Raw genomic sequence first — 60,948 nt, 5'->3', positions numbered from 1 at the left:
AAGGGTTCCCCCTTTATGAAGCTATGATTGAAGAAAAGTCCCATCTGAGTTATGTAACGTCTCACAAATCCCAGCCTTCGGTTCAGCTAGCTTCTCTTGATGGAGGAGAACCCAAAGAAGAGAAGTGTGACCAGAGGAAGACTGCTCTCAAAATTGGATCAAACACTACAGGGTGCATTTTACGATGCTCTGAAAATATGTTACCTAAAAAACTGCTACTTTTAAAGAAGTAATTTCACTGAAAAGTATTATTTTGCCTATAATTAAATTAAGTTCTTCAGTCCCTCTGTCATCCAAATTTTCTTCCTTCCTCAGCAAAGCAGGTGATCTCATTAAAGTCTCAAATGATCTTCCTTTGCCTCATCACTGTTCCCACCCTGTGAGATGCTGATCTTGCTCATAAGATGTATGGCTCACTCTTCACTGCCCTGGCTTTATGAAAGTCCATTCTTTTTCTCTTTCTCCCTCCGCTCCCTGCCCCTTACCCCATCCCCGTTCATATTCCCTTTGGGACTGTTAACTGATCTAACTGTTCCCTCCTTCATCCGTCCTTCTTCTAGTGTCCCCAAGAGGACAGAGGCCACCTTTCTCAAATCCTCAGCGTCAACACCTGAGACTCACATAATTATGGCAATATCTCCATAATATTTCCTCCAATGCCTTCTTTTTTTTTTTTGGCTGCTCCACGCAGCCATGTGGGATCTTAGCTCCCCGACCAGGGATGATTGAACCCGTGCCCCGTGCAGGGGAAGCTCAGAGTCTTAACCACTGGACCTCCAGGGACGTCCCTCTGTTGCCTTCCTTGATGTTTATAATTTAGCTGTGGAAATTATTTCCAGCCCAGGACTTCAAATAAAAATTAAATTTTAGGGCTTCCCTGGTGGCGCAGAGGTTGAGCGTCCGCCTGCCGATGCAGGGGACGCGGGTTCGTGCCCCGGTCCGGGAGGATCCCACATGCCGCGGAGTGGCTGGGCCCATGAGCCTGCGCGTCCGGAGCCTGTGCTCCGCAACAGGAGAGGCCACAGCAGTGAGAGGCCCGCATACCACAAAAAAAAAAAAAAAAAAATTAAATTTTAAATAGCCATACTTTATAATGTTGGAAGCATAAATAAGTCGTCACGTTATCTATTCTCACCCTGCAAAATAAAAGTTACGCATTTGGAAGTTACTTTTTAATCTATTAGCAAGACAATGCATTTACCGACCAATCAAAACTTCCCAACCACTGCACATACACTATTCTAAAACTTACCTTTCAGTATATAATCAGTTAACAAACTCGGAACTTTTTCACTATCCTCTTTCATGGCACGAAGAACTGCAAAATAAAGGAGAAAGAAAACACAATTTCAAATTCAGATAACCTCAGTCATGGTAGCCTTAGTCTTAATTACATGATATAACCAATTCATGCAAATTGACTATTTTCTGGATGAGAGAATACAACTGCAAATGTTCAAGAATTTGTTATAGTTGAATAAGTCCTCGTTCAGGTGAGAATACTGCAGCTACCTGAGAGCTATTTCCCTGATTTAAAATTTCTAAACAGTGGAGGCAGAAAACAGGAGCTGGGTTATTACACAGAGCCCCAGTTTTGTCACCATAAATACTGGCAAGTGAGTTACAATAATGTGCACTTCTATGAGCTCTGGAGAGGAGAACCTTGGTGCTGCAGGTCTCATGAGCTGGAGGAACTCTTAGGGAAATGAAGAGTTAGCCGTACTCTCCAAGGAGCACATCAGTCAGCCTTCTTGGAAACTTTTAAAGAAAAAAACAAAATGAAGAACAGACTTCCATGAAGCAAGCACCCAGCCAGGCTGCTTACTTCTTGATACTCCAAAGGCATCTGGGTGATTTCGCCTCATCCTAAAGAGAATCTTTGACAATTTGATCTCTAAGCAAAGACAAAATAGAAAACACAGCTACTATTACAGTGGTTAAAAAACATCTAGACCACCCATACTGCCCTTTCACAGTGACTGCCAACTCAAACTCTCCAGAGCATCCTGGGGAAAGGCCTCACTATTCTCCCCCAGACGTATGACAAGACAACCTAGTGTAACTGTCAAGTCAGTCTTCCTGGGTTTAAACCCCGGCTCTGCCACTTCCTAGCAGTGGGACTGTGAGCAAGTTACTTAACCACCCAGATCCTCATCTGTAAAATGGGAATAATCATTAGACTTGTCTCAAAGGATTGTTGTGAGTATTAAGTTACTAATTCAGGTGTAAAGGACTTAAAGTAGTACCTGGCACATAATATACGCTATGTAAGCATTACCATCATTATTAGCACAACTAATATTATTCTAATTCTTATCACTACTATTATTGCACCTCCAATAGCTTTTATGAAGAAGGATACATATCTAAACACCGCCTGTCTCTACGGGGCTTCCCCTGCAGTAACATCTATAGGTGGGGACGGCAGAGGCTCAGATTCTCCCCAAAATTTTCAGGAGATAACCACTTTTCTTAAACTTTCAGAGTAAAGGTCATCCTTCCATCTACTGTCTTCATGTAGTATATTAACTTGGACACTCATTCACACACCCTACATACATTCACTCACCCCAAATTCCAAGTTGTGTCAGTCTATAAAGACCTCATCTAAGGATCAGCCTAGGATATTCTGGTGTGGGAATTATGACAACTTTGGTTTGGCCAAGTATGTGTTTGTCCTTGATCTGAGAAGCTGAGATCCCTCAGTAATTCCTGGCTTCTAGGCAATATCTGTGCTCTCTTCTTAGAGAAATACTTAATGTTCAGTATTTCTGCTTCCAATCACATTTTAGATTTGTTTTCAGTTCTACATAAAATCACGTACCAAAACCCAGCACTATTAAAATCCAGCATTATTAGAAAGTGTGGTCTGGGCTTCCCTGGTGGCGCAGTGGTTGGGAGTCCGCCTGCCGATGCGGGGGACACGGGTTCGTGCCCCGGTCTGGGAAGATCCCGCATGCCGCGGAGAGGCTGGGCCCGTGGGCCATGGCCGCTGAGACTGCGCATCCGGAGCCTGTGCTCCGCAACGGGAGAGGCCACAGCAGTGAGAGGCCCGCATACAGCAAAAAAAAAAAAAAAAAAAAAAAAAAAGTGTGGTGGACTGGAAATCACGAGACGCAGCCCTGTAATGAACCATCCTCCTGTGTGATCCTGGATACTCATGCTTCCTGAAAAGTAGAGGGCTAGCCACCCAGTTAATCTCTTAATTCTTTATTTTATACAGGCTGGCATCACGTAAGTATGAAGTGTTCTGAAAAGTATTGTTCACAGGAAAGAATCAAAGCTGCAGGTTAGCAGGCAGGCTGCTTTCCTCGTGCTCCCCCCACCCATGCCTCGATCACCTCAATTTCCAAAATCAATATCATCATTAATATCCACCCATGGGATGCTCTCTCGTTCAGCCCCTCTTTAATTCACAGTTATCACAAATATTTATAAATAGAAAGAACCTGATAGATCAGCATATTCAATCCCTTCAAGAAAAACAAGGCCAAGTGATTGACTTATCCCAAATCACACATACATTAATTTATTTACTATGAGGTAAAGAGAGCAAATATTTTAATCCTCATTTTTCACTGTGACTGAGAGAGTGTAAATGACTTCCAAGGATATCCCTATAAGTCACGGATAGAACCAGAATTCAGGGCTCATTTATGGCTATCATAAATATACATTATATTGAATGTCTCTTAAGTCTAACAAATTAATTTAAAATGCAAGGCCATTGAAGGTGGAGTATTTTTGTCTGCTTTGTTAACTGAAGTACCCCAAGTGCTCAGAACATGGCCTGGCACAGAGTAGGCCTTCATTAAATATTTGCTGAGTGAATAAATTTCCTTAAAATATTACTATCAATTTATTTTCTACCTGTAACTACCTACCTAGCTTGGTTTCTACATTCCTAAGAAAGGAGAGTGTTTTAGGCTGCATTTCTAAATCTTTCCTACTGAGTTTGACAGTCATACTAATATAAGATCCATGAAGCACCTTATTAACTGACAAAAGGATATATTCTTAAATATACAAGAGGTGATGGGAAATTGTTACATTTTTCCTCCAAAAGTTCAGCTTGTAAATGTTTCAAAAGATAAGAAAAACAGGAAAAATACAAATCAACTCTAGATTGGCTGCTGTGTTTATCACAACCATTTACAGTTTCATTCTCAAAAGAACAAATGATGACATCCATCATTTACTACCCGAAATTGACAAAATAAACAATAACAGAAACAAAACCAGTCAACTAAAATCAGTGTTTAGAATCAGGAAAAGTAAACAAGGTAACAGTATAATTTTGTCTTTGCTTACTTTTTGTTAATATTTGAAGATCTTCAATAGATGGTGGTCCATTTTTTTTCTCATAAGGAATGACCGTTGTCAAGTACTGCCAAGTTAAAAAAAAAAAAAAAAGTGTCAAATCTGAATTACCTTCTCTGCAAAAATTTGATATAGTTACTAGAAGGTTCATTTTATAACATGAGAAACATGAGCCACTTTAGTGATGAACACAGCTATCTTACTATCTCAGCTGGAACTCATTTTTTTTGCCCACCTGTTTACGTAAATATCTACTTTTTCGCCTTTCAATTATTGAAAATTTCACAGGAGTAAGTCTGAGGGTGATGTGTCCAATTTGTTCATTTTTTAAGTCTTATCTAACATTCTCCTTGAATACTTCAACACATTTTTGAAATGGTAATTTTAAACTAAAAACAAAACCATTCTGCATAACAAAATAGTTCCCAACAGTCAAATGATTCGGTTTTAGACCATTTTTTTCTGGTTGAACAAAACAGTCACATGGATAACTTGACAACTTTAAAAATGAATACCAGCTTTCTCCAGGAACTAAAACAGAAACACTTACCCAAATAATTTTAAAGATGTATTACTATTATTTTAAATTATTGTGTAAGTAGTTATAAATACTTAAAGGTATTAAAGGAAAAGAGAAAAATGAAAGGAGATAATGGTCTAATGAATAATGAAAATTCATGTCTGATATTGAGACAAGCTGCCTAGTTCACTACTGTAAAGGCTCACAAGTATCAGTTATGTCCTATAACTATGTCCCTCGAAAGCATAATCTAAAAATTATTGTCCAGATTCTCCTATTCTGACCACGCCACCAAAAAATGTATAGTTCAATGTAGTCTGCATGTGCTTATCTAGAGATCTACTACTTTTTTGTTTGTTTGTTTGTTTGCTGCACACGGGCCTCTCACTGTTGTGGCCTCTCCCGTTGCGGAGCACAGGCTCCGGACACACAGGCTCAGTGGCCATGGCTCACGGGCCCAGCCGCTCCGCGGCATGTGGGATCTTCCCAGACCGGGGCACGAACCCGTGTCCCGTGCATCGTCAGGCGGACTCTCAACCACTGTGCCACCAGGGAAGCCCTACTAGTTTTTTTTACTTGGAATCTCTCCAGACCCACCCATTATTTAGCCCCAGTCCTGCATCTCAGCTCTGTTCCTAATCCTCTTTGAGCAATTTTATCCCACTCATAATCAAAAAACAAGATAGAATTGCTTAACAATAACTGATTACAATGAATTGTTTCAATCTTCAAGAAACTTAGTTTCCACCATCTTTATGGTGTAGGCATCTCCAAGATGATGCCCAGTTGTATAACCAAACATGTTTCTTTGTAAAGAATACACAAGAAGCCAAAACATGCCCTCCTGGGGCCTCGCTAATAGCATGCATGTCAGGCAACTTGTAGAAGCACCAGGAAGCCGCACCTTGGCATGCATGCTGTCTAGCCACACACTTTCAGGCCTTCCTGCCCCACTCCCACATGTTGGGTCAGTTTGGAAGTTATTCTGCCATCTTGTGGGTTTGAGAGAGGTGAGAGGCAGCAGAATTAAAAAAAAAAAAAATTCAACCATCCCTTAATGGAGCCCACTTATGAGCTGCAAATGTCAGTGTGAAGGATTATTTAATGTCGATTATTTCCCTTCTTGAGTAATACAGAGCTATCTGCAGTAAAAACCTAGGCTCAAATGCCTTATTCTGATAAACTGCCTACTAGCTACACTCTGCATACTTCCTCACTCTTCACTTAAGAACTAAATTGAAGAGTTTTCTTTTTTAAAGTGAAGGTTTCAATTGTGAAAATTCTAAGCACATTCAATGTAGATGTGTTTCCCATGCTCTTGACATTCCTTAAATCATTATATCAAAAAATGCTAATAAAAAATGCGAATAAAAAGCAAACTGCTACACATTTGACTGTATATTTATATCCATGCATAATTTGGTATAAATAATGTCTCATGCCTCATTCAGCAGACAACTGAGTTGACTGACCACATGATACACCTTAAAAGCACATGAATTTCATTTAAAAGTAGGTAAGGTATACTCTATAAACATTTTGACCTAGAACTGTAGCCTAAAAGATACCAACATCTGGCTTTCTTTCCCCCAAAATGAGATCTTGTTTCTTAAACTTTTAGAATTACAGTAGCATATTCTAGTTTAGTTATTTTCACAGCTATATATTCTACACATGTAATTCATTAAATCAATATGTTAACAGCTATTTGTTTAAAGGTAAAAGTGAAAAATAGAGTTCTAAAACATGTATTAAGAATACACTGAATCTACTGTCTAATTTGAAAAATGCTTTTTCCTAAAGGGAAATTCTATGCATTATCAAGGCTATAAATATAATGAACTTTCATTTCTTTAAGCAATAGTCTTAGTAGATTAGTAAGACTGCCAGCTTTCAGGACCTTCACTTACACAGAGAATGAAAAAACAGAGAATGAGGAAAATAAGAATAACCAAGCACCTGTTTCTCTCCACCTGAATTTCCAAAGGTGTGGCGGAGGCCATTCTGAATGACATTTGAGATCCCTTCCATGCTGAAGCGCTAAAGGCAGTGATATACGGCCCAGAAGAAAAGGACAGAGAAAGAAGTTCAAAGACTATTAGTAAGAATGTACCATGATGACTTATGTACCCAAGAGGCAAGCAGTTAGAAAATGCCACTAACTCATTCAGATAAAGCAGACAAAATCATGCTGTTTTAAAATGCTTTTGCTTCCATTTCTTTGCAAGTCAAATGCAAAAGCAACTACTTTCATGCAACTATATATGAAGATTTTTCCTGACATAGCTGATAAATGTACTCCAATATAAACACTGTAAGTTGTACACATATTTGTTTTATGCAAAATTTACCACATAACTTTAAAGATACCTTTTGATATTGTTTACCTACATTTTTCCAAAAGTCTGAAAACTTAACACTGACAGTATGCATATTTTCAGTCTAAGTTTGCATATTTCTACCATAAGTTCGGAGAACATTAACATAACATTTGGCAAATGAAAATGCTGTTACTCTGAGAGCTGATCATTGCTTCCCACTCACTCTTCAGGACACCTGCCACCGCCTTGGGGCAGAAAATTCGAACTGGAAGAGCACATATGCTTCCTGGAGAGCAGAGTGGATCCCACGTGCCAGCAAGGCCCCCTAAGACTTCTGCAGACTTTTCCATTCTGTTCCTAGGAAACAATTCTAGCTTTTTTCTCCCAGCAACCTCCAAGACTTACTAGAATTCGTTGTACTGAAAAGGGAATATTGTTTTCCTACACTACTCATCTTGATTTGTAACCAGTCTACAATGTCATCAGACAGTCAAAAAGAGTCCAGTGGCACCTCTGTGGCTGCTGAGTCAAAGGACTTCGATGGATCCTCTTACAGCATGACTAATTAAGGGGAAAGGCATTCTGAAAAGGAAGTTCAGTCCTGATTCACCGGATGCTTCCTCCCCCTGTAATTTTATAGGGGTGAGTTGAATCAGTAAATACATTTGAGGAGTCAACATAAAGAGTATTTTACCAGGTCCTAATGAACAGATAAAAGGAAACTAAGGCAATGGTTTCTGCCCTCAAGAAAGGCATAGTGTAGCCCAGTGATTCTCAAAGTGTGGTCCAGGTCAAGACAACTCCACTAAACATGCTGTACTTTGCTAGCAGCGTAACTCTTCTTTTGATGAAGTAGGCTAGTTTTAAAAGAAAACCTACAGATAACCATGTCTGTAGATTTTTCACATGCTATCATATAACTTGTTCACATTTTTTAAAGAGATTATCAAAAGAAAGGACCTCTTAGCCTCCAGCGTCTGCAATAAAACTTACAGGAAACTCTTTTCAAATAAACAAGTCAGCTCTTTTTAAAAAAAAATTATGTCTATCAAACGTAGTTCCTTTAAAAAGCAACAAAGAGAAAAATACTGAATTTTCTATATTTCTTCACCCCATTATCTACAAGCATGTTAAAGCCAGATACAAATTCAGAAAATCTCAAGCAAGATGAAGCATTTTAGAATCCATGTATCAGAAAACTAAGGTATACTTCATATTTGAACAGTGTATTCTAAAAACACCATCTTTACCTTTCCCAATTGGCAATCTAATTCCCATCTCTTGCAGGTGAGGGTGGGAGTAGTTTATGCAAATTTTTAAATTCTTAAGCTGTAATTTAAATTTCTTTATTAAATGTCCAGTTGTGGACATTACTGAGCCATTTCAACTGCCAATAGCCTGAGTATTTGTGAAAGATGGCTTTCATGCAACCAGGCTTAGTGGAAATAAATGAAAATGCAATCATGTGAAGCCACAGTAACTTAGGAACATACAAAACGAAAAGAAGTTAAGTAAAGGAACTCCCAGTAGAACCTTTGTCCTTGTGGCTGATGACAGCTGAGTCAGTAGCCAGTCAGGCCCCACTGTATCCTGACCAGGCAAACAACATGGCAGCCAACAAGGTTCAACTGGGAAAATGACAGAACAAGAAAAATCAGAACATTCAGGGGAAGCACAAAGAAACCAACTATGAGGTACCGCTGAGAACGTTCCACCCCCAATGCTCCAGCTGCCATCAACTCCCACCTCCCCAGAAATCACGAACAATTTTCTCCCTTTACTCCATGTTCAAACTCTTCCCCTCTGCTAGCTCCTTCCCACATTGCCAACTTTAAATTCTGAAACCCTCAACCTCTCTTTCGCCAGGGTTTCCAGAAACAGCTCTGCCCAGCGTCATTTCTTTGACGCCAAGGTCTGCGAACGCCTTTCAGATCCCTCGCAGACATCCAGTAAGCTCTCCTCCCTGCCTGCCTGGGTTCCTAGACATCACACTCTCCCAGAGTCCCCCCTGCCTCTGGGCTGCTTCTTCTGAGGAGTGCCTCTTTCTTTGTTCACCTCTTATATACTGGTGTTTCCCAGGGATTGTGTCCCTTTTTTTTTTTTCTCATGCATACTCTGACTTTTCCCACTTCGACTTCTGCCTCTGTAGATCTACAGTTCCACTTTACTAAGAGCAATAAAGTGCTTGGAACAGAGCCTGGCACAAAGGAAGGGCTCAAGAAACACTAGCTACCTTTATTTTAATTTCCCTCCTGAGCTTCGGACTTGTACGTTTAGTTGTCTGTTGGACACTTGTACTTCAACATTCCAAAAACGCATCATATCCAAGACTGAATTCATCTTCCTCTCCCCCAGCAATTTTTTTAATTAAAATCCTGTTTCTCCTTCAGCATTCTATATACCTCTCTCCTTCATTTATTCATTCTTTCAAAAAATATACTGAGCCACATATTATTCCAGGTATTAAGGATTCAAAGTGAACACATCAGCCAAGGCCCCTCCCATCCTCATGACCTGACATTCCAGCCTAAGAGGAGCAGAAAAAATAAAACAAGTAAAGGAACTAGATAACTGCAGATAATGCACGCCCTGCCAATAGCTACAACAATTAAAAACTGGATGCCTACTTTATACTGGGAGGTCAGAGAAAAGTTCTCCTAGGAGGTGACATCTGAGCTGAACCATGAATTATACACACTCCCAGATAAGCTACAAAGGACAATGGACAAGAGAACCTCTCAGAACAAAACCAAAAGCAGCCAAACTGGCCAACCAAGGAGTTCACCCTGCGGCCAGTGAGCAGGGGTCCTGTTATTCTTCTGCAGCAGGATGTGAAACAGTAGCTACTGAGTATTTCCATTCTCCCCTCCTTCCAATAAGAAGGTTTTATTACAGCAGCCCTGTTCTCTCTCTGTCTTCATGTGCTGGATGTGTTGGAATGGGAGGCTTGCTCTTTGTATAAGGAGCTACATCATCCAGAGCTGATGGGAAGGACAGACATCCCCCAAAGACACTGTGCTAGATGCAGTTGCTGTCGAAGAGATTTGCATATCTCACTTTGGGGAAGGGGTACACATGTTCTATCTATGCCACTCCAAGGCAGAAATCAATGACCCAACCCTGGCCCCTCCCTTCTCCAGAGCCCCAACCGATAGATTCAACTGCCTTAACATCTCTGAAAATTCAACGATTTTCCCATTGCTGTCACTTCCTTGGCTCAATTCTTTCCTGATGACAGCAAGAGCCTCCAAATCAATTCGTATCTCTAGTTGTCTCCTTCCAATTACTTTTTCCTTGAAACTCTGAAGTTACCCTTCCAAGAGACAAATCTGAATATGTAACAAGCCACTCAAAACCTCTCCTTGGTTTCCTACAGCCCTTAAATAAGGATCAAATGCCATAGCGAGGCATACAGTACAAAGCCCTCCATTTTCTGGCTTCTACTTTGTTACTCCGCACTCTCTTCTTCTTGACTTACTTCCTCCCTCAACTTCTAGCCATAATGAACAACCTGCGATTCCCCAGGTGCCCTGTCACCTCCAGGTGGTGGCCCACACCACCCCCTCTGCTCAGTATGCCTGGCCCCTCCTTCCTCTGCTTGTCCTCAGGATTCAATTCAGACCCCTCAACCAAACGAGGGGCGACAGTAATGTACACACACCGCTACCACAGGACAGTACCAGGCACAGAAAGCACTAAAAATGTGGTAGCTGTTTTGAATATAGCAATAATTACCCTATCCCTAGGTTTCTCAACCTTGACACTACTGACATTGAATTACAGATATGTAATTCTTTGACGTGGGAGCAGTCCTGTGAATTGCAGGATGCTGGATGGCATCTCTGGCCTCTACTCAGCTGGATGCTAGTGACACCACCACCCCCCCCCCTGCCAAGTAGTGACAGTGATAAACGTTTCCGGACATTCCCTAATGTCTGCTGGGGGACAGAACTGTCCTGGTTGAGAATCACTGCATGTGCATTGGATGGTCTGTCATCAGATCCCCAGCCCACAGGCTGCATGTCCCTGGAGGCTGGGATTTACTCTGCATCCTTCACACCCATGCCCGGCACATAACTAGATATCAATATATGCTTGTCTAATAGTACTAAATGAAAAGATAAAAGTTTAATTTGCCACATAGATGGACCTTGAAGGCATTATGCTAAGTGAGTCAGAGAAAGACGTATGATCTCACTTATATGTGGAATCTTAAAAAAATAAAATAAAAACCTAAACTCATAGAAAAAGAGATCACACTTGTGGTTACCACAGGTGGAGGGTGTGGGGAGAGGGAACTGGAGGAAGGTGGTCAACCAGTATAAACTTCCAGTTATGAGATAAATAAGCACTACTGATGTAATGTACAACATGATGACTTTACTTAACACTGACATATGATGTATAAGAGTAAATCCTAGGAGTTCTCATCACAAGGAAAACCTTTTTTCTCCTTTCTTCTTTCTTTTAATTGTATCTATATGAGAAGATGGATGTTAGCTGATCCTACTGTGGTAATCATTTCACCATATTTATAAATCAAACCTTCATGCTATATACCTTAAACTTACACAGCAATGTATGGCATTTATTTCTCAATAAGACTGGAAAAAAGAAAGAGTTTTTTGTTTGTTTTTTTTTTTAACGTGGGCCTGAGGCACAAGATCTAAAAAACAGAACAGAAAGAAAAAAGAAAGTTTTGGTTAGGTTAATTTTTCATAAGCTCAACCCCATCTCAAAATCTTTAAGGAGAGAAATGATGTCAGATACCCTTTTTGTATGCCCACAAAGCACAAGCCCATCCTCAGCACGCAGGAGGCACTGGATTGATCATCATTGGCTTCAACTGCAAAATTCTTCAGCAATCACTTCCCCTAACAGTGACATACTTCCAGATTTTTTTTTTTAATGAAACCAGGAATCACACCTTAGTCAAAAGTATTTGGAATCAGAAAATTTTTCAAGTCTTCTTGGATCGAAAAATGTTGGACTAGAAATCAGAAATCTGGGCTCTCTCCCAGCTTTGCCACTAACTGTGTGACATGACAGCAGTCCCTAAGCCTGCAGAGGCCCATTTCCTCACCTGTGAAATGGATGATTAAATGACGTCATTTTTAAAGGTCTTCTCATTTGTAACTTCTGTGAATCTACAAGTTAACTCCACCTAGAAGATTCATGATTTTTTTTTTTTTTTTTTTTTTTTTTTTTTTTGTGGTATGCGGGCCTCTCACTGTTGTGGCCTCTCCCGTTGCGGAGCACAGGCTCCGGATGCGCAGGCTCAGCAGCCATGGCTCACGGGCCCAGCCGCTCCGCGGCATATGGGATCCTCCCAGACCGGGGCACGAACCCGTATCCCCTGCATCGGCAGGCGGACTCTCAACCACTGCGCCACCAGGGAGGCCCCATGATTTTTTAGGAAGGCAAATCCAAACCATACATGTGCACGCACACACACGCATGCACACAGAACATTACAAGACTAAAAGGTCACATAAGCTGATATTAGTGCTCTAGAATGACAGAATTGCCCAGCGAGATGATACATTCAGAGTTGTCTACTCCCGTGGCTTCCTTTTTCTTCTGTGACATGAGTACACTTTGAAGACAAGAGACTAGGTCTTAGTCTCTCCATCCCAGTGACCTGCACAGTGCCTGTGCCACAGCAGGCATTTATAAACGTCTGCTAAGCTGAAGTTGTAACACACCTAAGACCAGTCTTAGAGCCTGTGATAACCATATCGGGAGGCCTCTTGACTTCTTGCAGGAGAGAAACTTTTTTAAAAGAGTTAAAAGGCAAAAATAATCTGAGGGTGAACAGAAGAAGGATGACACGATGAGATATAAAGTTTTTTGTCAAAGGTGTGAACAGCAGAGTTCTGGAAAAGCCCACTGAAGAACCTAGTCTGAGAAGTCAACATGAGATTACTAAAGATAAAATCATCCTGTTGACATGGTTTGTAAAACAGTGTAGTGACTAAGAAATATAAAACCCCTGGGATAATAAAAGCGTAGCAAGTAGAAGAAGGTCAGTGAACTAGAAGGATCACAGAATGAAAAGACTACCAGCGAGACAAGGAAGGAACAGGAAAAGAGCTCCACAAAACACACAAGAGTCTGCTTTACAACTGCCCTATAAGTTCCAAAAATACCCTCTCTTGGAAGGCAAAATGAATTTAAAAAAGATAAAATCTCAGAGGCAGACTAAAGTTACTTTTAGTAAACATCACGTCATTTAGGAACACTGCATTTACATCCTTGAGGGCAGATACAGTGTTATTAGGTGCTTATGGTACTTAACTGGGCAAGAGGGAAGACTTTCTCTATGCTTAAATTTTGTAAGTGGGGGGGGTGGGATGGGGGGAAGAAGGGAGGCATTTCTTTGTTGAACATTTCTGAAGGTGACAGTGCCAGAGCCATGTCAAAGCACTGACAGAAGTTAAGTCTCAAGGTTATGAATGCTCGATGAAACAAAGGACATTCAATAAAGGGTTGTTACAGTTTAATTAAAATAACAGCAGTGTTAAGTATGTCAGAAAGCCCAATCATGCCTCCAGGTAATCCACCACTTCTAGATTTGAAGAAAAGGATCCAAATGTTCAAATTCAAAGTGAAGCGCTTGTGAAGATTCTGTGAGTCTAAAATTACTTTGTGATCCATCCACCGCATCTTCATGAAGGAGTTAACAGCTCTGTAAAATGCCCTTCTCAGAATGCAGTTTTTGATGGGAGCCCTTTTATAAGCAGGAAAATGATTAAGCATTACAGTATGCACTTTATTGTTCCCTTCACCGCTGACAAAGTGCCAAAGTAACGTGGCAAGGACAGGGGAAGGGGTTTACTGAGTTCAGGGCTTCAGTCACATGGTTCATACTGAGAATACTCACGACTGCCTCACGACCATTTGCTTCCCTGGTGTGAGTATGTATTAAAGTCTCAAAATCAGTCATTCTCTGGAAACTTTCCTCAGATGAAACCAGGAACAACCAAGTGTAAACAAGATACAGAAGATATAGAAGAAAAAAAAATCTATAAAAATCTGAAAGATGGGGCTTCCCTGGTGGCGCAGTGGTTGGGAGTCCGCCTGCCGATGCAGAGGACGTGGGTTCATGCCCCAGTCCGGGAGGATCCCACATGCCGCCGAGCGGCTGGGCCCATGAGCCATGGCCGTTGAGCCTGTGCATCCGGAGCCTGTGCACCGCAACAGGAGAGGCCACAGCAGTGAGAGGCCTGCGTACCGCAAAAAAAAAAAAAAAAAATCTGAAAGACAAAGAAATGAGCCAAGACCTCCACGCCCATCCACAATACGCCGGCACAGAACTCCCAGAGCCATGGGTTCCCTGCACCCACCTCTGTACAACTCTGTACATCCTCGCTCCAATGTACACTGGTTCGGTGAGCTAAGGCCTGTTGAGCTTTTGTTTACCCATTTATGAAATGGAAGCAACAATAATATCTGCTTTATAAGGTTGTTGTGAGGATTAAATGAAATAATCCATGGGAAGCACTTAGCAGGGTGTTCAACAAATATAAATGTTCAGAAAACGTCTGGGCAATGTATTTTCTTCAAAAAGCTAGACCAACATTTGGGACATAACTCCCAAACAGAAATAACCATACCTTTCTGCTTTTCTCCCAAACAGTAAACAACAGTATTTCAAGTTCTCCTCATATAAATAAAATGGCAACTGAGAAACAACCACCCTGATTATAGTCTCTAGGTTAAAATGACTGAAGACAACACAAGGAAAAGATACTACTGTCTGAGACTGAATCAGCCAGAAAGCTTGAACAGAAAACAAGTAACACTTTTAGGTAATTCAAGGTCTTTCTGAATAATAAAAAGAGCTAGAAAATACCACCTAAACTGAAAAGCAACATGGAATCAGATACAGAGTTGTGGTTTGTTCATTCTTCTCCAGAGTCTTAACCATACCAACTCATTCTCTGCACAGTATATTCACCAGCTCAACTAATAACACAGAAAGCAGGATCCAAGACAGGGAAAAGCCAAACTAACCCAGAGGTCAGGAAATTCAGACTATTCCTGCTATCAAACTTTTCTTAGCTTTTCTCTTAAGCTGAGGCCTCACCTGATCCCCGTGGCACAGATCTCTAACTAGCCAGGAAAGCTTTTAAAAATCTCAATATCAAAGCTCAATATCAGAAAAAAAGGTTGGGAAAAGCAATTAGGAAATGCTTTTTCATCTATTTCTGACTCTAATCTATGCTCTCACTCCATTAATATTCCTTATACTCGAGGTTCAAAAGAAAGTAAAATTCAAACATAATTATTGTTCTTTATACATCACATCATTTTTAGTAGTTTGAGTGACATGATTTCAAATATTAATTTATGGAATAGTAGTTAATGTTTTAGTTAAAACTCTTAAAATAATCAAAATACAAAACATGAGAACAGCATAGAATTGAAAGCAATAGTTAAATGTAAAAAAAAAAGTAAAAACATTCAAATAATTAGTAAGCTATTACCTAAGATGTAAAAATTGATCTTGCTTGTTTTGACACTTCTTCAAATCAAATAATTTTAATGTGAATGATAAATCAGTTATAAATGCAAATTCCACCAAAAAAATATTTTTTTGAAAAAGATCCAAGTAAGTTAGAAAAAATGAGTTACACCAAAGCAGATAAATATTGGAACATGTCTTAAATATTGAACTACTAATTTATAAGTTCAATCTCAAAGCAGAAAGACGTGAATGAAGATTTTCAAAGTTAGGAGTTAAATGCACTAGCATCAATTTAATTTTTTGTATCTGAAGATCTTTTAAAATTTTTATGTAATTTAATCTTAATATGGTAATTAAGTATTGGCAAACATTTTCAAAGCTACTAAAACTAGAGTAAAATAATTAACTGTGGCAGTTTTATAAACTCTTTTCTGATACTTACAGATATTCTAAATATATAATAAGATCACAATTTCCTGAAATATTATAGCTTTTACACGAATTTGTATTATACTAATAAATAATTAACAAACCTCTCCAAGATATAAAGGAGTCAAGAATAGACTCCAGGGCTTCCTTGGTGGCACAGCGGTTAAGAATCCGCCTGCTGGGGCTTCCGTGGTGGCGCAGTGGTTGAGAGTCCACCTGCCGATGCAGGGGACACGGGTTTGTGCCCTGGTCCGGGAAGATACCACATGCCGTGGAGCGGCTGGGCCCATGAGCCATGGCTGCTGAGCCTGCGCGTCCGGAGCCTGTGCTCCACAACGGGAGAGGCCACAACAGTGAGAGGCCTGCGTACCGCAAAAAAAAAAAAAAAAAAAAAAAAATCCGCCTGCCAATGCAGGGGACAGGGGTTCGAGCCCTGGTCCAGGAAGATCCCACATGCTGCAGAGCAACTAAGACCGTGTGCCACAGCTACTGAGCCTGTGCTCTAGAGCCCACGAGCCACAACTACTGAGCCCACGTGCCACAACTACTGAAGCCCGGGCACCTAGAGCCTGTGCTCCAGAACAAGAGAAGCCACCGCAGCGAGAAGCCCGCGCACCACTACGAAAAGTAGCCCCCGCTCGCCGCAACTAGAGAAAGCCCACGCGCAGCAACAAAGACCCATCACAGCCAAAAATAAATGAATAAATAAAATAAATTTATAAATAAATAATAAATTTTAAAAGATAGATTCCTGATTTTTATTACAGTAACTGAGTCATAAAAGCTCACTATTAGCAGTCTAACACCAAAAAACCATTGCAGAAAATGAACAGTGAATAATGGTAAGATATTAAAAACTGGTGATAACATATTTCTCTACGCAATACTACCTTTCAAAAAACAAATTTGTTCCACATCTAAAATAATTCGTAATTCATAGATATGAATTATTAAAACAATAAACAGAGGGGAGGGGGAAGATGGCGGAAGAGTAAGACGCAGAGATCACCTTCCTCCCCACAGATACATCAGAAATACATCTACACGTGGAACAACTCCTACAGAACACCTACTGAACGCTGGTAGAAGACCTCAGACCTCCCAAAAGGCAAGAAACTCCCCACGTACCTGGGAAGGGCAAAAGAAAAAAGAATAAACAGAGAAAAAAGAATAGGGACGGGACCTGCACCAGTGGGAGGGAGCTGTGAAGGAGGAAAAGTTTCCACACACTAGAAGCCCCTTCGCAGGTGGAGACTGGGAGCGGGGGAGCTTCGGGGCCGCAGAGGAGAGTGCAGCAACAGGGGTGCAGAGGGCAAAGCGGAGAGACTTCCGCACAGAGGATCGGTGCCGACCAGCACTCACCAGCCCGAGAGGCTTGTCTGCTCTCCCGCCGGGGTGGGCGGGGGCGGGGAGCTGAGGCTCGGGCTTCGGTCGGATGGCAGGGAGAGGACTGGGGTTGGCGGCGTGAACACAGCCTAAAGGGGTTAGTGCACCACGGCTAGCCGGGAGGGAGTCCAGGAAAAAGTCTGAACCTGCTGAAGAGGCAAGAGACTTTTTCTTCCCTCTGTTTCCTGGTGCGCGAGGAGAGGGGATTAAGAGCGCTGCTTAAAGGAGCTCCAGAGACAGGCGTGAGCCGTGGCTAACAGAGCAAACCCCAGAGACGGGCATGAGACGCTAAGGCTGCTGCTGCCACCACCAAGAAGCCTGTGTGCGAGCACAGGTCACTCTCCACACCTCCCTTTCAGGGAGCCTGTGCAGCCTGCCACTGCCAGGGTCCCGGGATCCAGGGACAACTTCCCCGGGAGAATGCATGGCGCGCCTCAGGCTGATGCAACGTCACGCTGGCCTCTGCCGCCCCAGGCTCGCCCCGCACTCCGTACCCCTCCCTCCCCCCAGCCTGAGTGAGCCAGAGCCCCCGAATCAGCGGCTCCTTTAACCCGGTCCTGTCTGAGCGAAGAACAGACGCCCTCCGGCGACCTACATGCAGAGGTGGGGCCAAATCCAAAGCTGAACCCTGGGAGCTGTGCGAACAAAGAAGAGAAAGGAAATCTCTCCCAGCAGCCTCAGGAGGAGCGGATTAAAGCTCCACAATCAACTTCATGTACCCTGCATCTGTGGAATACCTGAAGAGACAATGAATCATCCCAAATTGAGGAGGTGGACTTTGAGAGCAAGATTTATTATTTTTTCCCCTTTTCCTCTTTTTGTGAGTGTGTATGTGTATGCTTCTGTGTGAGATTTTGTCTGTATAGCTTTGCTTTCACCATTTGTCCTAGGGTTCTATCCGTCCGTTTTTGTTTTTCACTTAAAAAAAATTTTTTTTCTTAATAATTATTTTTTTATTTTAATAACTTTATTTTATTTTACTGTATTGATTTTATTTTATTTTATCCTCTTTCTTTCTTTCTACTTTTTCTCCCTTTTATTCTGAGCCATGTGGATGCAAGGCTCTTGGTGCTACAGCCAGGAGTCAGTGCTGTGCCTCTGAGGTGGGAGAGCCAACTTCAGGACACTGGTCCACAAGAGACCTCCCAGCTCCACGTACTATCAAATGGCGAAAATCTCCCAGAGATCTCCATCTCAACACCAACACCCAGCTTCACGCAACGACCAGCAAGCTACAGTGCTGGACACCCTATGCCAAACAACTAGCAAGACAGGAACACAACCCCACCCACTAGCAGAGAGGCTACCTAAAATCATAATAAGGCCACAGATACCCCAAAACACACCACCAGACGTGGACCTGCCTACCAGGAAGACAAGATCCAGCCTCATCCACCAGAACACAGGCACTAGTCCCCTCCACCAGGAAGCCTACACAACCCACTGAACCAACCTTAGCCACTGGGGACAGACACCAAAAACAACGGGAACTACAAACCTGCAGCCTGCAAAAAGGAGATCCCAAACACAGTAAGATAAGCAAAATGAGAAGACAGAAAAACACACAGCAGATGAAGGAGCAAGATAAAAATCCACCAGACCTAACAAATGAAGAGGAAATAGGCAGTCTACCTGAAAAAGAATTCAGAATAATGATAGTAAAGATGATCCAAAAACTTGGAAATAGAATAGACAAAATGCAAGAAACAGTTAACAAGGACCTAGAAGAACTGAAGATGAAACAGGCAACGATGAACAACACAATAAATAAAATTAAAAATACTCTAGAAGGGATCAATAGCAGAATAACTGAGGCAGAAAAATGGATAAGTGACTTGGAAGATAAAACAGTGTAAATAACTACTGCAGAGCAGAATAAAGAAAAAAGAATGAAAAGAACTGAGGACAGTCTCAGAGACCTCTGGGACAACATTAAACACACCAACATTCGAATTATAGGGGTTCCAGAAGAAGAAGAGAAAAAGAAAGGGACTGAGAAAATATTTGAAGAGATTATACTTGAAAACTTCCTTAATAGGGAAAGGAAATAGTTAATCAAGTACAGGAAGAACAGAGAGTCCCATACAGGATAAATCCAAGGAGAAGCACACCAAGACACATATTAATCAAACTGTCAAAAATTAAATACAAAGAAAACATATTAAAAGCAGCAAGGGAAAAACAACAAATAACACACAAGGGAATCCCCATAAGGTTAACACCTGATCTTTCAGCAGAAATTCTGCAAGCCAGAGGGACTGGCAGGACATATTTAAAGTAATGAAGGAGAAAAACCTACAACCAAGATTACTCTACCCAGCAAGGATCTCATTCAGATTTGATGGAGAAATTAAAACCTTTACAGACAAGCAAAAGCTGAGAGAGTTCAGCACCACCAAACCAGCTTTACAACAAACGATAAAGGATCTTCTCTAGGCAAGAAACACAAGAGAAGGAAAAGACCTACAATAACAAACCCAAAACAATTAAGAAAATGGGAATAGGAACATACATATCGATAATTACCTTAAATGTAAATGGATTAAATGCTCCCAACAAAAGACACAGACTGGCTGAATGGATACAAAAACAAGACCCATATATATGCTGTCTATAAGAAACCCACTTCAGACCTAGAGACACATACAGACTGAAAGTGAGGGGATGGAAAAAGATATTCCATGCAAATGGAAACCAAAAGAAAGCTGGAGTAGCAGTTCTCATATCAGACAAAACAGACTTTAAAATAAAGACTATTAGAAGAGACAAAGAAGGACACTACATAATGATCAAGGGATCAATCCAAGAAGAAGATATAACAATTGTAAATATTTATGCACCCAACATAGGAGCATCTCAATACATAAGGCAAATACTAACAGCAAGGGGCTTCCCTGGTGGCGCAGTGGTTGAGAGTCCGCCTCCTCATGCAGGGGACATGGGTTCGTGCCCCGGTCCGGGAGTACCCCACATGCGGCGGAACGGGTGGGCCCGTGAGCCAAGGCTGCTGGGCCTGCGCGTCCGGAGCCTGTGCTCCGCGACGGGAGAGGCCGCAGCAGTGAGAGGCCCGCGTACAGTAAAAAAAAAAAAAAACTAACAGCAATAAAAGGGGAAATCGACAGTAACACATTCATACTAGGGGACTTTAACACCCCACTTTCACCAAAGGACAGATCATACAAAATGAAAATAAATAAGGAAACACAAGCTTTAAATGATACATTAAACAACATGGACTTAATTGATATTTAGAGGACATTCCATCCAAAAACAACAGAATGCACATTTTTCTCAAGTGCTCATGGAACATTCTCCAGGATAGAGCATATCTTGGGTCACAAATCAAGCCTTAGTAAATTTAAGAAAATTGAAATTGTATCAAGTATCTTTTCTGACGACAACGCTATGAGACTACATATCAATTACAGGAAAAGATCTGTAAAAAATACAAACACGTGGAGGCTAAACAATACACTACTTAATAAAGAAGTGATCACTGAAGAAATCAAAGAGGAAATCAAAAAATACCTAGAAACAAATGACAATGGAGCCACAACGAACCAAAACCTACGGGATGCAGCAAAAGCAGTTCTAAGACGGAAGTTTATAGCAATACAATCCTACCTTAAGAAACAGGAAACATCTCGAATAAACAACCTAACCTTGCACCTAAAGCAATTAGAGAAACAAGAACAAAAAAACCCCAAAGTTAGCAGAAGGAAAGAAATCATAAAGATCAGATCAGAAATAAATGAAAAAGAAATGAAGGAAACGATAGCAAATATCAATAAAACTAAAAGCTGGTTCTTTTTTTTTTTTTTTTTTTTTTTTTTTTTTTTTTTTTTTTTTTGCGGTACGCGGGCCTCTCACTGTTGTGGCCTCTCCCATTGCGGAGCACAGGCTCCGGACGCGCAGGCTCAGCGGCCATGGCTCACGGGCCCAGCCGCTCCGCGGCATGTGGGATCCTCCCGGACCGGGGCACGAACCCGTGTCCCCTGCATCGGCAGGCAGTCTCCCAACCACTGCGCCACCAGGGAAGCCCTAAAAGCTGGTTCTTTGAGAAGATAAACAAAATTGATAAACCATTAGCCAGACTCATCAAGAAAAAAAGGCAGAAGACTCAAATCAATAGAAGTAGAAATGAAAAAGGAGAAGTAACAACTGACACTGCAGAAATATAAAAGATCATGAGATTACTACAAGCAACTCTATGCCAATAAAATGACAACTTGGAAGAAATGGACAAATTCTTAGAAATGCACAACCTTCCAAGACTGAACCAGGAAGAAACACAAAATATGAACAGACCAATCACAAGCACTGAAATTGAAACTGTGATTAAAAATCTTCCAACAAACAAAAGCCCAGCACCAGATGGCTTCACAGGCTCATTCTTTCAAACATTTAGAGAAGAGCTAACATCTATCCTTCTCAAACTCTTCCAAAATATAGCAGAGGGAGGAACACTCCCAAACTCATTCTATGAGGCCACCATCACCCTGATACCAAAACCAGACAAGGATGTCACAAAGAAAGAAAACTACAGGCCCATAACACTGATAAACATAGTTGCAAAAATCCTCAACAAAATACTAGCAAACAGAATCCAACAGCACATTAAAAGGATCATACACCATGATCAAGTGGGGTTTATTCCAGGAATGTAAGGATTCTTCAATATACACAAATCAATCAATGTGATACACCATATTAACAAATTGAAGGAGAAAAACCATATGGTCATCTCAGTAGATGCAAAGAAAGCTTTCGACAAAATTCAACACCCATTTATGATAAAAACCCTTCAGAAAGTAGGCACAGAGGGAACTTTCCTCAACATAATAAAGGCCATATATGACAAACCCACTGCCAACATTGTCCTCAATGGTGAAAAACTGAAAGCATTTCCACTAAGATCAGGATTAAGACAAGGTTGCCCACTCTCACCACTCTTATTCAACATAGTTTTGGAAGTTTTAGCCACAGCAATCAGAGAAGAAAAGGAAATACAAGGAATCCAAATCAGAAAAGAAGAAGTAAAGCTGTCACTGTTTGCAGATGACATGATACTATACACAGAGAATCCTAAAGATGCTACCAGAAAACTACTAGAGCTAATCAATGAATTTGGCAAAGTATCAGGATACAAAATTAATGCACAGAAATCTCTGGCATTCCTATACACTAATGATGAAAAATCTGAAAGTGAAATCAAGAAAACACTCCCATTTATCATTGCAACAAAAAGAACAAAATATCTAGGAATAAACCTACCTAAGGAGACAAAAGACCTGTATGCAGAAAATTATAAGACACTGATGAAAGAAATTAAAGATTATACAAATAGATGGAAAGATATACCATGTTCTTGGACTGGAAGAATCAACATTGTGAAAATGACTCTACTACCCAAAGCAATCTACAGGTTCAATGCAATCCCTACCAAACTACCAATGGCATTTGTCACAGAACTAGAACAAAAAATTTCACAATTTGTATGGAAACACAAAAGATCCCGAATAGCCAAAGCAATCTTGAGAACGAAAAACGGAGCTGGAGGAATCAGGCTCCCTGACTTCAGACTATACTACAAAGCTACAGTAATCAAGACAGTATGGTACTTGCACAAAAACAGAAATATAGATCAATGGAACAGGATAGAAAGCCCAGATATAAACCCACGCACATATGGTCACCTTATCTTTGACAAAGGAGGCAGGAATGTATAGTGGAGAAAGGACAGCCTCTTCAATAAGTGGTGCTGGGAAAACTGGACAGGGACATGTAAAAGTATGAGATTAGATCACTCCCTAACACCATACACAAAAATAAACTCAAAATGGATTAAAGACCTAAATGTAAGGCCAGAAACTATCAAACTCTTAGAGGAAAACATAGGCAGAACAATCTGACATAAATCACAGCAAGATCCTTTTTGACCCACCTCCTAGAGAAATGGAAATAAAAACAAAAATAAACAAATGGGACCTAATGAAACTTAAAAGCTTTTGCACAGCAAAGGAAACCATAAACAAGACCAAAAGACAACCCTCAGAATGGGAGAAAATATTTGCAAATGAAGCAACTGACAAAGGATTAATCTCCAAAATATACAAGCAGCTCATGCAGCTGAACAACAAAAAAACAAACAACCCAATCCAAAAATGGGCAGGAGACCGAAATAGACATTTCTCCGAAGAAGATATACAGACTGCCAGCAAACACATGAAAGAATGCTCAACATCATTAATCATTAGAGAAATGCAAATCAAAACTACAATGAGATATCATCTCACACCAGTCAGAATGGCCATCATCAAAAAATCTAGAAACAATAAATGCTGGAGAGGGTGTGGAGAAAAGGGAACACTCTTGCACTGCTGGTGGGAATGTGAATTGGTACAGCCACTGTGGAGAACAGTATGGAGGTTCCTTAAAAAACTACAAATAGAACTACCATAAGACCCAGCAATCCCACTACTGGGCATATACCATGAGAAAACCATAATTCAAAAAGAGTCATGTACCAAAATGTTCACTGAAGCTCTATTTACAATAGCCAGGAGACGGAAACAACCTAAGTGTCCATCATCGGATGAATAGATAAAGAAGATGTGGCACATATATACAATGGAATATTACTCAGCCATAAAAAGAAACGAAATTGAGCTATTTGTAATGAGGTGGATGGACCTAGAGTCTGTCATACAGAGTGAAGTAAGTCAGAAAGAGAAAGACAAATACCATATGCTAACACATAGATATGGAATTTAAGAAAAAAAATGTCATAAAGAACCTAGGGGTAAGACAGGAATAAAGACACAGACCTACTAGAGAATGGACTTGAGGATATGGGGAGGGGGAAGGGTAAGCTGTGACAAAGTGAGAGAGTGGCATGGACATATATACACTACCAAACATAAAATAGCTAGTGGGAAGCAGCCGCATAGCACACAAGATCAGTTCGGTGCTTTGTGACCACCTAGAGCGGTGGGATAGAGAGGGTGGGAGGGAGGGAGATGCAAGAGGGAAGAGATATGGGAACATATGTATATGTATAATTGATTCACTTTGTTATAAAGCAGAAACTAACACACCATTGTAAAGCAATTATACTCCAATAAAGATGTAAAAAAAAAAAAAAAAGATGTTAAAGAAAAAAAGCAGTTGGTATGAAAAAGGAAAAAAAAAAAACAATAAACATGACCTAAGTTTCTCTCCACCCTACAATGACTTTCCATTTTATGCCTAACACTAATTTTTAGGAATATTCTTTGAAATAAATAAATGCAGAGAAATACTATCAAAGATCACTAACAAATTATTGTTGAAAATGTGTTAGTATTTACATTCAAGTATGTATACAAGGCAGACTTTATCCTCTCAACTACCACTACTTAGAAAAGGGGAGGACACAGCCCTTTTCCCCCTTCTCCTCTGCCTTCTTTAAACTACCTTTTATCACTGTGTATAAATACAATGTGCCCGGAGCACTGCCAACATTTTTATTTTTTTCATTTGCCCCCAATCTGGGGACAACTGGGCTACCTGCTGACTCTCTTCACCCAGCGTACTGGGCATCTGACACACACAGCATAAAGGGCTGTCGCTAGGTGGGGTGCCTGCAGCACGTGACTTGGAGATGGATGGTCACCATCTGCGGGCACAACTCAGGCTGCTGGAAGGGCCCTGAGCAAAGGAGTAACTCAACACACTCTTAGGATAAAACAAGGATATGTTTTATAATAAATTTTAGTCACAATATAGTGATCTCTTTATCTACACAAACTCGCTTAAATGGAGTTTACCTGTTTTTTCTTCTAATTTTTAATTTTATCAAAATTTAGTCTAAATCAGGGGTTGGCAAACTTTTCTATAAAGGGCTAGATAGTAGATATTTTAGATTTGCAGCCCACACAGTCTCTGTCACAACTATTCAACTCTGTCCTTGTAACACCAAAGCAGTCATAGACCACATGTAAATGAAATGACATAGCTGTGTTCCAATAAAACTTTATTTATAAAACAGGCAGAGGGTTGATTTCGCCCTCAGGCAGTAGTTTGCTTTGCCAATCCCTGGGCTAAATCATCTTAGCAAACGTGAAATTTTTAAATTCCAAGTTGAAAAGAAGGCACAACAACAACAAAAAGCCAGGTCCTTATTATCTTAAAAAGCACCAAATTCAAATAGTTGTGCCAGAACAATTCCTTCCAGGCTTATTGCTAGCATAAATTAGAACAACTTCAGAACAATCTAATAGTAGCTGTCTAAACAAAAATAAATTTCTCTTACCTTAAAGTCAGCTTTGGTCAAGATTAAATGAAAAAATATTACTGGGGCATTTTTGCATGTGAAAGAGAAACAAAATAGACTATTAGTCAGAATATGAGCTACGTGAGTCATAAAGACAGATGGAGCAATGCATCTGTGAAAGAAAAATATATACAAGAAAGAGCATCTATCATCCAAGCCCTAGCTCCTCCTCATCCTTAAGCAGTTCTCTCTCCAACCCCCAAAAGCAATAAATTAGGATAATATGATTCTTTTTACAATGGAGTCAGTGACTGCTAATACCCCAGAAGTTTTCAGAATAAACTTCAGGTTAGATTGAAGTAATTATACATTTTTGCTGGTGGTGAGAGCAACACACTAGAACTCTCTCTTGAAAGTTCAATGTGATATGGACAACAGAAAAGATACTATACATTCCCATCTTTTCAATCCTAGACTTCAAATAAGAAGACTTACACATGACTTTAATTTACAAACATTGGATTCTAAAGGAGGAAGTACGTCTATTTTCATCCTTATAAGCTTACTAAGTAAGGTATGATGTTAGGCAGGTAAATACTAATGTCTTTACAACTTCAGATAACTCCAGATGACAACCACTACCAAATTACTTTAATTTTTTTAATTACCAGTTTAAAGATGACTGATGTACTTCAACTTGTTCTTCTACTCATGTGAACTGTCACTGAAATTCAGTGACCTGCGAATCTATTTGATATAAACAGAAGACTGGCCAAGAAAAAAAATCTCTGACAGAACAATAATAATTCAAATACCACAAATCCTCTGGGATTCCATCTCCTTTATAGTGAAGTTTCAATTTAACAAACATGCATTAAGTGAAAAATTAGGTGAGGTGCTGGGGAAACAATGTGAATTGAATGAGCCTTTGGGAAGGCTGCACTTTTTTCTAAGGAGAGATTTAAGCAAATGATTACAGTAGAATATAGTACTAGGACATAAGAAGTATGTGCACCCTCATAAATAAATAGGAAAAACAACTCAAATGTGATATAATAGGCAACGCACAAAAGAATACAAACAGTCAATAGATCAAAACCTTATTTGCTTATCAGATCAGTATATATGAGAAGGTTAATAATATCCATCATAAGTTGGAGGTTTGGAGAAATGGCCAGTTACTTATGCTGTTACTGGGTAACGTTTATGTAGGACAATTTGAAAAGACTGTTGTTTAAAACTGCATATTCTTTGACCTAAAAATTCCACTGGTTTTGATTTTTGGTCTGAGCAGAGGGTTGGTGCCCCTAACCCCTGATTAGTTCAAGGGTCAACTGTATTGCAGAAAAGGATATCCTTGAGTGTTGTAATTCACTTTTTCTTTCTGAATAAAGACAATATAAGTAGTTTGTTCCTATTAAAAAATAAATAAACATTTAAAAATAAAAAATAATAACATATCCACCTATTCCTCTAAACCAAAAATAAAATAAAATAAACTTTAAAAAAAATTCCACTGGTTTTGGTGAATGAGTAGACTAGTTTCACTGACAAAAGAAATATATAGGAATAAATTCACCTTCAGGAAAATGTTAACATTAGTCTGATAAGATAAATATCGATGCCCGCAAGATATTCAGGGAGAAATGTTTAGTAAACAGTTGGACATATAATAACTAGCATTTACTCAGGATATACGCTAGTCTTACATACATTATTTCATTTAATCCCTCCAAAATTCAAAGGGGTATGTACCCTGTGGCAGGATCATGATTCAAACACAGCTCTTAACCCAAAGTTCTTAATCACTCTGCAATTCACCCTCAATACATTTGGCACCTAGCAGAAAGATCCAAGGTAGAAATACAGATTTGCAAAAAAAAAAATCTTTTCTTAACTATTTATTCATCAGGAACTTATTGAGTACCTAATGTGGGACCTGGGTATACCATGAAAATAAAAGTTACATTTTCTATCCTTAGGGAACCTAACAGAGACAGACATGAAAACAAAAAATTGCAATATGATATGACAGTACTAACAGAAATAGTTAAGATGAATAATACTAACCCCAGAAGGAGAGAGTTGTCAATTCTGCACTGGAGAGAGAGTCATCTAGAAAAGTTCTAAGAAAGGAAGACAATGCTTGACCATGATTTTGAAGAATGAATTTAAAAAAAAATCAAAAAGCCTCCCAAGTGGACAGTGGAAGCAGGAAAGGAGAAGGAGGGCTGCTCTAGGAAAAGGCAGTAGCATAAATAGAAGCATCACGGCCCAAAACAGCATAGTCCGTTCAAAGAAGTGCATGTGGGTCATCAAACCCATTAACAGACAGTGCCCTTCAGCCATTCCAGTCTCTACTCCCCACCGGTTTCTCTAGATTTTGAACAGGATAAAGGAGAGAGAAAGTTTTTGAATCTGTTGGGTCTCATTTGCCAAGAAGATCTACTCTTCCAACCTCCCCTCCAAACAGAGAATTGGAGAGCGAAAGAACAGCCTGCCCTGCCAATCAGGAGGGGCACTGACACAGTGACCACCCCTTCGAAAACAGCTCCCCACAGCGCTGCTAATAACCTTACCAAGCCTTTCATTTTCTCTGTGGCATTTATTCCTACCTGAAGTTACGTTGTCTATTCATTCTTTTCTTTGTTTAGTGCCTGTATCCCTCATTAGAATGTAAGCTCCAAGAGGCCCGGGGCCTTGCCTATTTTATTCACCACTGTATCTTCAGTGTCTAGCACAAGAAAGAAACTCTGCAAGTATTTAATGAATAGCTTTATCTTATCCAACATACAACAGATTACTTTAAAAATTAAAACAAATCAACATTTCACTTTTATAATACTCAGTATTTTATTTAATATTTATAAATATCATCCCTAAGCCCCCTAAATCTTTTTCTCACTGCAGCAAATGTTTCAAACAAAGTATGTCTCCAAAATGAACACCTGAAGAGTTTAACTCTATTCTATTCACACGCAGATATTTCATTACAGTATCTCTGGACCTAAGAGAAGCTAGCAATGATGGATAAAGTGTGATACCAACTACAAATTGGTGTTTTGTTTCAAAGAAATATGCTAAGGAAAAATGGCAGGAAGCTATTCCATGCTTAAGGAAAAAGTACAAGTCCTGCTAATAAAACATATCTAAGGTAGAAAGAAAAAAGTGACCAATGTTATTGGAAAACAGGTAAGGAACGATATCACCAATTCTTAGAAATTAGTATCACTGATGATAGCTAACTCACAGAGATCAGGCCTTGCCAAAACTGTATATTATACAAAATGTCTGGAAAGGAAGTTACCTTGGAATCTGTTTAGCCAACTGGCCATTTCACTTTAAGGTTCTTTTGAGCCACCAACCACTATTTTCAGAATCATAGGTTGCAGGCTCCTTGTGTCACAAATGGAATGGTCTTTTGCCATCATTTCAGGCATCAGAAAGGAGGAGGAAACTAGTATTACAAGTTTAACCATGCCATTACTAGCCTGATTAAAGGTTTTGACACAAATAGCAGATCAGAACTCAAGAAGTAACTTCACAAGTCCAAATATTGTGAAAAAAAATTTTACTGTTCCTATGAATCTATTTCAAGACTAATAAAGGTTCAAATAAGACCTAAATGTTGCCCTGTCAAATCCATTTCTCAATATAAATGCCATGTAAAATTACACAATGAATCCACTCTAACCCTTTTTATACACGAGTTAGAAAAAGAAGCCCTTAAATGTCTCTAGGGATACATTTATTTTCCTCAGCCAAGTGTTAACATGAATAAATGGAGGATTTACATGTAATCCCTAAAAGCAGATAGGCAGAAATTACCAACCATGCTATGACTTTTTAACTAAGCATTTTATTTAATCACACTTGCATAATAGGGCAATTTAAGGGGTACAATTTTTTAAAAAATCTGAGATACAAAATATTGTCCCTAATATTTTAAAGCAAACTTTCCAGGACTGTATATTCAAACAAATGTTTTGGTTTTTGCATGTTTTGGTGGGGTTGTTTTTGTTTGGTGGGTGCTGTCTGTTTTTTTCATTGTAGTCACTAGAAGTGACTAAATGCTTTTCAACCAATACTACCATTTCTAAAAAATATTTTGTTCCACATATCTGGCAACTTTTGCAAAGTCAGTTTATAAACTGTCTTTTCTATGTACAAATGACATTACACTAAGAAAATGTGCATTTACTCATAGGCCAAAAACAGCATAATGAATGGGCTAAATGGTAAGATTCTTTTTGTTTGTATTAACTCTCATTGGTGGCTCAGCACCCCAGAAATGCACTCTCTTTCCTCAATTCCATCAGAGTCGGATTAATGAGGTCTATTTCTCTGGTAAGTATTCTTTAGGAAAAAGTGAATCAAGACTTAGTCAAAGACAGAACTTTTATAATTGCAAACCATATAACAGCCAGTCTGTGATGATCTGCATTACCATGTTATCAATATTATGAATTTAAAAAGTACACTCCCTTTAGAAAAATGAATCCCTTTGCCCATCCAGAGCTCTCCCGGGTCTATCTGGGGTCTGCTAACAGACTGGGGTCGACAACTGCACTACAACCTTCAGAAAGGCCTTTGGATCGGAACTGAGTCCCAGGATGTGCCCTGGGAGGAGCTGTTCAGCAGGTTTCAAAGCCTCTGTCAGGTCCCTCCACCTCTGAAAGATAAAGTTTTTACTGCCCTGAAGTCCTATAAGGCTCAAGATGGAGATTTCGAAGTCCCTGGTCTTAGCATTTGGACAGACCTGTTGTTAGCTCTTGGTAGTAGTGTGTGATATTGCATTTGGGCAGAGACAAGTTCTCAGCCCAGGCCCCAATTCTCTACAGGCAACATTCTGTTACTGAGCACTCGAATACGTGATTTACAAAATTAAAATCCCAGTGTTCTTACCAAAAAAAAAAAAAAAAAAAGGGTTTCTCTCCTTTTATTTTACTCTAAAAATAAAACCAACACTTCTTCACATACAAACAAGATAAAGGTGACAAGGTACAAGGTCTCAACTGATCAAAGAATAATGAAATGGCCATAAGACCAATAAGGAAATACATCTCAAATATTTAACAGTTAATGTTTATAATGAAATTTAATCAAGTGAAGTTAATAGGACACCTTGAGAAAAATGAAAAGCAGAAAACAAAAAACTTCATACCAAGAGTCAAAGATCCAAATATCCTAAAGTTGTTTTCACCAGTCAGTAATATTCTAGTCTGCCAAATACTAGGCCAAATGGCCAATGTCATGCAACTGCCTCTAACATCCGCACATTCCAACTTCACTCATAAATCAGGAGGAAATGGTTTACAAGTCAACCTATGCTTTTAGGCTCAGCACAGTTCAGCTACCTCTAAAAGCACCCCTTTCTTTTCTACTATACAACTCACAAGACATAAGCAAAAACAAGAAAGCAATACCATTCATTTGCCCACCAGCCGAACATAAAGCACCCCTATTAACACTCTGATGTATTGAATGGTCACCTGCTAATGCTTCTTTTCTTTCAAACATTCTCCTTTATTCCTCCTCTTCCTTCCACTTACCTCCCTCCTAAATATTTCAGCATTGAATTATCCAGAGAACCATTATGCCCTCACCAAGAAAACACCTTTCTGGAGGAGCAGAGCTCCGTGGCATTCTTGAACAGAATCTCTTTAGCTCTCTGGTGAGAAGCACCCCTACTCCTGTATGCACGGGCCCTGCCTGCCTCTGCTGGCCTGGAGCACTGGAATGACCACTGAAGCCGTTTCCAGTGTGCGATGCTACGCGCAAAACATCACTTACTGTGCCAGGCAGGTGACTCCTCTCATTCTTCCCATTCTGAGAGCTGCTCTTCTTGAGTTTCTTTTTCTTTTTGGCTGTTTCTTTGTGCTCTTTCTGTTTGTTCTGCACTTCAATGAGAACTGAAATAAAGCTGTTCTTCACTTCCTTTTCAAACTCCAGTTCATCTCGCAGGGCCAGCTGCTGCACCAGCTCTTCAGAGTACTCCTTGATGGCCGTCTCGATTTCTTCCAGCAGTTCATTTAATTCAGATACGGACAGCCTTTTCATTCCTATGACCAAAAAGCAAAGCACAGCAGACACTAAGACCAAAATGTTTCAAGGCAGCACAACAAGGTGTTTAATGCCAAAGAGCAAAAAATCATATTCTAAGTAATTAAATTGTTCATGATCTTCTCAGACTCCTCAAACTTCTGGTGGGCAGGTCTGAGGAGAGGTAGGTGGGCAAAGTTACTTCTCAAATGGCTGAGAAGAAAAGTATAACAAATTTTTTTTACTTGTCTAAAAATCAGTAAAGCAATTATACTCCAAAAAAGATGTTAAAAAAAATCAATCATTCCATGAATAGTAGTTCAGTCAAGACTTAATAAGCTTGTAAAAGAAAAAGAACAAACACAAAAGCAGAGGAGGGGTACAGAAAATACCTGCTGACAAGAAATCACAAGCAACTTAGCAGGGCTCTGGGACACTTCTGAAGAGAGGAGAAGGCAATTTGAAAGAATTAAGCTAAATACATATTTTTTATTAATTTTCATTGGAGTATATAGATGCACTTTCTTTGTTTTTTTGTCGCACCGCGCAGCATATGGGATCTTAGTTCCCTGACCAGGGATCGAATTCGCAACCCCTGCATTGAAAGGCGGAGTCTTAACCACTGGACCACCAAGGAAGTCCTGGAGTATAGTTGCTTTACAATGTTGTGTTAAGCTAAATGTATATTTAAACACATATGCCCCAATGTGTGAGTTTTACTGAGAACTGGGAAGATGAAGGGAAGAATATTCCCTGAAACCCCCTTTCAGTTTTTTCTCAGCACTTCCCTTTATGTGAGAGGACATCATTGAAGTTCTAACCCTCAGTACCTCAGAATATGACTGTATTTGGAGATAGGGTCTTCAAAGAGATAATTAAGTTAAAATGAAACCATTAGGGTGAGCCTTAATCCAACGTGACTGATGCCCTTAAAAATGAGAAGATTAGGACACAGATACACATAGGAAAGTCCATGTGAGCACAGAAGGAAGAGGCCTCAGAAGAAATGAGACCTGCTTAACACCTTGCTCTCGGACTTCTAGCCTCCAGAACTGTAAGAAACAAATTTCTGTGGTTTAAGTCACCCAGCCTGTGATACTTTGTTACAGCAGCCCAAGCAGACAAATACAGTATTCAAAAGGTGAGTATGACACAGTCCCTGAACAATGATGAATATATGCCCTGAGTATCACTGGAAGGCAGGGGAAGGGTACATAACCCAGGCTGTGAGAGCCAAAGACTTCTGGAGATGGTCCCACTACATGGCTGAGGTATACAAAAGCACAAAGAGTACTGATTTAAGTCAGGCTTCTTACTCTCTTCATAACTGCTTGTACTAGACCTCTTAAGAGTTTGAATTTCCTGGGAAAGCATTGAAAGCCGATCTGACTGGGTGGGTGTTTCATCATCTTCTGGGTCTGGTGACTCCTGCATCATTTCTTCGATTTCTTCAATCACCTTCCAAAATATACAAACCACTGTTAATTAAATACACATAGGGAAAATGACCCACCTGTAACACGGCACTCATCTGAAGCAACCACAGTAGAAGTACACTAAAGTCTCCATTAACCAACAGTGTGCAGGAGTCAGCGTTCTCAATAACAAAAATTGACTGTAAGAGTACACATGGTTTATCAAAGAAAAAAGTTACAATACACTAAACACAAAAATAGACAAAATATGATTTAATATGTCCATCAGGATTCAGTAGGCCCTATCAGATCTTGTAATGTCTGAGAAATGGTGCTACAAACACACATATAATCTACTTCAGACATGCCAGAACCAGATCATAGTTATACTTAAAAGAAAGCAAGTGACAGAAGATTTACCATATACCACATCCAAGTGCTCAATCTAAAGCTATTTAATAAAATTGACATAAAATTTAAAAAATACAACAGTGTAAAAAAATTTATATGTAAAGAAATTACCTCTATGGTAGCAAAATTTTCCTTTAACAGCAGGAAAAGAATTTCATATATTAATTCAATGGAAAATAAAGGTATATTTAATAATTACTTTAAATGTAGAAGTTTAAAGAGGAAAAAAAAGCTATGCGAAAGCAGGAAAATTTCAGAAATATATCTGCTTTCGAAACAATGATCCACTGTCATATGCTGTGTTGCTCAAATCTTAGAGCGGTTTCTTGTCCTGTTCCAAATTCCAGAAGTTGAGAAGGATACAGAACTCAGTGAAAATTGGCTATTTACAATAGCCAAAACATGGAAGCAACCCAAGTGCCCATCAACAGATAAATGGGTAAAGAAGATGTGGTATATATATACACAATGGAATATTACTCAGCCATAAAAAAAGAATGAAATAATGCCATTTGCAGTAACATGGATGGACTTGGAGAGTATCACATTAAGTGAAGTAAGTCAGAGAAAGACAAATATTATATGATATCACTCATATGTGGAATCTAAAAAATAGTACAAATGAACTTATTTACAAAACAAACAGACTCACAGACACAGAATACAAACTTATGGTTACCGAAGGGGAGGGGGAGGGATAAATTAGGAGTGTGGGATTAACAGATACACACTACCATATATATAAACTAGATAAACAAGGATTTACTGTACAGCACAGGGAACTATATTGAATATACTGTAATAAATTATAGTGGAAAAGAATCTAAAGATACAGATATATACATACATATATAAACAAATCACTTTGCTGTATACCTGAAACTAACACAATATTGTAAATCAACTATACTTCAATAAAAATAAAAATAATTTTTTTTAAAAAAATGGACCTAAGAGTTTAAAAAAAACTATTTAAAAAAATACAGTATGGGGCTTCCCTGGTGGCGCAGTGGTTGAGAGTCTGCCTGCCGATGCAGGGCACACGGGTTCATGCCCCGGTCCAGGAGGATCCCACATGCCGCGGAGCGGCTAGGCCCGTGAGCCATGGCCGCTGAGCCTGCGCATCCGGAGCCTGTGCTCCGCAACAGGAGAGGCCACAACAGTGAGAGGCCCATGTACCGCAAAAAAAAAAAAAAAAAAAAAAAAAAAAAAAAAAATACAATATGAATCATCGAGCCTAACGTATAACACTTAGTACTAAGGAAAAACAGGTAAACCTGAGCGAGTGGGGATTATGCTAATTAGTAAGAAGAGTTTCCAAAATAGGAATTTTAAACAGGAAAATGAGACACTGAAAGAGGCTACAGAATCTGTTTCTCTCTGTCCTTTTTTTTTTTTTTTTAATTTATTTACTTATTTATGGCTGCGTTGGGTCTTTGTTGCTGTGCGCAGACTTTCTCTAGTTGTGGCGAGCGGGGGCTACTCTTCGTTGCGGTGCGCAGGCTTCTCGTTGCGTTGGCTTCTCTTGTTGTGGAGCACAGGCTCTAGGCACGCGGGCTTCATTATGGATCATGGGCTCAGTAGTTGTGGCTCGCGGGCTTAGTTGCTCCGCGGCATGTGGGATCTTCCCAGACCAGGGCTCAAACCCGTGTCCCCTACATTGGCAGGCGGATTCTTAACCACTGCACCACCAGGGAAGTCCTCTCTCAGTCTTAAAAGCAGAGATAGTTTATGGTTTTCAGGCAGAGTACAGAGGAGAGAATGAACTTTCCCTGGAATATCAGGCTGTACCGCACTCAGCCCTCTAACTTACTATCTTGTTTTTTAAGCACCATGCTCTTTCCAAGCTTCAGACAATCCAACCACAAATATGGCTAAGGAGCATCAAAATGACACATTTTTAACATACTCCTCCCAGTCTTGCCACAATATCTCTCTTTACCGGCCTTGTCTTTCCAGCCTAAAAATACAGTGTGGTAGAACTCACAGTTCCAGTAGCCGTGGAACACTTGACTTCAGGAAGAAACTCTTGCACCACAGTGTGACAATACAGCAGAAGTGGGAAGAGTATTCAGAAAATGAGAAAGCTGATTCAACTGGTTTTAAATGAATACAGGGTTGACATTATTAGAGCATTCCACAGGATTAATGCTCACTTCTTTCCTGGGTACACAATAAAGACTTACAATAAGTGCTAATGATTTCTACATAGGTTTTAGAGAAACTAGATAATTTCTGCACAGATATAGTTTGCCCATGTCTGGTTAAATGTAAAAAAGAAGAAAATTCACAGGATTTTTTCTGATTCCAGTGTAAGCAATAACCCTCTTTTAAAGTAACCCGCTGTACTATTTTAACAATGCTTATCTTGGAAAATTGCATATATTGAAAAATCTTCCCAAGTAACGTAATCCAACTGCTTCAGATTACATATACTTTCTTCTTTCCTCAGGAGAAAACTGTTAAGCCTGTATTACCGGAAAATACAATAGAAATAAGTAAATTCCAACACCCCATCACTTATGGCCACAATAAGAAATCGTTTTTCAGCCGAGGATCCCTTCCCTTGATGGATGGGATTCTCCTTTGTACCTGGTCTGCCGTGAAGAGGGGCTCGTCGTTAACGCAGGAGACGATGATTGAATGCATATCCAGCTGTTCTCTCAGCTCCTCATCGTCTGAGGTATCAAAGAGCAAGCTGTCACTCGTCTAAAAACAAAAACTACCCACTGTTAAGAGGAGGACATTCTGATCACAACAAAGTCGAAGCATCTGGGTAAAGGAGGCTGCAGAGGGAAGCATCTGCTGAGAGCTTCAAAAGGCAGATATTATTACAGCTGCTCTGTACCAGGCAGTGTGTGAGGTGCTTGCATAGTCATCCCAAACAGAAATGAGAGGAATGAAGAATAAATATGAAATTAAGGTGCTGCATATATCCCCTCTTGCCCAAACGGACACACACTTAGCTATTTATTCCAAGGGGAAGGGTGTCTAGGAAGTACAAAAATGTATGGTGTTCGATAGCAATTTGTAGGGAATTATAGCAAATGGTGGGGGGGAGGGGCCGGAGACAGGGGCAAATGTTATTTAATTAATGATCTAATAGGAAGATTAGTATATGTAAAAATTCCAAAGAAAACACAGAAGTTAGTTTGCAAGTAACTAACTTTAACAGAGCAAAAGATAAGTAATCAACTCCCTGGCAGATGGGAACTGTCCACGAGGATCATACTGAGCCCTTCCAGTTGAATATCTATCTCTTCTTCCAAAAAAGAGTATTTCTAGGTTCCAAAAATATCTTTAAACCAAACTATGCTGGAGATTTTCTCTTTGCCTTACTACCGTTTTTCTCCCCAATCGTGCCCCCGGAGGCTGACCTTTATGGGCTACATCAAAGGATGCCCTTGACTTCTGGCTTCCAGGTGGGTTAACACACTGGTAGACACTAGCAGGAGACTGGAAGGCAGGAGGGGAAGGGCTGGGCATTTATTCTGCTGTCTCCCTCCCTACCAGATTCCAAAGGCTGCAGCTCCTGTCAAGCTGACCTCTCTCCCATAGCTACTCTCCCCAGGTTCTGGTAACTTCTCCCTCTCCTTACCTCTCTTCCTGCCTAAGGGTGCTAAAGGGCTGCTTGCTGTTGCCACCACCAGGGTATTGCACCATGTCTACCTCATATGGTGTCTCTTAGCCTGCCCACATGAACATCAACAGCCCCTATAATAATGACCTCACCTTTACTAACTATAAAGGCCTGACCTGGAAAATCCAGCAGATTAAAATGGACAAGTGATCATCTATCCATCATGACATGACCATTCAGACGATGAACAGAACAAATTAGAACTCTTCATCAGAAGGAGTGGCACACTGAGTTCCCAAAGAACAAATGGGCAACTAGGAACTATGTAAGAAGCAACCATGTAGTTCTAGCAGATAGCACATAATTTAAAAAATATATATTTTACCTGGGAAAATTATTTACCAGTACAGAGGATATATATAAAAATTGAAGATACAGTTGGATGGATGTAGGTCCCTACTGCCTCCCTAGCTCCTCACAGGTCTGAAGTTTAATGGTGAATACACCCCACAGAATAAGAAACCTGCAGGTGAGAAGTGCAAAGAAAAACACTGATGTGCTGCCTTTCATAACATTAGGCTGGGGGAGGACCCACATCAGCACTCCAGCTCTATCTGCTACCACATACTGCAATGCCATGCTGCACCACAGTGATGACACACCTCCACATTTGATTTCTCACTGCACCATCAGGCTAGGAAAGGCCTGGACATGGCCTTCAACATATGAAATTTCAAAAAGCTGTGTGGGGGAAGAAAAAAAACCCTAAAAGCTTCCAGAGAGAAAAAACCATCACATTAAAAGGATAAGAAATCAACACATCATTTGAATTCTCAACAGCAACAACAGAGACTTAAAAAATCAATGCAATTTCCATGTTTCAATAAATCCCACCCTAGAATCCTATATCCAGCTAAACTAACAATTCGGTAGGGTGTTAAAATACAGAGATTTTCAGACATTCAATTTCTCAAAGAATTTACCTCTCAGGTACCCTTTCTCAGAAAGCCATGCAGAGTATGTTCCATTAAAACCAGGAGGATAACCAAAAAAGAAGCAGACATAGGATCTAACACAAGAAAGAGGTGAAGGGAATTCTTATAATGACAGTGAAATAAAGATCCCAGAATGATGACTGTGGTGCTAAACTGGAGAGTAGCCAGTTCAGATTAGAATTGTTACTGCAGAAGGAATCAAGAAAAGCATGAAAGAAAAAGAGAAAGAAAGCCTGACAGATTACCTAGTGTGTTTCACTTACTAAAATGACTTTTATGGCTCTGTTGAGGTTGAATTTGTGAGCTAATGATAACCACAAAAAGGCAATTATTACTACCTTAAGAAAAACAAAAAAACAAAAAAAAAACAAAAAAAAGAGGACATGCAATCATAAAATGTACTTAAATGTGAACATTTATATAGTCAATATAGGGCTTCCCTGGTGGTTCAGTGGTTAAGAATCCACTTGCCAATGCAAGGCACACGGGTTCAAGCCCTGGTCCGGGAAGATCCCACATGCTGCGGTGCAACTAAGCCCATGAGCCACAACTACTGAGTCCTCGTGCCACAACCACTGAAGCCCGTGTGCCTAGAGCCCATGCTCCACAATAAAGAGAAGCCACTGCAAGGAGAAGCCCGCACACCGCAACAAAGAGTAGCCCCCACTCGCCTCAACTAGAGAAAGCCCACGTGCAGCAACAAAGACCCAACACAGCCAAAAATAAATAAATTAATTAATTTTTAAAAGAAAGGTCAATATGAATTATGAAGGTTAATATAACCAAAAATTTTGACATAATTATATTGGGAAGATGACGGAAGCAAAAGTTTTTGTGAGGGTTGTGGTTGGAGGGCTAGAGGGAAGATTTTGAGAGTGCTAAACCATCATCCTCTGGGTAGAAAGTAAATGAATAAAGTCTAAAGTTGAATAAAATCAAGTAAAATGATAGGAGAATGTTATCTGCTGGACTAAACAGTTGAAGTAGTTGAAAGTGGTTGCCTCAGGTAAATGGAAATCAAAGATTATGAGGTAAGTAGGGCAGAGGCTGCTTTTTCATGTTAAGTCCTATAGCTTTAGCTCACTTTTTTAAACTAGACAGTTATCCTGTTAATAAGAAAGGAGAAAGGTCAAGAGATTTGGCTCTTGATGAGAGAGGATGTTTGATTTCAAGATAGTAGAAGTGGAGATGAAAAGTGCCACACGAGGGTGTACGATGATGCAGAGTACCTAACAATTACATTCACTGATCCTAAAACTTCAACACCCTCCCCCAAAATCACAACTCTATGTTGTGACTTGAGGACCATAGTTTTGTCTTATTTTTCCCCCTTATAGACAAGTGAAAATTTTCATTTTAAAATTACTCCTAAGGAAGGCATTATTATCTTCTGTTTCTACTCTTGAAGATAAAAAGGTGCATTAAACAAAGTCCCTGTCCCTGAAGAAATCCTCATGATAAAAGGAAAAACACAGCACAGGAGATGTTCCCAAGGCAAAATGATTTAGAAGCATTCTATCACATAAGCATGATCAAGAATGGCACTGGGGCTTCCCTGGTGGCGCAGTGGTTGAGAGTCCGCCTGCCGATGCAGGGGACACGGGTTCGTGCCCCGGTCTGGGAAGATCCCACATGCCGCAGAGCGGCTAGGCCCGTGAGCCATGGCTGCTGGGCCTGCATGTCCAGAGCCTGTGCTCCGCAACGGGAGAGGCCACAGCAGTGAGAAGCCCACGTAATGCAAAAAAAAAAAAAAAAAAAAAAAAAAAAAAAAAAAAAAAAAAAAAAGAATGGCACTGGATTTAGAACAGGTTTACAGCTATTGCCAAAACACATGAGTGATACCAATAAGCCATTAGAATAAATTTCCATGACAACAGAAATAATGATCCCAGACCATCTTTCCAGAGAGGGAGCCAAGCCCATTCCCCACAGAGATGGCATATGCTAAGGGCTGGAATCCCTTTCGGGCTTTGAAAACTAACCTTGGCTGTCATGGGTATCATCATTCACGCTCCCATTCGGCATCAATGTGCCTCTTTGCCAAGCATTCCCATCACTTCTTCCTATGCCAGGTTTAGATACAGAGCCATGGTTCTGTTTCCCTCTATAAAACTGAAGCTGCCTCAAATGGAAAAAATGTGCCCATGTAAGAACTTGGAATGTACCAGTTGCCTTACTCTAGAAAAGACCCATCAAATTTAGAAGTGTGCCATCTTAAACATCAATGAAAAAAAAATTAAAAACAAATCTAGGGAACTACGGTTTCCTGTTTTTCTCATCCTAACCAAAAAGAAACCTCTTCCCCTTTTGTCAAAAATTTCATATAGGGGACTTCCCTGGTGGCACAGTGGTTAAGAATCCGCCTGCCAATGCAGGGGACATGGGTTTGAGCCGTGGTCCAGGAAGATCCCACATGCCGCGGAGCAACTAAGCCCATGCACCACAACTACTGAGCCTGCGCTCTAGAGCCCACGAGCCACAACTACTGAGCCCATGCACTACAACCACTGAAGCCCGTGCACCTAGAGCCCGTGCTCCGCAATGAGAGAAGCCACCACAATGAGAAGCCTGCGCATCACAACGAAGAGTAGCCCCCACTCGCCGCAACTAGAGAAAGCCTGCACACAGCAACAAAAACCCAACACTGCCAAAAATAAATAAATAATAAAATTAATTAATTAAAAAAAATTTCATACAGACACTGTTATACAACTGGAATAATCTAAAGAATGCTTCTGGGGCTTCCCTGGTGGCGCAGTGGTTGAGAGTCCGCCTGCCAATGAAGGGGACATGGGTTTGTGCCCCAGTCCGGGAAGATCCCACATGCCACGGAGCGGCTGGGCCCGTGAGCCATGGCCGCTGAGCCTGCACGTCCGGAGCCTGTGCTCCACAATGGGAGAGACCACAACAGTGAGAGGCTCGCGTACCGCAAAAAAAAAAAAAAAAAAAAAAAACATTAATTATATGCTACCTAATAACATGGTTGCTTCTTATTTCATACCTTGTTGTGCATTTGTTCTTCAGGAACTTAATGTGTGCTACTCATTCCTGAGGACTAGACTTCTCATCTCAGTTGTATTCATCACCTGGGTAGTCATGTCAAGACAGACAGATGTTAGATGATCACTTGTCCATTTTAACTTGCTGAGTTTTCCAGTTAAGGCTTTCACAACCAGTACTAGTACTAAACTCCACATCATTACTAATCACTACCCTTGGCTATGCCATTGCTGTAGCACTGAAAACAGTCAAAAGGCAGATAAAGGGAGTGATGTCCCCAGAGGTAACCAAATAACAACATTCATTGAAACTGGATTAGAGTGTTCCATTCATGCTACTAATGTACTTCCCTTTGAAACTATAAAAAGATCTCTTCTCTACTATTTTTTAACATGTCAAACAAAAAAGTACTCATTGACTGGCTATTGTGGATTCAACACTATGTTAAATAATACAGAAAACATTTTAAAAAAACTTTCCGGAGCCGGAGGAAGATGGCGGAAGAGTAAGACGCGGAGATCACCTTCCTCCCCACAGATACATCAGAAATTCATCTACACGTGGAACAACTCCAACAGAACACCTACTGAACGCTGACAGAAGACCTCAGACCCCCCAAAAGGCAAGAAACTCCCCACATACCTGGGTAGGTCAAAAGAAAAAAAGAATAAACAGAGACAATAGGATATGGACGGGACCTGCACCAGTGGGAGGGAGCCGTGAAGGAGGGAAGGTTTCTACACACTACAAGCCCCTTCGAGGGCGGAGACTGCAGGTGGCGGAGGGGGAAAGCTTCGGAGTAGCGGAGGAGAGCACAGCAACAGGGGTGTGGAGGGCAAAGCAGAGAGATTTTGGCACAGAGGATCGGTGCCCTCAGGCACACACCAGCCTGAGAGACTTGTCTGCTCGGCCGCCAGGGCGGGCGGGGCTGGGAGCTGAGGCTCGGGTATCGGCGGGGCTGGGAGCTGAGGCTCGGGTATCGGCTTTCAGTCGGAGCGCAGGGAGAGGTCTGGGGCTGGCGGCAGGAAGAGACCCTGAAGGGGTTAGTGCTAGCCCGGAGGGAGTCCGGGGAAAGGGTCTGGAGCTACCGGAGAGGCAAGAGACTTTTTTCCCTTTTGTTGCCTGGTGCGCGAGGAGAGGGCATTCCCCTCCCTCCCCTCTGCCTGAGTGAGCCAGAGCCCCCGAATCAGCGGCTCCTTTAAACCCGTCCTGTCTGAGCGAAGAACGGACGCCCTCCGGCGACCTACGCGCAGAGGCGGGGCCAGGTCCAAGGCTGAGACCCGGGAGCTGTGAGAGCAGAGACAGGGAAATCTCTCTGTGCAGCCTCCGAGGCAGCGGATTAAAGCTCCACGGTCCATTTGATGTGCCCTGCGTCTGTGGAGTGCATGAATGGACAGCGAATCATCCCAAATTGAGGAAGTGGACCTTGAGGACAAGATTTAAGACTTTCCCCCCTTTTTTTTTCCTCTTTTTACAACAAATTATCTCAAATTAAGGAGGTGGACTTAGCAAGATTTCAGACTTTTCGCCCTTTTCCTCTTTTTACAACGAATTATCCCAAATCGAGGAGGTGGACTTGGAGAGCAAGATTTTTGATTTTTCCCCCTGCTCTCTTTTTGTGAATGTGTATGTGTAATCTTCTGTGTAAGATTCTCTCTGTATAGCTTTGCTTCCACCATATGTCCCAGGGTTCTTTCGGTCCGTGTTTTTTTTCAATAATTACTTTTTAATTTTAATAACGCTACTATATTTCATACTTTATTCTATTTTACTTTACCTGCTCTTTCTTTTTTTCCTCCCTTCCCTTCCTCCCTCCCTCCCTCCGCTCCTCCTTTCCTTCTTTCTTTTTCTTTCCTCCATCCCTCCCTCCCTCCCACCCTCCTTCTTTCCACTTTCTTTTTCTTTCCTTCCTCCCTCCCTCCCTCCCTCCTGTCTTTCTTTCTTTCCTTCCTCCCTCCCTCCCTCTCTTCTTCCATTCACTCTTCCTTTTGCTTTCATTCCTCCCTCCCTCCCTCCTTTCTTTCCTTTCTTTCCATCCTTCCTCCCTCCCTCCTTTCTTTCTTTCTTCCTTCCTTCCTTCCTTACTTCCCTTCTTCCTTTCTTTCAATCTCTCTTTCTTTCTTCTACTAATTATTTCTTTCTACTTTTTCTCACTGTTATTCTGAGCCGGGTGGATGAAAGGCTCTTGGTGCTGCAGCCAGGAGTTAGTGCTGTGCCTCTGAAGTGGGAGAGCCAACTTCAGGACACGGGTCCACAAGAGACCTCCCAGCTCCACATAATATCAAGCAGCGAAAATCTCCCAGGGATCTCCATCTCAACACCAGCACCCAGCTTCAGTCAACGACCAGCAAGCTACAGTGCTGGTCACCCTATGCCAAGCAACTAGCAAGGCAGGAACATAACCCCACCCATTAGCAGAGAGGATACCTAAAAACATAATAAGGCCACAGGCACCCCAAAACACACCACCAGACGTGGACCTGTCCACCAGAAAGACAAGATCGAGCTTCAACCACCAGAACACAGGCATTAGTCCCCCCCACCAGGAAGCCTACACAACCTACTGAAACAACCTTAGCCACGGGGGACAGACACCAAAAACAACGGGAACTACGAATCTGCAGCCTGCAAAAAGGAGACCCCAAACACAGTAACATAAGCAAAATGAGAAAGCAGAAAAACACACAGCAGGTGAAGGAGCAAGATAAAAACCTACCAGACCTAACAAATGAAGAGGTAATAGGCAGTCTACCTGAAAAAGAATTCAGAATAATGATAGTAAAGCTGATCCAAGATTCTATTTCCCAGATCCAAAATCTTGGAAATAGAATAGACAATATGCAAGAAACAGTTAACAAGGACCTAGAAGAACTAAAGATGAATCAAGCATCGATTAAAAACACAATAAATGAAATGAAAAATACTCTAGATGGGATCAATAGCAGAATAACTGAGGCAGAAGAACGGATAAGTGAGGTGGAAGATAAAATAGTGGAAATAACTGATGCAGAGAAAAATAAAGAAAAAAGAATGAAAAGAACAGAGGACAGCCTCAGAGACCTCTGGGACAACATTAAACGCACCAACATTCGAATTATAGGGGTTCCAGAAGAAGAAGAGAAAAAGAAAGGGACTGAGAAAATATTTGAAGAGATTATAGTTGAAAACTTCCCTAATATGGGAAAGGAAATAGTTAATCAAGTCCAGGAGGCACAGAGAGTCCCATACAGAATAAATCCAAGAAGAAATATGCCAAGACACATATTAATCAAACTGTCAAAAATTAAACACAAAGAAATCATATTAAAAGCAGCAAGGGAAAAACAACAAATAACACACAAGGGAATCCCCATCAGGATAACAGCTGATCTCTCAGCAGAAACTCTACAAGCCAGAAGGGAGTGGCAGGACATAATTAAAGTGATGAAGGAGAGAAACCTGCAACCAAGATTACTCTACCCAGCAAGGATCTCATTCAGATTTGATGGAGAAATTAAAACGTTTACAGACAAGCAAAAGCTGAGAGAGTTCAGCACCACCAAACCAGCTTTACAACAAATGCTAAAGGAACTTCTCTAGGCAAGAAACACAACAGAAGGACTATACCTACAATAACGAACCCAAAGCCATTAAGGAAATGGGAATAGGAACATACATATCAATAATTACCTTAAATGTAAATGGACTAAATGCTCCCACCAAAAGACGCAGAGTGGCTGAATGGATACAAAAACAAGACCCATATATATGCTGTCTACAAGAGACCCACTTCAGACCTAGAGACACATACAGATTGAAAGTAAGGGGATGGAAAAAGATATTCCATGCAAATGGAAATCAAAAGAAAGCTGGAGTAGCAATTCTTATATCAGACAAAATAGACTTTAAAATAAAGACTATTAGAAGAGACAAAGAAGGACACTACATAATGATAAAGGGATCGATCCAAGAAGAAGACATAACAATTGTAAATATTTATGCACCCAACATAGGAGCACCTCAATACATAAGGCAAATACTAACAGCCATAAAAGGGGAAATCGACAGTAACACAATCATAGTAGGGGACTTTAACACCCCACTTTCACCAATGGACAGATCATCCAAAATGAAAATAAATAAGGAAACACAAGCTTTAAATGATACATTAAACAAGATGGACTTAATTGATATTTATAGGACATTCCACCCAAAAACAACAGAATACACATTTTTCTCAAGTGCTCATGGAACATTCTCCAGGATAGATCATATCTTGGGTCACAAATCAAGCCTTGGTAAATTTAAGAAAATTGAAATTGTATCAAGTATCTTTTCCGACCACAATGCTATGAGACTAGACATCAATTACAGGAAAAGATCTGTAAAAAATACAAACACATGGAGGCTAAACAATACACTACTCAATAATGAAGTGATCACTGAAGAAATCAAAGAGGAAATCAAGAAATACTTAGAAACAAATGACAATGGAGACACGACGACCCAAAACCTATGGGACGCAGCAAAAGCAGTTCTAAGGGGGAAGTTTATAGCAATACAATCCCACCTTAAGAAACAGGAAACATTTCGAGTAAACAACCTGACCCTGCACCTAAAGCAATTAGAGAAAGAAGAACAAAAAACCCCCAAAGTTAGCAGAAGGAAAGAAATCATAAAGATCAGATCAGAAATAAATGAAAAAGAAATGAAGGAAACGATAGCAAAGATCAACCAAACTAAAAGCTGGTTCTTTGAGAAGATAAACAAAATTGACAAACCATTAGCCAGACTCATCAAGAAAAGAAGGGAGAAGACTCAAATCAGTAGAATTAGAAATGAAAAAGGAGAAGTAACAACTGACACTGCAGAAATACAAAAGATCATGAGAGATTACTATAAGCAACTCTATGCCAATAAAATGGACAACCTGGAAGAAATGGACAAATTCTTAGAAATGCACAACCTACCAAGACTGACTCAGGAAGAAATAGAAAATATGAATAGACCAATCACAAGCACTGAAATTGAAACTGTGATTAAAAATCTTCCATCAAACAAAAGCCCAGGACCAGATGGCTTCACAGGCGAATTCTATCAAACATTTAGAGAAGAGCTAACACCCATCCTTCTCAAACTCTTCCAAACAATATCAGAGGAAGGAACACTCCCAAACTCATTCTACGAGGCCACCATCACCTTGATACCAAAACCAGGCAAGGATGTCACAAAGAAAGAAAACTACAGGCCAATATCACTGATGAACATAGATGCAAAAATCCTCAACAAAATACTAGCAAACAGAATCCAACAGCACATTAAAAGGATCATACACCATGATCAAGTGGGGTTTATTCCAGGAATGCAAGGATTCTTCAATATACGCAAATCAATCAATGTGATACACCATATTAACAAGTTGAAGGAGAAAAACCATATGATCATCTCAATAGATGCAGAGAAAGCTTTCGACAAAATTCAACACCCATTTATGATAAAAACCCTGCAGAAAGTAGGCATAGAGGGAACTTTCCTCAACATAATAAAGGCCATATATGACAAACCCACAGCCAACATTGTCCTCAATGGTGAAAAACTGAAACCATTTCCACTAAGATCAGGAACAAGACAAGGCTGCCCACTCTCACCACTCTTATTCAACATAGTTTTGGAAGTTTTAGCCACAGCAATCAGAGAAGAAAAGGAAATAAAAGGAATCCAAATTGGAAAAGAAGAAGTAAAGCTGTCACTGTTTGCAGATGACATGATACTATACATAGAGAATCCTAAAGATGCTACCGAAAAACTACTAGAGCTAATCAATGAATTTGGTAAAGTAGCAGGATACAAAATTAATGCACAGAAATCTCTGGCATTCCTGTACACTAATGATGAAAAATCTGAAAATGAAATCAAGAAAACACTCCCATTTACCATTGCAACAAAAAGAATAAAATATCTAGGAATAAACCTACCTAAGGAGACAAAAGACCTGTATGCAGAAAATTATAAGACACTGATGAAAGAAATTAAAGATGATATAAATAGATGGAGAGATATACCATGCTCCTGGATTGGAAGAATCAATATTGTGAAAATGACTCTACTACCCAAAGCAATCTACAGATTCAATGCAATCCCTATCAAACTACCACTGGCATTTTTCACAGAAGTAGAACAAAAAATTTCAAACTTTGTTTGGAAAAACAAAAGACCCCGAATAGCCAAAGCAATCTTGAGAACGAAAAACGGAGCTGGAGGAATCAGGCTGCCTGACTTCAGACTATACTACAAAGCTACAGTAATTAAGACAGTGTGGTACTGGCATAAAAACAGAAAGATAGATCAGTGGATCAGGATAGAAAGCCCAGAGATAAACCCACGCACATATGGCCAACTTATCTTTGATAAAGGAGGCAGGAATGTACAGTGGAGAAAGGACAGCCTCTTCAATAAGTGGTGCTGGGAAAACTGGACAGGGACATGTAAAAGTATGAGATTAGATCATTCCCTAACACCATACACAAAAATAAGCTCAAAATGGATTAAAGACCTAAATGTAAGGCCAGAAACTATCAAACTCTTAGAGGAAAACATAGGTAGAACACTCTATGACATAAATCACAGCAAGATCCTTTTGGACCCACCTCCTAGAGAAATGGAACTAAAAACAAAGATAAACAAATGGGACCTAATGAAACTTCAAAGCTTTTGCACAGCAAAGGAAACCATAAACAAGACCAAAAGACAACCCTCAGAATGGGAGAAAATATTTGCAAATGAAGCAACTGACAAAGGATTAATCTCCAAAATTTATAAACAGCTCATGCAGCTCAATAGCAAAAAAACAAACAACCCAATCCAAAAATGGGCAGAAGACTTAAATAGGCATTTCTCCAAAGAAGATATACAGACTGCCAACAAACACATGAAAGAATGCTCAACATCATTAATCATTAGAGAAATGCAAATCAAAACTACAATGAGATATCATCTCACACCAGTCAGAATGGCCATCATTAAGAAATCTAGAAACAATAAATGCTGGAGAGGGTGTGGAGAAAAGGGAACACTCTTGCACTGCTGGTGGGAATGTGAATTGGTACAGCCACTATGGAGAACAGTATGGAGGTTCCTTAAAAAACTAAAAATAGAACTACCATATGATCCAGCAATCCCACTACTAGGCATATACCCTGAGAAAACCATAATTCCAAAAGAGTCATGTACCAAAATGTTCATTGCAGCTCTATTCACAATAGCCCAGAGCTGGAAACAACCTAAGTGTCCATCATCGGATGAATGGATAAAGAAGATGTGGCACATATATACAATGGAATATTACTCAGCCATAAAAAGAAACGAAACTGAGCTATTTGTAATGAGGTGGATAGACCTAGAGTCTGTCATACAGAGTGAAGTAAGTCAGAAAGAGAAAGACAAATACCGTATGCTAACACATATATATGGAATTTAAAAAAAAAAAAAAATGTCATGAAGAACCTAGGGGTAAAACGGGAATAAAGACACAGACCTACTTGAGAATGGACTTGAGGATATGGGGAAGGGGAAGGGTAAGCTGTGACAAAGGGAAAGAGAGGCATGGACATATATACACTACCAAACGTAAGGTAGATAGATAGTGGGAAGCAGCCGCAGAGCACAGGGAGATCAGCTCGGTGCTTTGTGACCGCCTGGAGGGGTGGGATGGGGAGGGTGGGAGGGAGGGAGATGCATGAGGGAGGGGATGTGGGAACAGATGTATATGTATGACTGATTCACTTTGTTATAAAGCAGAAACTAATAAAAAAAATTAAAAAAATAAAAAATAAAAATTAAAAAAAAAAAAAAAAACTTTCCACCATGGTGTCTGACCTTATATAGCCTCACTGATGAGATTATTCATTTGTTCACTCAACAAACACTTGTCTTAGTAATCAGTATGTGCCAGGCACAGTGGTGGTTACTGAAAGACAAAGATACCTACCAGGAGGTTACAATCTAATGACAGACCCAGATACATAATAAGAGAACACGATAATGATTTGAGACACGGACAAAGCACTGTGAGGACCAGCACGCAGGAGACTAGGGGGCTAAATTCTGTGGGACAGATAAGTCCTTTACAATTTTCACACCCCAACAAGCGTAACCGATTCCCACAGAGAGGAGTGCATTTTCCTTCCGTGCCAGGATTGAGGCCATGGCAAAATGACCATCTGTCAGAGACGCTGTAGATGGGAATTCCCCCCAAATGAGAGACTGGATTAAGTGTCCTTTAAAGTCCCTTCCAACTCTAAAATTATATAATTCCATGAGATCAGCAAAGGCTAAAACAGTAATAGGAAGCTTCAGAGAGGAAGGGAAACTTGAACTAAGCCCAGAATGATAGCTAAGATGCAAATAAACAGAACACAGATCTTAAGATATTTTGTTTTATTCCTTTCCCTAAATGTATGTCAGGTCAGCCTGCAAAACAGCTTAAGGGGATTAATAATTGGAACAAATAATAAATCCTATATCTACTAGAATACAAAGAAATATAGTCAGAATTATATATTTTACGAGAAAATAGTAGGGAGCAAGCTTTTCTGAATCACATTTTTAAGAAAATCATTTCAGAAAATGATTTAAAATACTCACAGCCCTACTGCATTATACTCCCAGTAATTACACAAATACACTTAATGAAATAGAGCCTGCCAAAAGACCTGGCATGAGCTTACACTGCTATTTGATGAAGAATTTAAAGAGTCAGGCCCCGAAACTTCCATTTAGCCTCGTTTCTCATCAGTTTTAAACCACACTGTGATTTTCCACTTAAAGCAATTCTCTTCGTTTTTCTGTCTGCCTTGTTGTCCTATCACCTGTGCTCACACTTCTTACTCAAGGTGTCTTCACTTTCAGTTCCAAGATATATATAGCAGCCTCCAACAGTTAGCCAAGAACACATTAAAAAGCCAAGAACTGAAATCTTTTAAAGGTTCCCCAATATTCACAGAAAAACACAATCTTCAGACGATATGTCACATCTAGCAAGTCATTAAATTCATCAGAAAGTTAATTCTCTGTAGATATTCCAGTACCCTCTATATATTAAATCAAAGGCTAGGGTTCTTACTGAGTATTCTCAGCACATCAAAACTGTTATTTAAGCTGGAAAAAAATGCTGATCATTGCTGTTCATACACAGGTGATGAGAATTTACCTAAACATAAAAAAGTTGAGTGTGTGCTGGGGAAGAATTGGAGGGAAGTGCTAGCAAGCTGACAGTAGCAGAACCGAGATGGCAAAAGAGGGCCACTCCAATTGCCATAAGCTTGGAAATAAGAAGCAACTCAACCAATTGTGGTTAAACAGAAATGCTACTTTTTAGTTCCATTATCAGAATCAGTTATTCAGAAATTACTGGTGCAATTCCTAACTTACCCTTTTTTCTGAGAGGTTCAGAGTAAGCAAATGCAAGGTCCTAGTATGGGATGACTTCCAGTCTACAGGCATTACATTTCCGTAATTATCTGTCAGGGCATTCCAAATCCTTAAAAAGAAGAAAACTACAATCAATGAAAGTTAACATTCTGTATGTCATTATTAAACAGATACCTAGTACTACAGTGAAAGAGAGAACAAAAAGTATCAAAGCAGGGGCTTCCCTGGTGGCGCAGTGGTTGAGAGTCCGCCTGCCAATGCAGGGGACACGGGTTCGTGCCCCGGTCCAGGAAGATCCCACATGCCGCGGAGCGGCTGGGCCCGTGAGCCATGGCCGCTGAGCCTGCGTGTCCGGAGCCTGTGCTCCGCGGCGGAAGAGGCCACAGTGGTGAGAAGCCTGCGTACCGCAAAAAAAAAAAAAGTATCAAAGCAAAAAAACAGGAGGCTGTTGTTTCTCAGAAGAGCAACAACAAAGTAGAGGCTCCAGGGCTTCCCTGGTGGCACAGTGGTTCAGAGTCCGCCTGCCGATGCAGGGGACACAGGTTCGTGCCCTAGTCCAGGAAGATCCCACATGTCGCGGAGCGGCTAGGCCCGTGAGCCATGGCCACTGAGCCTGCATGTCCGGAGCCTGTGCTCTGCAACGGGAGAGGCCACAACAGTGAGAGGCCCGCGTACTGCAAAAAAAAAAAAAAAAAAACAGTAGAGGCTCCAGGATAAGACAAAAGGAAAATCCTATCATTGGGCCTGACAAGAAGTCCTGAGGGAAGGTGACAGGACATAGAAAACTCTCACAAAGCTGAGAGCTGACATTTCCAGAAAACTCTCACAAAGTCGAGAGCTGACATTTCCACTGTATCGTGTGCCAGGCTCTAAGTAAGCAATTTACATATATTCTAAGCAATTTACATACATTAACTCATTTAATCCTCAAAAACAGTATTATGAAGAACTGTTACTATCCCCATTTGACAGATAGAAACTAAAGCACAGGAAGGTTAAATAATGTTTCTCAAGCCAAAAGAGGTAGTAAATACACTGTGCTTCATACTTATTTTTCTTTTGTAACTTCTGAACATATAGACTATTTCATAGAATGAATAATCTCTCTCTAACCAAAGAGAAAGAATTTTCTGGAGAAAGAATTCAGTCTCAATGTGAGACTAGGGTTTAATATCTAATTTATAATAGGCTAAGACTAAGATAAGATGAAAAGGGAAAGAAAGGGAGTTCACAATAAAATGCAGATTATACCCAGTGCAGTTACCCTTCCTTATTATCAAACAGCATTTTGGGGAGGCAACAGGGTAAAATGAAAAGGGCACTTGACTAAATTCAGAAAACAGACTTGTCTACATTCATCCTCAATGAGTCTTTGACCATGTCCCTTAACCTCTGTAGGTATTAGCTGGACTTTTTAAAACGAGAAGCTTGGACAAGAATAGCAGACATTCCTTCCAGCTCTATTACTCTAAGCATTAATTCAAATGAGTTGTATTGAGAAAAGTCCCAAACCACACCGGAAAAAAGACTGCAAACTCCAATTTCATGACCAAAATTCATCTCAGCCCCAAAGTATTAACCAGCATTTTTTTAAAATGACGTTATATGAAAAACATGAGTTCAGAAATATAAATGAGATGAAATTTAATTAGGGTAAGTAAAGTTAAACACTACACATATAAGCTACTTAATGGCCAGAGATACACACATAGAAGTCATAAAGAAAAAGACAACAACAAAAAAACACCCTAACATTTATAACAGGTATCCAATTGTGAATAAGACACTAAAAAATTGGGTGGGTCTTTTTTCCAAGCATGTAAGATACTAGGATACAAAAACAAGACCACCAGGGACATAAAAATAAGAATGCAAGCTTTAAAATAGAGAAACAGCATACTGATTTAACGAATTGGGATTTGGTGCTAAAGAGAAGAAGCAATGTGACCACAACTGCCAAAAATCCCAAAATGATGTTTGGCATTGGAATGCACATTAGCCTCAATGAAAATGGGAACCCAAAAAGCTCTAGAAAACTGACTCATTTACCCAGATAATCTCCCATATGCATGGTTCATTCCTATCCTCCTCTCTGCAGGAATCATCTCCTCTAATGCCAGCATGCTCAAATTGGAAACAACACTTCTGGATGCTCAACTTGCTGGGTTTCTGGCCCACATCTTCCTGGGTAAAAGATTTGCAAATACTGAATAACTGACCATGTATCTAACCCTGGGTAGGAACTACTAGCATATTCTAGTAGGTGAAGACAGTCCAGAGTTTTTGAGGTTTGTTTTGTCTGCTTGTTTGCTCCTTCTTAAATGAGGCTATAATAAGAGGACAAGTGGAGTGGAAGATTTCATGTAGAACTGACTGTGGGTGAATTTGATCTACCAAGAAAATGAAGCACAATTCACAGTCCTCTGTCTTCACCAGGGCCAGAACATTTGTGGTTGGAAGGACACAGGGCCGAGTTAACTGAAAGATTTGTAGAATTCTCCAGTCAAGACATGAACTGCCTTCGTCCTTATCATAAAGTATTACAGCCAGTCATAAACAACTAGCAGGGCAGCTCTTTTCCAAAGGTCAAAGTGCTGCTGACATTGAATCCCACACCAGACCTTTCTAAAGTAAAACTTTAGCAGACAAGCACAATCTGTATTTAACCAAAACTAAAACTGGGACTCAGAAGTGAAATAAAGTGCCCTAAGGCAAGGCACTATCTGGGTGAAAGAATTCTCAGCTCTCTCTAGTGAAAGAAACAGGAATGGACTCTATCAAGCAATGGAGAGCAGATTTATGCAATAGAATAGGGACAATGAGAGTGGTGAGCAACACCAGCTCAGAAAAGAGAGACAGAGATTTCTCTTATGCATTCCCAGATCAAGGGACATGCTGTACCACCAACATAACATCTACTCTACCATTTTCAAGAGTAACAAAACTTTTAAGTTTTATATCAACTGAAGATTTAAGCAAAGGCTAAAATACACTACTTTTCAGACAGTACAGGTGATGCAAAAATAGGGAATCTTATCTGTGTACAAACCACTAATCTGTTTTGAGAAGTTATTCTTGATAAACCCAAATATATAATAAATATAATTTTAAAATCCAGAGAATGCCCTGAGTCTAGTGATTCCGAGTATATAAATCTATGTATAACACTACCTTATCTTTGGGAACAGACTGTTTAAAATGTCATCTTTTGCCACTGATTGCATGCATATCTGTGTGTATAATATCCAATCAGAAACTTCCTTCTATGCCTGGGCAGAACACTGTACAGAGGCAGCAATGAAAAGATATGGTCGGGGCTTCCCTGGTGGCGCAGTGGTCGAGAATCTGCCTGCTTATGCGGGGGACACGGGTTCGAGCCCTGGTCTGGGAGGATCCCACATGCCACGGAGCAACTAGGCCCGTGAGCCACAACTACTGAGCCTGCGTGTCTAGAGCCTGTGCTCTGCAACAAGAGAGGCCGCGATAGTGAGAGGCCCGCCCACCGCGATGAAGAGTGGCCCCTGCTTGCCACAACTAGAGAAAGCCCTCACACAGAAATGAAGACCCAACACAGCAAAAATAAATAAATTAATAAACTCCTACCCCCAACATCTTCTTTAAAAAAAAAAAAAAAAAAAAAAGATATGGTCTCCAAGCGTAGCTGGGCCTGAACCACTGCTAAGCTATGTTTACAGGCCCCCATTCCCAACCCCCTCTTCCTGATAAATCTTCTGATTCACAGAGGAAACTGACAAGCCCCCTTCTATGCCCATGAAGCCTTCTCTCAAGAATTCTTCCCTGGGCTTCCCTGGTGGCGCAGTGGTTGAGAGTCCGCCTGCTGATGCAGGGGACACGGGTTCGTGCCCCGGTCCGGGAAGATCCCACATGCCGCAGAGTGGCTAGGCCCATGAGCCATGGATGCTAAGCCTGCATGTCCGGAGCCTGTGCTCCACAACGGGACAGGCCACAACAGTGAGAGGCCCACGTACCGCAAAAAAAAAAAAAAAAAAAGAATTCTTCCCTAACCTCTCCATCCCTTCAATGCTCTGAAAACCCACCCCTACCCACAACCTCAGTGTTTACTCCATAATTTCACCCTCAGCCTCTCCAGGGCTCCTCTCCCCCTACATTACAATATTGTCAAATTCCCTCACTCTCATCATTCCTTTCTGTATCTTCTGGAGTAAAACTATGGTACCTAATTACAACCCTTATCTAACCAAATTATAACTGGGTTTCTGGGCAGTTAATAACCTCTGTCCCTCCATTCCCCTAGCTCTCATAAAGCCCTGCAAATTTCCTATCATTGCACTTAGATGATTCTGTAATAATTACCTGTTTATGCATTGGTCTCCCTACCAGACTAGGAGATCCTTGCCATTAATAACCAGAGCTTTTCCTTTATGCCTCTGTGGGAACTCACACTCAACCTAGGCTCTCAGACGGAGCCAATAAATTCCTGTGGCAAAAACGCTGCTTCAACGTCGGTACCTTTGCATGTGCTGTATCCCTGAGCTAGAATGCTAGACCTTTTTTCACCTGCCAGGCAAACTCCCATTCACCCATCAGGGTCCAGTTTTCACACTTCTTTCCCTATGAAGTCCTTCCTCTCACTCTCTCTCTCTCTCTCACACACACACACACACACACACTAAATCTCCTATATTTTGTACATATATGCATTAGAGCGTTTGTCACACCCATACAAATGTTTACAAATCCAGCTCCCACCCTAGGTTGCCCTCTGCTTGAGTGGGGTAATGTCCAGTCATCTTGGTATTCCCAGTGAGAAGCAGCCTCTGGCACGTAGCAGGCGCTTAAAAAAATGCTGGTTGGTTGAATGAATGAATGTCTACACATGTGCCCGAGGACATACTATCTCTAACTACGGGGCTCTGTACAAGACTCCCTCCAAACCAAACAGGGGTTGGTTTCTAGGAAGGAGGAGGACGTTTAAGGGCTCGTTGGGGGCCAGGAGAGCAGGGTTTAAATCGCCAGGGGCGCAGAGGCCGAAAGCTCCAAGGAAGGAGGTAAGAGAACACGGAGGGGCGGGACCCCGGAGTTGATGGAGGCGGAAGGAGGGTGCGGGGAGGAGCCTGCGGCCAGAGTCCCGCCGAGGCTGCTGACTGAGGGCCGGCGGACAGGGCGAGGGGCTGGACGAGGGGCAGAGGAGGCTCCCGCCCGCTCCCGGCCTGGACCCGCACTCACTCGTCCCCCTGCAGGAGGCTGTACTCGGTGATGGGCCGCACGGCCGCCCTGGGGGGCTTAGCACCCGGACCAGAGGGACGGAAACACAGGCTCAGCTTTTCCTCCAAGCTGCAGGCCAGCGCTGGGAAGCCGTCGCCTCCCCCGCCCGGCCCTGCTTCGGCTTCGGGGCTCGCGTTACAGTTCTCCTGGTCCTGGAGGCTCAGGGCCGGCTCCTGGAACTCATAGAAATCCTGCCAGTCCCCGTCCGCCGCCATCGCCGCCTGGTGCAGTCGCGCGCGCCCCGCCCCGCCCCGCCGTCTGGCCCCGCCCCGCCGTCTGGCCCCGCCCCCGAAGCACCGCCACGCCCGAGGCCCCACCCCCTATCTCCGGCGGAGGCTTGGACCTGTCCCGGGGAGGCCCTGGGGTCTTCCCTTCTCCTGAGTCTTCTTTGAGTTGAGCGCTGGTCCCGGTAGAAAGGAAAACTTTAACTGCGTTGAGTCACTTCCTATAGTCTGTCATTCAGGAATAGCTTTACTCTAAGATTTCCTTAGTGGGAACCTGGCCTAAATGTGGCTAAAATAAAGGACTTCTTTAAACTTGCACCCAGTGTCAGATTACTCCCCAAATCATTTCCCCAAAGTAACCTGGCTCCTTTGGTAACTTTTCAACCAGAAGAACAGCCACTGTCACTTGGAAATGCTTAAATGGTACCAAAATTCATTCCACAAATATTTTGTCTCCCACGTGTAAAGCACGTGCTAGACCCTCCGCAACATACAAAGATGAACAATTATGCGAGTTATTATTTGCAAAGCACTTGGAACAGTGCCTGACAGTAAGTACCAAATGTGTATGTTTTATAACTAATACATGACTGCTCCCTACAACGGGCTTACAATGCAGTTAGAGTGATAAAACTGGAAAGCGTTTATACCAAAAAGTATAACTGGGAGTAGAGAGTTACTGTTTAATGTGTATTGAATTTGTTTCGCAAGATGAAGAGCATTGGAGATGGTTACTCAAGAATATAAATGTACTTAATACCACTAAACTGTACACTTAAATATGGTTAAGATGGTAATTTTATGTTATGTGTATTTTACCATCAAAAAAATTAGGGGAAAAGATAATTCTAAGGGAGTGTGAACATGTAGAGGCAACAAATACCTAGGAGCTGACAGAAGCAGTGTCTTTGGACTGCAGTAATCAAATACTTCCTTTAGGAATCAGAACATAGTTGGGTCATAAAAGATGAATTCCTATTCTGAAAAATAAATACGAAGTTAATAATAGAAAATAAGATTTTCCCAGTATGCTCTGTCCATGTCTCGACAACGTGGAAACCTATCCTCAAGAATACATGTTAGGGGCTTCCCTGGTGCCGCAGTGGTTGAGAATCTGCCTGCTAATGCAGGGGACACGGGTTTGAGCCCTTGTCTGGGAAGATCCCACATGCTGTGGAGCAACTAGGCCTGTGAGACACAACTACTGAGCCTGCGCGTCTGGAGCTTGCGCTCTGCATCAAGAGAGGCCGCGACAGTGAGAGGCCCGCGCACCGCGATGAAGAGTGGCCCCCGCTCGCCGCAACTGGAGAAAGCCCTCGCACAGAAACAAAGACCCAACACAGCCAAAAATAAATAATTAATTTAAAAAAAAAAAGAATACATGTTAATACCAAAATTTCCTATTTACCATTCTGATGAATTTTGTCTCGTATTTCAATGATTTGTCCCATATTTAACAAGATACTTCTATAAATCAAGCCTAAGGAACTGCTGATAATTACTTTAAAGGCAATATCATTACCTTCCCATTTCCTTTGAAACCATGAAGGGAGCAGATGTTGAGCTCTAACTAGCCAAGAGCTAGAACTAATTACTCAATGGTCAATAGCTTTGGGGTTGATGAGAAAACATTAGCTCAGCTGACATTCACCTATTTGAATATTACTCAGAAGTGATACTCTAAATGTATCAAAGATCTATTTTTCTCTAGGTATTGGGCTAGAGTCATGAGAAGCTATGGAATTGACCCAGACTCTTCTAATTATGTACATAGCTAAGGCAAAAAATATTTTTTTTCTTGGCCTGTATTTCCACTTACCTGTGTGGCATGTGCATGTTTGTTAGTGGAAATCAAAACTACTTACTCTTCCCACCCAAATGTAACAACTATCAAATTTTTCATATGCCTGCAAATAAATTGCTATTGGGTTAGCTTTAGTGGTCTCAGAATTTTATTTTAGTCAAATTTTCCACATAGGAGGCTTTTCACTTTTAATTAAATGCAAATTACCTGGTATCACCCCAGACACTTTGAATACCCCATTGCAAAAACAAGATTTGAATCACTTTTCTTAATTAATTTATATTAGCACACCTATAGTAATCTTGGCACTCAACACAATCTATAAAAGTGCTCCCCAGGGGCTTCCCTGGGGGCGCAGTGGTTGAGAGTCCGCCTGCCGATGCAGGGGACACGGGTTCGTGCCCTGGTCCGGGAAGATCCCACATGCCGCGGAGCGGCTGGGCCCATGAGCCATGGCCGCTGAGCCTGCGTGTCCAGAGCCTGTGCTCCACAACGGGAGAGGTCACAACAGTGAGAGGCCCGCGTACCGCAAAAAGAAAAGTGCTCCCCAAAAACGTGCCTAGGAGAAAACTGTGCTACTTTATGGGGAAAGAGCAATGAGACTAGAAAGAAACTATAGTATGGAATAAAATGTTAATTGGTGCTTCTGTAGATTTTAAATAATGACTGTAAACATGAAAGAGGAACAACAGAAAAGTTTAAATGGTAAAACATTCAGAGCCAGGTTAAATTATAAAGTAGCAGTACCTCAAAGCCTTCCACACACCTCTCTCCCCAAGGGGTACCTGGGGGCTGCACAGGGCTCCACAGCTTCAAGGACATCCAGCAGGAGTCTGTATTCCACCCGGTTGTGGCCTCAATTCCTTACGCCTGCTCTTTCCTTTAGTCCTTTTGGTCCTCCACTCAAACTGCTTTTTTTTTTAGAAAATCCAGCTCCCAGTCACATTTGTTACAGAACCAGGTTCATTTTGCCTGACGGGCAGCAAGCAAAAGCACTGAAATGCCAGGAAACAGAGGGTTTATTCACAAGGCAGTCAAAGTAGAGACAGAACCAGTCTCAAACCCGCCTCAGGAAGACAAGGGGTTTGGGGTATTTATGAGATAAAGACTAAAGGAGCAGGGCAGTCTGAGGCGTGGGAGGCGTGGGGGGCGTGGGGGGCGTGGGGGGCGTGGGGGGCGTGGGGGGCGTGGGCGGGCCTGAGGAGCCTGATTGAAAAAAGCTGTGGTTAATCCGCACAGGTGGAACTAAGCTACAGGCCTATGCAGGTTCAGAAGTGGAGGCCTTAGCACAATCTGAGTTTTTAGCCCTCTAACATCACAAGGTCACCCAGCAGGCATGCCTAGTTGGAGGGTGGGTGGTCCTACCCAGTCTTAACCAGCTCATCTGGAACTAGACACACCTGACACCAATTCCTGGAAAACGACTTGCGCAAACTTCTTACTGTTTAGGCTACATGCAGCTTACAGGACCTGCAAGTCTTTTTAACAACAATTAAAATGGCCTTGATTAGTGAAGGCAAGTTACAGGTGAAATGGATTTAACTATTACCTACAGTTTCACTACTCCCTAAACCTCCTCACTTAATAATTTCCTGACAGCAACCTTAGCCCACTTCCCAGCAACTCTTCTTCCCATCAGCTGTTCTTGCCTCCTTTAGGACTATGAGTAAGACAAAATATGAACAAAAGAACTATAACAGTGGGAATGTAATATATTCTGTATTATTTCTTCTCTTCAGAAGATTGTGATCCTGGTTTTTCCACATCAACATTCATCTCTAACTTTCCCACAGGAAAGTTGGTCCTAACCTTAATCAATCAAGCTGACATTTTTGTGCACAAGTAACCTGAGTTCAGTACCTCTGTCACTGGGGTCCCTGTATGTATTTCAGCATCTTTGTCTCCTGGAGCCTATCTTGCCCATATCTACTGAACCCTTTATTCTGAATTGTCTCATTACCAACCAAGATCATTCTGGTCTAAAAAATTCTCAAAATTAATCCACTGTGGCAGAAAGCAGATGGTTGGTGCCCAGGGCATAGGATGGTTTGGGGTAGGAGAATTAAATACAAAAGGACACAAGGAAAACTTCTGGAGTAATGGAAAAACTCTATGACTTGATGATAATGGTGCCTATGTAGGTGTATACATTTATCAAACAGTAAGCTTAAAACAAGTACATTTTATTGCATGTAAATCTAACTCTATAAAAATTTTTAAGGTGTGGCTTTATAACCAAAAAATGGAAACAACCCAAATGTACACAGACAAATGAATGCATAAGCAAAATAGGGTGTGTGTGTATATATACGTATATATGCAATGGAATATTATTCAGCCTTAAAAAGGAAAGTAATTGTGACACATGCTACAACATGGATGAACCCTGAAGACATTATGCTAAGTGAAGCCAGACACAAAAGGATAAAACCATATGCACTTATACAAAGTACCTAGAGTAGTCAAAATCATGGAGTCAGAAAGTAGAATGGTGGTTGCTAGGGGCTGAGAGGAGGGGGAAAGGGGGAGTTCGTGTTTCACGGGTACAGAGTTTCCGTTTGGGAGGATGAAAAAATTCTGGAGATGGACAGTGCTGATGACTGCACATATTGTGAATGAACTTAACTCACAGGACACCTAAAAATGTTACAATGATCATTTTTATGCTATGTATATTTAACCACAATTTTTTCTAAACAGAGTGGCTTTATTGAATCAGTTGTTAGAATTGCCCTGTACAGATATGCCCTGCTTATTCAACATCTGATCTCTTTAAAGTGGATTCAAATCAGACATTTAAAATTAGTTCATACACTGTATGGAATAATTGTTGATGGACTGTTAACTTGTTAATTATCTCTTCTATCTTACTTTTTGATTCAAACTGTATTTTATGCTGCATTATATACATTGACTTCACTAGAAAGTAATGCAAGATTGATAAAATCGACTGTTGTCATTTGAAGACTTGAGTTTGAGGGGCTAACTCTGAGAAGAAATTCAGTAGAGATGGAAATCTCTCTGGCCCAACACAGGAAAAAAAAATAAAGAAAAGAGGAAAAGGTGCCTTCAAGAAAACAGACCAAGTCCACCTCCTGTTGAATTGGTGGGGTGGGGGACTA

General features: G+C 40.9%; 1 protein-coding gene across 1 annotated transcript; it reads right to left on the bottom strand.

The window, feature by feature from the left end:
- Nucleotides 1-1,131: 1,131 nt before the first annotated feature.
- On the bottom strand, nucleotides 1,132-56,013 carry FEZ2 (fasciculation and elongation protein zeta 2; the record flags this gene model as incomplete). The annotated part of the gene is made up of 9 exons (XM_079720713.1): nucleotides 1,132-1,136; nucleotides 1,253-1,318; nucleotides 4,312-4,387; nucleotides 6,800-6,880; nucleotides 31,494-31,762; nucleotides 33,059-33,200; nucleotides 36,161-36,277; nucleotides 50,552-50,660; nucleotides 55,760-56,013. The coding sequence occupies 9 exons, from the start codon at nucleotides 56,011-56,013 to the stop codon at nucleotides 1,132-1,134; spliced, it is 1,119 nt and encodes a 372-aa protein (XP_079576839.1).
- Between the last annotated feature and the right edge of the window lie 4,935 nt (nucleotides 56,014-60,948).

Source organism: Hyperoodon ampullatus (genome assembly GCF_949752795.1).
Source record: "Hyperoodon ampullatus genome assembly, chromosome: 15".
Lineage (NCBI taxonomy): Eukaryota > Metazoa > Chordata > Mammalia > Artiodactyla > Ziphiidae > Hyperoodon > Hyperoodon ampullatus.
Note: the sequence above shows the minus strand (reverse complement) of the source record. Positions and strands in the feature narration are given on the sequence as shown.